Source organism: Triticum urartu, chromosome 4A, assembly GCF_056163025.1.
Source record: "Triticum urartu cultivar PI428250 chromosome 4A, HENAU_Tu73, whole genome shotgun sequence".
Classification (NCBI taxonomy): domain Eukaryota; kingdom Viridiplantae; phylum Streptophyta; class Magnoliopsida; order Poales; family Poaceae; genus Triticum; species Triticum urartu.
Genome location: NC_141876.1, coordinates 609,233,685 through 609,304,648, shown reverse-complemented (window position 1 = coordinate 609,304,648; position 70,964 = coordinate 609,233,685). Strand labels below are relative to the sequence as shown.

At 44.1% G+C, this 70,964-nt stretch overlaps 5 protein-coding genes across 7 annotated transcripts; 3 read left to right on the top strand and 2 right to left on the bottom strand.

Annotated features, from left to right (window-relative positions):
- Positions 1-14,745: 14,745 nt before the first annotated feature.
- On the bottom strand, positions 14,746-17,623 carry LOC125553216 (G-type lectin S-receptor-like serine/threonine-protein kinase At5g24080). 2 transcript variants are annotated; one of them, XM_087519251.1, is made up of 3 exons: positions 17,493-17,623; positions 17,312-17,374; positions 14,746-17,183 (listed from the first exon to the last, which is right to left on the bottom strand). In XM_087519251.1, exon 3 carries the CDS (start codon positions 16,821-16,823, stop codon positions 14,844-14,846), a length of 1,980 nt encoding a protein of 659 aa, XP_087375377.1. In that variant the 5' UTR covers positions 16,824-17,183; positions 17,312-17,374; positions 17,493-17,623; the 3' UTR covers positions 14,746-14,843. The 2 variants fall into 2 exon arrangements, with proteins under 2 accessions (XP_087375377.1, XP_087375376.1); XM_087519250.1 differs by lacking the exon at positions 17,493-17,623 and having other exon boundaries at positions 17,312-17,455.
- Positions 17,600-22,846, bottom strand: LOC125553217 (uncharacterized). The gene is made up of 4 exons (XM_048717013.2): positions 21,486-22,846; positions 18,681-18,765; positions 18,072-18,113; positions 17,600-17,951 (listed from the first exon to the last, which is right to left on the bottom strand). Exons 1-4 carry the CDS (start codon positions 22,719-22,721, stop codon positions 17,890-17,892), a joined length of 1,425 nt encoding a protein of 474 aa, XP_048572970.1. The 5' UTR covers positions 22,722-22,846; the 3' UTR covers positions 17,600-17,889.
- A 4,985-nt stretch (positions 22,847-27,831) lies between these two features.
- Positions 27,832-32,217, top strand: LOC125553219 (derlin-2). Its single transcript, XM_048717014.2, has 6 exons — positions 27,832-28,144; positions 28,282-28,381; positions 29,179-29,393; positions 29,547-29,630; positions 30,958-31,011; positions 31,838-32,217. Exons 1-6 carry the CDS (start codon positions 28,046-28,048, stop codon positions 32,036-32,038), a joined length of 753 nt encoding a protein of 250 aa, XP_048572971.1. The 5' UTR covers positions 27,832-28,045; the 3' UTR covers positions 32,039-32,217.
- Positions 32,218-33,377: 1,160 nt separating this feature from the next.
- Positions 33,378-37,399, top strand: LOC125527530 (Tetratricopeptide repeat (TPR)-like superfamily protein). 2 transcript variants are annotated; one of them, XR_015601838.1, is made up of 3 exons: positions 33,378-34,968; positions 35,109-35,201; positions 37,271-37,399. XR_015601838.1 is itself a non-coding variant. In XM_048692039.2 (2 exons), exons 1-2 carry the CDS (start codon positions 33,665-33,667, stop codon positions 35,119-35,121), a joined length of 1,317 nt encoding a protein of 438 aa, XP_048547996.2. In that variant the 5' UTR covers positions 33,379-33,664; the 3' UTR covers positions 35,122-35,692. The 2 variants fall into 2 exon arrangements, 1 of the variants encoding a protein (XP_048547996.2); XM_048692039.2 differs by lacking the exon at positions 37,271-37,399 and having other exon boundaries at positions 33,379-34,968; positions 35,109-35,692.
- A 15-nt stretch (positions 37,400-37,414) lies between these two features.
- Positions 37,415-39,440, top strand: LOC125527531 (uncharacterized protein At5g65660). The gene is made up of 4 exons (XM_048692040.2): positions 37,415-37,554; positions 38,412-38,552; positions 38,663-38,913; positions 39,039-39,440. Exons 2-4 carry the CDS (start codon positions 38,459-38,461, stop codon positions 39,195-39,197), a joined length of 504 nt encoding a protein of 167 aa, XP_048547997.2. The 5' UTR covers positions 37,415-37,554; positions 38,412-38,458; the 3' UTR covers positions 39,198-39,440.
- The last annotated feature ends 31,524 nt before the right edge of the window (positions 39,441-70,964 follow it).

Sequence of the window (70,964 nt, the reverse complement as noted above, 5' to 3'; positions counted from 1 at the left end):
ATAATGCACTTGCAGCTTCTCTTATATTTACTGTACCTTTAATCAATAACTGAACCATGATGTGCGTTCTACAGATTCTGTTAAAACTTGAATCTTGACTTAAAATCAATTAACAACTACTGAAAGTGGTTCAAGAAATGAACCAAATAATGTAGGTTACCACTATTTATGAAAAAGGTACTACTTGTGAGATCAAGGACTAAATATCAAGAGATCCTGCATTTCCAATAGCTAGAATAATCAAGAGAAGAAACATCATTAACCTAATAGGCAAAGTTCGCAGCCGTGGTGAAGAGGGTTTTTATGAACCCTTTTTGTAAGCTGATGACGACGGCAAGTGATGTGACAGTGGCCGACTGCGATGATGGCATCCTCCATACCCCATGAACTGCTTCGCGTCCCATCCCGCCGGTAGTGTCCCGTGGTGGAGAGCTCATGTCAAGCCGGTGGCAGATGCCCATGTACGGGTGAGGCGCGAGAGTGAGTGAGAGACATACCAGTGATGAAGATCTTGATGGACTGGGTGATGCCAAACAGAGTCAGGCAGGAGAAAAAGGGCGACTCCGCGGACAGCGGCTGCGCGACGGAGGCGGGTTGCTGGGTCTCCTATCGATGGTTGGCTAGTTCTAGAACCTTCCACACTATGCCTCCTCCTCGAGACCTACCTGACAGGCAGGCGATGGGCGCCGACGGCGGTGATTTCGATTTAATCGTCACCAGCATCGTAATCGTAATCTTCTAATCGTTGTGCTGAGGACGGAAGCATGAAGGTTGGGGAAGATGAACATTATTTGGTATGGAAATCAATGGCGAAGGAGCGGAGATGAATGGGTCGTATTAATACAGCGGTGGAAGAAATCCAAGCAGGGGAAAGAATTGATTCCTCCATCGTGCGGGCCGGGGGCAACGAAAGGAAAAACTCTGATGTGGGCGGTTCAGCTGAAAGTTGGTAACGGACGCGACTATTGGGCTTGTTTTCCTTTTAGAAGAATAACTGTGAATGAGACGATTAGGCTTCGGTGCACAGTATAAGATTGTAATCCGTTTCTTTTGCATTTTTTTCATGGAGGATATGGCGGGCCAAAGATTGCATGTCTCACGGCTGCATGCGGACGCATTGCTGTGGTGGAGAATGGATGACGTGGCCAAATGCTGATGTGGACAGCTTGCATGTTTAGATAAATAACATAGTGGGGGTGAACTTCTTAAGTATATAGGATATGGAACAAAGGAAGTAGCACATCTCATCCGGCATCTTCTCGTGTTGATTCTAATAGGTGGTTTCCACCTTGAGTGGAATTTCTGACATTGTGTACATAATGAAATTATCAATTGCCTTCCGGGTCAAAATATCGCAGCCATTATGCTGGAATTTTGTCTATTTTGGGCCTAGCCCAATAGCAGTTTTAGAAATTCCTAATAAATCCTAGAGGCCCACACAGCCCATTTGTGTAAGGCAAGAGGTGGAACAAAAGTTTAGTCCCACATTGCTAGTTGAGTGGGAGTTGGACCTCCTTATAAGGGAGGTTCTCTCCCCACTTGTACGAGCATGAGAACAAGAGGGATATCCACGCGCGCTCCTCCTCCGCCGCCCGCCTCGCGACGGGTTGCGGGAATGAGCCGAGCCGATGTCTAAAGGTCGCTCCTCTCCAGAGAGATACACCAGAAGATCCCCTTCCTCTCGCCACAAAGTTCCTGAGCACTGCGCTGCTACTACGATCTTTCCCATCCCGGCTTGCGGCGTGCACCGCACGTCGGGACAGTAGGCCTCCGAGACCGCACCTTTTGAGTCCTATACGGGAGAAGGGTGATAAGGTTTTTGGGGAGCGCTCAGCGCGACTACTGGCTGCTTCATCACGGACGATTCGGTCGCCGACGACTTCTTCCCCGACCTCCTCGACGACATGGCACGCGAGGACACCGACCCCAAGTCCAGCGCTTCTGCTGCTGTTGTCCCGTACGTGTTCTTGTCTTTCCTGTTAAAGGTTCTGCCACAGTTCCTTGTTCTAGTTCTTGTCCTACACATGTTAGGTTCTACTTCATATATACTACTTGCTATACTGTCTGCTTTAGATATGATAGGCTACGGTTCATATATGCAGAAGCTATTTACCTTCTCTCTGTCAGAATGCATGACTTGTTTTATCTCTTCTATATTAGTCATGCTTTATCTAGTATTTCTGTTAATAAAATCATTTGGTAAATTGCTCATATTTCCAACAATCCAAAAACCTTATTATAGGCAATTTACCCCAAGTGGTTTTGCTGCTTCCATGAGACCTCCTATATTTGAGGGTATCCACTATAAGAGGTGGCGCGTGAGAGCAGTCTTATGGTTTCAAACCATGAGTTTCTATGACGCCACTCTCGGCAAACCTGAAGGAGAGCTTGATGCTCAACAGGCACAAGCTTTTCAGAAAATGGATACTCTGTTTAAGGCTGCTCTCTTGAGTGTTCTTGGTGAGAACATAGTTGATGCTTATGCGTCAATTGATAATGGAAAAGATATGTGGGATGCACTCGAGGCCAAGTTTGGGGTCTCAGATGCTGGCACTGAGTTGTACATCATGGAGCAATTCTATGATTACAGGATGACTGAAGAGCGCTCCGTGGTTGAGCAAGCTCATGAGATACAGTCATTTGCTAGAGAACTTGAGCACTTCAGTTGTATGCTACCGGACAAGTTTGTTGCCGGAGGTATCATCACTAAGCTTCCTTCTTCATGGAGGAACTTTGCTGCCTTGCTGAAGCATAAGAGGCAGGAGTTTTCCGTCCCGGATCTCATTGGCACTCTTGATGTGGAAGAAAAGGTGAGAGCAAACGACACACGTGCTCGAGGTATTGAGGGAGAATCTAGTGCCAATGTGGTACAGAAGCGGAACTTCCAGCCCCACAAGTTCAAGAACAAGGGCAAGTTTGATGGTAAAGCAAAGTTTGATGGGAAGAACAAGGCTGTGCAACACACGAACTTCAAGAAGAAGAATGGCAAGAAGAAAGGTGCTTGTCATGTGTGTGGGGATCCTGATCATTGGGCTCCTAGTTGCCCTAATCGCTATGACAAGCGTAATCCTGGGAAAGGCGGCAAGACCGCTAATGTTTTCATTGGAGACACTGACATGAAGGATGCTGGGTATGGTATATTTCCCACTATTCTTTCAGTATGTCATTCTCCTGACTGGTTGATTGACACGGGTGCTAATGTGCATGTATGCGGTGATATTTCCATGTTTTCGTCTTATCAGACCGCAGGGACTTCAACCGTGCTGATGGGCAACGGTTCAAGTGCTTCTGTTCGTGGTGTTGGCACGGTCGATCTGAAGTTTACTTCGGGGAAGATCGTGCGGCTGAAGAACGTGCATTATGTCCCCTCCGTCAATAAAAATCTTGTTAGCGGATCTCTTCTGTGTAGAGATGGCTACAAGCTTGTCTTTGAGTCGAATAAATTTGTAATATCCAAGTATGGAACCTTTGTTGGTAAAGGCTATGAGTCAGGAGGCTTGTTTCGTTTATCCTTATCAGACGTTTGCAATAAAGTTGTTAATCATATTTGCAACAATAGTGAATCCAATGTGTGGCATTCACGTCTTTGTCATGTTAACTTTGGTTGCATGTCGCGACTAGCGAAGTTGAACTTAATTACTAGTTTCACCACCGTCAAGGGATCTAAGTGTCAAGTGTGTGTGCAAGCTAAGCAACCTCGTAAGTCTCACACGACTGCGGAAATAAGAAATCTTGCACCACTAAAGCTCATACATTCAGATCTATGTGAAATGAATGGTGTGTTGACAAAAGGTGGAAAGAAATATTTCATGACGTTAATTGATGACTCCACTAGATATTGTCGTGTGTATCTTTTGAAGTCTAAGGATGAGGCTTTGAACTTTTTCAAGATCTATAAAGCCGAAGTGGAAAACCAACTTGATCAAAAAATCAAGAGGCTTAGGTCCGACCGTGGTGGAGTATTTTTCCAGTGAATTTGATGCTTTTTGTGCGGAACATGGTATAATTCATGAGAGGACGCCTCCCTATTCACCTCAGTCAAATGGGGTGGCCGAAAGAAAGAACCGTACTCTAATTGATTTGGTTAACGCCATGTTAGACATATCGGGTCTCTCCAAGGCATGGTGGGGGGAGGCGATATTGACAGCATGTCATGTTCTGAACCGAGTCCCCACAAAGAATAAAGAGATAACTCCATTCGAGGAATGGGATAAGAAAAGGTTAAAACTCTCTTATCTGCGAACATGGGGTTGTTTGGCGAAAGTCAATGTTCCAATTCCAAAGAAGCGGAAGCTTGGACCAAAGACTGTGGATTGTGTTTTCCTGGGATATGCTTTTCATAGCATTGGCTATAGATTCTTGGTTGTAAAATCTGAGGTACCTGACATGCATGTCGGTACGATCATGGAGTCGAATGATGCGACTTTCTTTGAAGATATCTTTCCCATGAAGGATATGGCTACCTCGTCTAATCAGGAGATGTCTAGTTCATCGAATCAGGAACCAGTTACAATTACCGAACCTACCATTTCGAGGGAACACTTCGAAAGTCCTGTGGAGGAGAACAATGAAGTTCCTACCAGGAGCAAGAGACAGAGGACTGCAAAGTCCTTTGGTGATGATTTTCTTGTGTATCTCATAGATGACACTCCCAGTTCTATTTCAGAGGCCTATGCATCTGAAGATGCTGACTACTGGAAGGAAGCGGTTCGTAGCGAGATGGATTCCATCTTGGCAAATGAAATTTGGGAGATAACTGATCGTCCTTATGGGTGCAAACCTATAGGATGCAAATGGGTATTCAAGAAGAAGTTTAGGCCTGATGGTACTATTGAAAAGTACAAGGCTCGGCTCGTGGCTAAGGGTTATACCCAAAAGGAAGGTGAAGACTTCTTTGATACTTACTCACCTGTGGCTCGACTGACCACTATTCGAGTTCTACTTTCACTAGCTGCCTCGCATGGTCTTCTCGTTCATCAAATGAATGTTAAGACTGCTTTCCTAAATGGAGAGTTGGACGAGGAAATTTATATGGAACAACCAGATGGGTTTGTACTAGATGGTCAGGAAGAGAAAGTGTGCAAGTTGCTGAAGTCTTTGTACGAACTTAAGCAAGCACCCAAACAGTGGCATGAGAAGTTTGAAAGAACTTTAACAGCTGCAGGCTTTGTTGTGAACGAAGCCGACAAATGTGTGTACTATCGCCGTGGTGGGGGCGAGGAAGTTATCTTGTGCTTGTATGTCGATGATATACTAATTTTCGGAAAAAATCTGAAAGTTATTAAGCAGGTCAAGGATTTCCTATCTCGTTGTTTTGAGATGAAGGATTTAGGAGTGGCTGATGTCATTCTGAACATCAAGTTGTTGAGAGACGATGATGGTGGGATTACTTTGCTTCAATCTCACTATGTGGAAAAGATCTTGAGTAGCTTTGGCTATAGTGACTGCAAGCCCTCTCCAACACCATATGATGCTAGTGTGTTGCTTCGAAAGAATCGAAGAATTGCTAGAGACCATTTGAAGTATTCTCAGATTATTGGCTCGCTTATGTACTTAGCCAGTGCTACAAGACCTGACATCTCTTTTGCTGTTAGCAAACTGAGTCGGTTTGTTTCAAAATCAGGAGATGTGCATTGGAAAGCTCTAAAGAGAGTTTTGCGTTATTTGAAAGGCACTGCAAATTATGGAATTCACTACACCGGGCATCCAAAGGTGCTTGAAGGGTATAGTGACTCAAACTGAATCTCAGATGCTGATGAGATAAAGGCCACGAGCGGTTATGTATTCACTCATGTAGGTGGCGCTGTTTCTTGGAAGTCTTGCAAGCAGACCATCTTAACGAGGTCAACAATGGAAGCAGAACTCACAGTACTAGATACAGCTACGGTCGAAGCAGATTGGCTTCGTCGGATCTTGAATGACTTACCGGTTATTGAGAAACCTGTACCGGGTATCCTTATGAACTGCGACAATCAAACTGTGATCACGAAAGTGAGCAGCTCAAAGGATAACATGAAGTCATCAAGACACGTTCAGAGAAGGTTAAAGTCTGTCAGAAAAATGAAAAACTCCGGAGTTATTGCATTGGATTATATCCAAACGTCTAAAAATCTGGCAGATCCTTTTACTAAGGATCTATCACGTAATGTGATAGATAATGCATCGAGGGAGATGGGTATGAGACCCACAATATGAGTTGTTCACAGTGGTAACCTATTCTTTGTGATCGGAGATCCCGTGAATTAGATGTGGAAGACAAGCTGTTGGTCAACTGAGAGGAGAGTATCCTTATTATTCACAATACCACTCCATGAAGATGCAATACTCTCTTTATCTGCATGGCAGGTTGATGTATATCTTAATGTGTTCTAAGTGGCTTATTTAAGCAGAGATGTTATCCTGCAGAACATCTTTTGAAGAACACACCTATATGAGTCTGATTGTCAAACGTCGCAATCTATGAGAGTAGGGTTCTCTCTAGTAAACTCATGAAAGGTCACGGAGTATGACGCATAAGCTACACCCGCGGGGAAGACCCACGGTAGCCACGTATCAGTCAAGGCTTTATGTGAAGCTAGATTCGCAAAAAACTTGCAGTTCAAGGCCCAGTCCACTGTCAAGTTGCTTATTAGTGTAGCATAGAGTTCTAGGTGGAAGTTCAACTTAACAGTTTCCACTGCAGTACCGGTATATAAAACAGTGTTTTGGAATCAAAGGCAAATTTTTGTGTGCCTCTAGGATCTGGTGGGGGATTGCTGGAATTTTGTCTATTTTGGGCCTAGCCCAATAGCAGTTTCAGAAATTCCTAATAAATTCTAGAGGCCCAAACAGCCCATTTGTGCAAGGCAAGAGGTGGAACAAAAGTTTAGTCCCACATTGCTAGTTGAGTGGGAGTTGGACCTCCTTATAAGGGAGGTTCTCTCCCCACTTGTACGAGCATGAGAACAAGAGGGATATCCACGCGCGCTCCTCCTCCGCCGCCCGCCGCGCCGCGCCGCGGGTTGCGGGAATGAGCCGAGCCGATGTCTAAATTTTTGCCACGCACGACGGGTATACGAAAGGTCACGTGGGAGTTGAAACGTTTTTCTGTAGTGGACACTGAATTCGAACGGCGCACCTCTTCGGCCGCTGCCTGTTCGCTTCGTCTCCCTTCGTTGCTTCACCTCCCGTCGCAGCCTCTTCGCGTCCTTCTCCTGTGCCTATATAAGAGAGGTCGCTCCTCTCCAGAGAGATACACCAGAAGATCCCCTTCCTCTCGTCACAAAGTTCCTGAGCACTGCGCTGCTGCTACGATCTTTCCCATCCCGGCTTGCGGCGTGCACCGCACGTCGGGACAGTAGGCCTCCGAGACCGCACCTTTTGAGTCCTGTACGGGAGAAGGGTGATAAGGTTTTTGAGGAGCACTCAGCGCGACTACTGGCCGCTTCATCACGGACGATTCGGTCGCCGATGACTTCTTCCCCGACGTCCACGACCTCCTCGACGACATGGCAGGCGAGGACACCGATCCCAAGTCCAGCGCTTCTGCTGCTGTTGTCCCGTACGTGTTCTTATCTTTCCTGTTAAAGGTTCTGCCACAGTTCCTTGTTCTAGTTCTTGTCCTACACATGTTAGGTTCTATTTCATATATACTACTTGCTATACTGTCTGCTTTAGATATGATAGACTACGGTTCATATATGCAGAAACTATTTACCTTCTCTCTGTCAGAACGCATGACTTGTTTTATCTCTTCTATATTAGTCATGCTTTATCTAGTATTTCTGTTAATAAAATTATTTGGTAAATTGCTCATATTTCTAACACATTACGCCGACACGCTTAACAAAAAGATCAAACTTGTTTTGAATTATCGTAACATAATTTTTCAGCCACCCACCTTCCCTCCACCCGCGTGTGGAAACACAGTGAAACTCGAGGATTCGACTATGACCAAGCTATTTTCGGAAACCACAATTCGGAACCACAATTCTGACAAAGAATTTTAGTAGATTTTCTCCTGAGACCCCGCACACGGCACACCTACAATCCAGAAAGTGTTCCATCGATTTGGCTGCGTCGATTCTGGCTCTGGGTTGGGTCGAAATCAACGGAATGAGTGATGCCTAAAGGCCGCACAACTGTGTCTATGGATCAGGTGGCTGTGGTGCTGCCAAGTGCACGCCTACCTTAAATCACACACGATGTTTTGGTCCAACATCTAGTGGTTCGTATCATAGAGAAACAGTAATTCTTAACTGATCGATGTTGCATCTGACCATTGGAGTACTTCACATGACAACGTTTGGCTTGCAGCTGGTACGGATTATTAAAAAAACTACTGCTTGAGGCAAAAAAAATCGTAGCTAGCACCTACGCCGCATTCATCCAATCGTTGACTCTTTCTTGGCCCGACTGACAGGAACTCCATGATAAAAAGTTCAGTTTTGCTAATGCACATCTAAGTCATATGTCATTGATCTTACATTGAGATTCGTGTGAATATTTTCTTTCTCTTTTTTCTTTTTCTCTTTATATTTGATTCATTCACTTAGATGTGCAATAACTAGAGCACATCTAGATGTGCCCTAGACACACCCTAAAAAGTTATTAGAAGGGTTGAGCGCACTTTGCTGCAGTGCTAGTGTTGTTGGATTTTCATAAATTTTCTACAACCCGTGTTTCAAGACATAAGGTGTACTCCCTCCTTCCATCTATATAGGACCTAATACGTTTTTCGAGGCTAACTTTGACCAAATGTTAGAGCAATAATATATGACATGCAACTTACACAAAGCACATTGTCAAATTCGTATGTGAAAGGAGTTTTCAATGATATAATTTTCACATTATGCATGTCATGTATTATTAATCTTGTCAATAGTCAAAGGATGTCTTAAAAAACGCATTAGGCCCTATATAGATGGAAGGAGGGAGTATTAGTTTTTTGAAAAGTCGGACCTCTTTAAATTTGACCAAATTTGTAGAGAAATATATTGATATCCATACATTAAATCGGTATCACTAGATTCGTCATAAAATGATTTCATATTTTATTTATTTAGTAATGTGGATGTCGGTGTTCTTGGCTATAAACTTTGTCAAACTTAAAGAAATTTCACTTTTTAAAAACTATTGCACCTTATATTTTGAAACTAGGGGAGATTTTATTTGGCGAGTGGAGGAGGTGATGTAGTGTGTTTTTAATTATTTATTCAGAATGTGGTGTTTCGGTGGGGCCTTCGCGATGTGATTCTGTGTTATCTGCTAAACAACCCATACTTATGTGGGCTAAATTTCTACGTCGGTGGATGCATTTATTATATTGGTCTTACATTATCACATATTGGCATTTCCTTTTTCTAGGTGGTGAGTGGTGCGCGTAATGATATGTTTTTATAGGTCGGTTGTTGTCGATTGATTTGAAAAATGTTGACCTGGTCAAACATGGACCAAATGCAAAATTGAATACCTTCATCGAATGAGAGAGCTCCAGAATTAGGAAGCATAATTAATTAAAATAATTGTTGGTGTTAATGTATCACATATTGACGTTTCATTTTTCTAGGTGATGATAGGGTGCATGGGACTGCTATGTTTTTATAGGCCGGTTGCTGTCGATTGATGAAAAACATTGATCCGATCAAAATCATGAACCAAATTCAAAGCTGAATACCTATAAAATTAGGGAGTATATTGAACTAAAAGAAATTGAATGAGAGAACTCGTCAGAAAAAATTATTGACCTGATCAAAACCGAGTGACCAATTCCATATTGAAGACCTCAATTGATTATGAGGCCTTAAAAACTAGGGAGCATAGTGCATTTACTTGAAGGGTTAGGCGCGCTTTGCTGCACCGTTGGTGTTGTTTTTTAAAAAAAATAATCACTATGTTTCAAAATATAAGGTGTATTTCTTTTTTGAAAAGTAAAACCTTTTAAATTAGATCAAATTTGTAGAGAAATATATCAAAGTCTGTAATATCAAATCGGTATTTGTAGATTCATCATGGAATGAATTTCCCCATACTTATTTTGTTTATATTTTGGATGTCGATATTTTTACTATGAAATTGATCAAGGTTAAAGAAATTTGATTTTTCAAAAAATAATACCCCTTATATTTTGGAACCGATGGAATATTTAGTTTGGTGGGTGGGGGAGATGATAGAGTGTGTTTTATTTTTATTTATAATGCGGTGATTTGGTGGGCCTTTCCTGGAGTGATTCCGTGATCTACTAACCAACCTATTATTATGTTGGGAATTTTTTGTGTCAATATGGTTGCATGTACTATATTGGTGCTACAATATCACATGATGGTTCTTCTTTTTCTAGGTGGTGGCAGGGTGCGCAGGATTGATGTTTTTATAGGCCAGTTGCTGCTGATTGATTTAAAAATTCGTTGGCTTGGTCAAAATCGTAAACCAAATCCAAAATTAAATACCTAAATTGAAAGAAAGAGCTCAAAATTAGGGAACATAATGAATTAGAAAATTTGAATGGGAGAGCTTGAAAAATTATTGAGTCGGTCAAAATGGGATGACCCAATTCTAAATTGAATACCTTAATTAATTGTGAGGCCGTAAAATTTGGAAGCATAGTGTATAGTATAAAAGAATTGAAGGATAGAGCTTTGAGAAATTTTTGAACCAGTCAAAATTGGGTGACCCAATTCTAATTGGAGATCTCATTTGAATGTGGGCTCTTTAAAACTAGGGAGCTTAGTGTTATAGAGGACTAGAAGGATTGGGCGCGCTTTGTTGCGTCATTGGTGTTGCTAGGTGTCAATAATTTTTCTACTCCCTTTGTTTCAAAATATAAGATGTACTCTTTGAATAATCAAACCTCTGTAAGTTTGACCAAAATTGTATAGAAATATATCAATATCCATAATATTAAATTGGTGCCATTTGATTCATTACGAAATGAATTTCCATATTTTATTTATTTAGTATTGAGGATGTGGACGTTCTGTCTGTCGATTGATTTAAAAAATCATTGACCTAGTTAAAATTGTGAACCAAATCCAAAATTGAATGCCTCGACCAAGTGAGGGACCTCCAAAATTAGGAAGTTAGTGGATTAACTGAATTAAATGAGAGAGCTCCTTGATAAAAAATATTGTTGACCCAATCAAAATCGGGTGACCCAATTCTACATTCAGGACCACAATTGACTGTGGGTACTCTAAAATTAGGGAGCATAGTGTATTTATAGTTAGATGTCATCGAATTTGTAATTGTCACCAAATCCCTCCCTTCCAATTTATGTACACCTAATATGAGAAGGAAAAAATTAGTAATTATGAAAAAAGCAAAAATAAACTTTACTTAAAATAAACTTAACCTTCTATTGTCCTCGTATAAAAAGTTTCACGAAGGAAAAAAAACCATCAACTTCTGGATTAAAAAACAAAATTTCAGTGACAAAATATGTGGATAGTAATTTGTATGTAGTGTTGATTTTGCTCTTTTTCACCCAGAATACCATGAAATTTATTCCTTGGCCGAACTGTTTATACAAGCACAACAAAAGGTCAACTTCATTTAAGAAAAAGTTTTGGATTTTTTTGTAGTTACTTATTTATATATAGGGTGTATATACATCGAAGAGCCAAACGTGTTTGTCCCTAATACATCTACATATATAAATATATTGTTGAAATATGAGTTAGAGAAGGTCACACAGCGCCATTACAAATAAAATTAACTCTGCTAACCATATTTGTCTAGTTAAGTTAGGATTAGCTAGGCTCCGTCCCCTACCGCCACCTCATCTTAGGGGCAGGGGACGGAGCTCTCAGATCTGGTGTTATCTTCTATTCCAGTCGTTGTAGCATGCAGATTCGGTTTGGGCCTGCAGGCTTCATGCGACCACCCCTCCCTCGGTAGTGTCTTGAAGAACGGTGGCCCCACATCGACCCCAACTCCAGTGGTGGCCTCGAGCTCACGGCCACAAGATCTGGTGTCACCATGGCCGAAAACTACGGCTGTGTGGTGGCTTCGATGACATCGACGCGAATTTACGTCAGGTTAACCCCTATCTGAATGGTCGTGATCTAGCTTGGGCCAATGCACACTTCTAGACTGAAACTCAGGAGAAAATCTACAATGAGGTGTTTGTGTCACGAAAGAACAAATTTGTGAAGCAGCACACGATCGGCGTTGCACACATGAGGGCAAAGCTGGAGTATTTTGGTGAGGCTCTGGCAATCTGTGAGCAGTTTGGTCTGTTTCCTCTTATGAAGTTTAACTGTGACTTTGATGACACTTTGGTAGCTTAGATCCTTGCCACTATCCACTTTGCTAATGAGAATGCTAGGACAATCACGTGGATGAGTAAAGATGAGCGCTTCTCTGCACCTTGGAAGGATTTTGTAAGACTGCTTCGATATTTCGGGACGGAGGGAGTACTAGAACATAAGTGTTATGGTTACTGCAGCCCATTTTGCACCTGATTGTTTTTTTAGAAATTGGTAGATGGTATGTACATAAATTATAAATATTTTAATAAAAAATGTAAGTTATAATTTCATAATTTAAAAGTTAAACTGTTGACACGAATATTCAACAGTGTTTAATATTTAAATTATATAATTTTTTGAATATTAGTCATGGGTAAATATTATACATAAGTGAACATTCATAAATATCTAGAGTGTATATATTTTTTGGATTCATTAAATATATTTATTTAATAAACATTTTCAATGTCGGTATTAACTAAATATTTTTATATAATAGACAGGTTTATATTTAAATGTTTTTATTCTAATGATCATTTGCATTGCATGTATAATGTTTTTAGAATGTTACTTTATTAATTACGTGTTACAAGTAGCGCGCAAAATAGGCGCAGTATGTTCAGCATATTTAAGTTGCACATGCGTTTGCTTGTTAGTACACGTACTATTTACGCTGGAACTTGATTAGTGGACTGGCTGGAGTACCTCGCGTCGTAAGCGTTCGGAACCTGGCTTCCCCTTTTTCTTTTTCTTTTTGTTAATTCTGGTATCTAAGAGCTGAGCAGTGTGGCTTTTCTGCAAATTAAAAAATATGAGAGGATTTTGCTCAGAAATCCCTCGTGATGGTCAGCTTTTCCGCAAATAAAAAAACGAGTGTGTTTTTGTGCAAAAAAAAGTCTCGGCCAAGCGCCTTCACTCGCTGACATATGGGTCCATACACACGGATACCCCTGCATACGCATTTGTGACTGTATTTGCACGCTTGAGTCAAGTTTAATGACCGCAATTCTATATTTTCAAAGTTATAGCACCAAACTGAATATCGAGTGCAAGTACTATGACTTCTGATGATATTACCTCTCTTAAATTAAAAAAAAACAGAATGCGGTGTTTTGGTGGGGTCTTTGCGGTGTGATTCAGTGTTATCTGCCGATCAACCCATGCTTATATGGAAAAAAATTCTATGTCGGTGGATGCATTTATTATATTGGTGTTACATTACATACCAGCGTTTCTTCTTTCTAGGTGGTGAGTGGGTGCACGAGACTGATATGTTTTATAGTTCGGTTGCTGTCAATTGATTTGAAAAGTGTTGACCTGGTCAAACATGAACCAAATCCAAAATTAAGTACCTTAATCGAATCAGAGAGCTCCAAAACTAGGAAGCATAGTGAATTAAAAGAATTATTGATGCTATAGTATCAGTGCTGATATGTTTTATAGGCCAATTGTTGTCGATTGATGAAAAATCATTGATCCAATCAAAATCGTAAACGGAATTCAAAAGTGAATACCTCTAATATTAGGGAATATAGTAATTAAAAGAATTAGATGAGAGAGCTCCTTATAAAATTATATTATTGGCCCCTTAGAAAACTTTAAAATGGTCTTTTCGTTAATCTACATTAACTAAGTAAGCGGTTAGGCATCTTCAATGCGGACCTCACTCCGCCTGTAAACGTCCGGGCATAATTGTCCAGGCGCTGCAAGCCATCCAGAGCAGTCCGGCCACCACCGCCACGTACGCGTTTGGCACGCCGGTCCCACCCCAATACCCTCTCCCGCTTGACCGCTCCTCTGCTCCTCGCGTCACATTCATGCTGATCACTGGAGCCGGCATTGAAGAGGTGTGTCGACCGAGAGCGTCGCTCGCGCCGCGTCCCGGTCTCCACCCTGTTTAATGTCATAGAGACGTGACCGGACGAGGCGGGATGAGGTCAGGTCCGCTGGGTGGGTGGGTGAGGACCAGTTCCAGTGTGACCGCTTTTGTTTTGATATTGTGCCAATAAACTAGGCAAAACCCCAAAGAAATGTTTACTCCTCCAAGAGATCGGTTAGAGTTGCTCTAATATAATGAAGATCACAAGAAACTAGCTACTAAGGAGCTGTTCGGTGATCCACTAGCTCCACCAAATTTAAGGATCTACAACCTGCTCCGGCACTTTTAACTAGCGCTCCGCCAACTCCCGGAGCGAAAGTGTGGAGTGGAGGAGGGCCGAACAGGCCCTAATATGTACTCCCTCCGATCCACATTAAGTGTCATGGCTTTAGTTCAACTTAAAGCAGCGACAGTTAATATGGATCAAAGGGCGCAGAAGATATCTTTTTTTTTATATCACTTCTGTGCCGGTTATGATTCAGCTTCTCGTTTCGAATAAAGCTGAATCAAAATGTTGCACATTTAAGTCGGTTTAAGTGGGTCCTAAATATTTCAGTGGCATGTGCATCTGACCCAAATTCATACAGAACACAAACTAACTTGGTCATACTTCCAAAATTCAGTGCTCAGACAAATCTATGATAACAAATTACAAGGCATTACTTCGGTTTAGAGAATATAACTCTGATAGTAGCTTAATTCTTGACATACATTTCGACATATAGAAACAGGAAAATTCAGAGACTATATAAATCAGTAGAGCGAGAGCAGTCGTCCATGCCCACCCAATTCTGGAGCGACCTTGGAACGGGAGGTACTTGGACATCCAGAACGCCTTCAAGCATCTGAACAACTTGCCCCATCATCGGCCTATGATCTTCAGCATCTTGAATGCACCAGCATGCAGTTCTGCAAGCCCTGATCAGCTGCTCCACATCCACATCCACATCGTCTTCCAACCTGCTATCCAGCAGGCACATAACATCTCCTTCATTCACCTTGACTGCAGCAAAGATGGGAAAGTAAGTAAACCTCCCCTGTTTGATTTTCTCCGCATTCCTTCGCCCCGATACGATTTCAAGAAGCATCATTCCGTAGCTGTAGACATCAGCCTTATGCGTGATCGGTAGCCCTGAGATCCACTCCGGCGCAAGGTATCCGATGGTCCCACGCATCGTTGTCAATGCCCTGCTAAAATCCCGGCCAAGAAGTTTGGCCAAACCAAAGTCTGCAACCTTAGGACAGAAATCTGCGTCAAGGAGTACATTGTCCGGCTTCATGTCACAGTGTATGATACAGTCCGTGCATCCCTCATGCAGGTAAGCCAAGCCTCTTGCAGTTCCAAGTGCTATCCGGTACCGGACCTCCCAGCCCAAAGCTGCCGGGCTTTTCGAAAACAGATGAGAACTCAAAGATCCATTCTCCATGTACTCGTACACCAGCAGCCTTTTACTTCCTTCGGCACAAAATCCAAATAAACGAACAACATTGATGTGTTGGATCATTCCAATCGTTTGCACTTCCGCTCGGAATTGCTTCTCCCCTTGTCCAAATTCTTTTAGCTTCTTGACAGCCACCACAGAGGAACCTTGCAATGTTCCCTTGAAAACACAGCCAAAACCTCCTTCTCCAAGCTTTACCGAGAAATTTCCGGTAGCTTTCTTTATCTGGGCGTTTGAGAAGATCGTGAGGCTGCTGTTCGAATTCACCGGTCTGTCCATAAATGACTTCTTCTGGATTATCCGCAAAAGAACTAGACCAGTGAGGACGAGGGTTAACACAACTATCACTGTTGAAATAACAATTTGTATCTTGTGAATATGTGGAGCATGAGCAGACCACAACACAGATCCACATTCCCCAAGTTTAGCTGCAGTGATAGTACCGCCGTTATTCAGCTGTACATATACACGTGCATCGCTGAACAGGAGAAAATTGCCTCCATCTTGATGTATCCCCATCCAGCTGGGGAAAGTGCCGTGATAAATTTCATGATAATCTTCCTTATTGGAAACATATTCATCAATCTGTTCGACAATAAACCCTCCACCTTGGTTTGGATTCATAGCCAGAACTAAACCATAGTTGTAATCCCAGGATATAACAGAAGCATGGGGAATGAGGAAGATGTTGTTGCTCGTGTTTCTATTAAATCCCAGCCATCCTCCAGGCAGCAGTGTACCAATTGGATTATCAAAGCTTTGCCAGATCACCAGTGAACTCTTCACTGGATCTCTTATTACGAGATTTCCATTGTCAAGAAGCACTGTGAGTAGAGAAGTAGTACTATTTATAACTTCTGATGAATACGGATATGATGACCATCCAGGAATTATTCCACCGCTAACTGGAATACAGTCTAGTTCTAAGTTGCCATAGGTTGTGAAGCCAAAGCTCGAGTACACAGGGTAACAGTTTGTGGAATCACCTAAGGGCGACCAAACTAGAAGAGGGCGACAAGCTGATGACTTAATATACCATATGCCAAACGTAGAATCATAACCACAAGGAGGAAACAGGCAGTCGAAACCCAACTTGAAGGCACCATTTTTCGAAAGCAAGGTCTGGTTACCACTTAGAAATTGGCCCGGAAGGAGAGTATCAGTTGCATACGCAAATTTAGAACCTGAAGACATGACCTTGATCATCAAGTAGAGAAGTATTACTGCAAAGCGAGACGACGAAGGCATATGCTTGGTCTTGGTTGGCTTCTCCATTGGCTTCTCTATGTGGATGTTCCAACTCCAAACACTCAACCAACTCCAAAAGCAAGTTGAGTCGAGGGTGGTGATTTAGAAATGTTTGGGCTGAATAAAAGCAACTCCAAAAACACTCAATAATCTCGAAAAGTGTGTGGAAATTATTGAGTCATTCATGACAAGTCCTAATCATCCTGGAAAATGTTTCGACTCCCTCGCCCTAGGACAAAGGTAAGTTCCTTTTCTTCTGCTTGCGGATGTTGGTGTTAGCCAAACTTGCTTGCTGGCTGGCTAGCTGCTGTGGAGCGAGACGTTTGGTTGAAAAAAACAGCCAAGGGACACGGACGGCATTGATTGTTGGGCTGAGGACTGCTGACCCTGGAAAAGCACTTGATAATCTCTAAAACCATTGTAATAAGCAACAAAAAGAAACAATGTCCAAGACATGAGTTCACCCCATACATCTAGCAGGGTTCATGCGAGACAACACAGGGAGAATGACTCACCTCGAGCCCGCTCTTCCGGTGCAGACGCTGCCTTTGCGGTGGGCAATTTCTCCAAGCATATATCTAGCAGGGTTCGTGCAATTTCATCAATGTTTCAGCTAGCAGAGAAATTGCTGAGGCATGTACGTACCAAGCAGCAGGTTTCAGGAGACAAATGTTTGAGAAAAACTAATGTATGTACCCCAGCATGCACGCATGCTTGCTTGCTTGCTTCATTCCCAGTTTAACCAGCTTCTGCACTCCTTCCTCAACATCAAGACAACACACAGGCACAGGTACAGGTACAGGTACACACAGACAAAACAAATCATGTCTTCTCCCACAAGACAACACACAGGCACAGGTACATGAGCTTCAGCACGTAGTCGTTCATACATCCACAAACATCACTGGTCTTACTCTGCTTGTTACTCAACCTGTCCTTGCCTAGTACAGACAGACAGACAGACAGAAGAACACGCTAGTACAAACAGCTCTACCCTCAGATCACGTCCTTCTCCTTCTCCCTCCCTACACTACACAGGCTAGCTAGCACAGGACAAGCACTGGCATGACATGCACCACCTTGTCTGTCTATTCTACGGCTCCTTCACCACAGCCTTGAGTGCATCCCCGGCCGTCACCCTCAGTGGCACGAAATCTGGACACACGCAAAACAAACGGCAAGATGTCTGTCTGTCAGCACCACCCAGTCTTTGCTACATACATACTACGCAGGCATCTGCGGATTTAAACAGAAATAGGGTAAAACAAGCTTTACCTGATAGGAACTTGTACCGTTTCTCATTGCACACCGCCGTTGCTGAAAAGATATAGAGGACAGCAGAGTCATTGTAAGATTTGTGGTTTTAGATTAACTTGGAATTGATACAAGAACGGTTCAGATTTATCAACACCAACAGTAGAGGAAATGATGATAACTTTAGGGTACTCGCAGTTCTTTTAAATAAAGAACCCTCAAGTCTTTGGAAAGTAATATTTGGCATCCAACAAAACATGTCTGGTTCCTTGAAAAACAAACTTGATATCAAATTTGCTAGCACAACACCCAATGTATCAAGCGCTAATACAGGCTAAGGATTGCAACCGATAATGGGAAAACAGATACCCACTTCAATTACTCATGCAAGATGTCCTAGGGGATGTGACATAGCCTACTCAGACAAGAGTGGCGAAAACCATCGTAACAATAGGGTAAGACATTATGATCACTTGCTTTACTAATGAGTATCATATCAAATGCATCCACTGTATGGTCTACAGAGGCTCTTTATTTCGACATGAACTGTCTTTCAGGCAGCATAGTCAACAAACAAGATAAATGGGTTCCTAGATAAGGATACAGCAAACAAAAGGAGGGTCAACTTACAAAGGTTCTCGTAGGTAATTGACTTTTTACGTTCCTTCAGGGCATTCTCATGAGCATCCTTCGCAAATACCTCCAAGAATAACTCCTGCAGGTGCATGTGTAACATGAATATATATATAACACGATAACACTATCCAGTTCGAGATTCAGTACATGTCATAATCACTGCATACCAAAAGAAAATGGCACTGGTACATAAATACAAGTTGCAACAAAGATAAACGAGGTACACCAGCCACTGTTTCCCATAACACTTTTGAAATACTCCCTCTGTAAACTAATATAAGAATAATTTAGATCACTACTTTAGTTTAGTGATCCAAATGATCTTATATTAGTTTACAGAGGGAGTATCGTGCAAGCAAAGAGAAGCCACTCCAACAATCTGATCCTTGCTTGGTGTTACTTTTCTTGTCACATCCATGTCGTAATTACTCCCTGTCGTTCTCACTTCTCGGGATTATTTTTTACTCGTTGGGCATCGCTTCAGGGTAGCTCACATTACATTTCCTAGAATTCAAGAGGCTATTTTAGAACTGAACTTTAGAACAAGAATGATGACATTCTAATAGCATCCTCACTGAAACTGAAATCCATGCACATTACAGAAGTCTAAGCACCAGAACTCACTTGGCAGATTGGAAATCTGAATTTTGAATTTTGAATCAGCAGAAATAGACAACACTATCCCATTGAAGATTCAGTAGATGTCATAATCACTGAGTACCAAAAGAATGGCACCGATACATAAATACAGGTTGCAACGAAGATAAACAGGGTACACCAACCATTGTTTCCCCCCAATATTTTCAAAAAAAATGAAAAATGGTCAAACAGCAAGGAAAGAGAAGCATTTGGTTGGGGGAGGGGGGGGGGGGGGGCGACAATTTTAGCTTTGCTTTGGGTCACTTTACTTGTCACGTGCATGCCTAAATACTCTCCGCCTAAATAAAAGATAAATTTGTTCTCGGGGCAAATTTCCTTTTCTTATTGGTCGGGCATCACCTTCAGGCTAGCTTGCATTATCTTGTCTAGAATTCAGGACACTGGATTTTTTTTATTGAACTGAACTTTTTAGAACAAGAAGGATGCCATTCTAATAGAATATGTTCCCAGTCAGATACTTGGATGATCTCAGCAAGCTTATAATTCTTATGAACCTGGATGCCATAAATGTAAATTATCATTGCAACCTTTTTAGTTGACAACTGAAATCTACATGAGTTAGTGCACTACAGGAGGTAACTATGCAATCAGGCCACGCTTGTTATACACTTATACCACACTGTCAGCTTACACAGGTCAACTTCCTCCTCAGTCTGCTATGCTGCAGGTACAGTTTAATCATGTTGAACCAAAAGACCTTCATCTAGTGATTGATGAATTACAAATACCAATCCCGAAAGAAAAAAACTCTATTGGTTAGTGAAGAATTACAGGACTTCCAGCGGTTGGTGCTATGAACTTATGGTCTCCTCAGCAGGACCAGAAAGTAAGAAACAAATTCACTTGCCAGACTGGACTTCCAACTTATGGCCATCTTGTTTGGTGCTCGAAAAGAATTACAAGAAGCAATTAGAATTTTGCTGGAAGATAAGCACGTGAGTTAGCAAGATAAAGAAGAAACAGCACGAAGATGAATCAAACTATTGGAGCAAGTAGAGGCAACGGGAGGTGGGCAGTGCAGTGACTATGTACTTGTGCATAATGTTGTTGCTGCCTTGATTACGGACAAAACCACTACAACTAGTAGGCAGTAGCATAAGCCAGCTTTCAGAACAATGTTGCCAGGCTGGCAGCACTGCACAACTGTCGGGGAGGAGAGAAATGCATCGACCACCAAGTAAACTGGCTGGTTGGGTAGTCTAGGATTCCTTCTACTCGTCTTTTGGATGATGGCTGAAGCTTGATATTCCAGTGCAAATCTTACTACATACTCCCTCCATCCCAAAATAAGTGTCGTTTATTTAGTACAACTTGACACTTATTTTGGGACAGTGGGAGTATAAATTAAATTTTAAAACGAACATTTCATCTACTAATTTAGCTCATCCATGACATTTATGAATTTACAAGAAACAATATGTTTAAGGTGAGCCTGGGAATATTAAGCTACATAATGAGCAATCTCATAAATTTAGCTCATCCATGAATGACTAACAATCACATACAAGTTCAGCAATAGTAGAAACAATCTGGAAATACAACACCATTTTACTAACACCGGTCATATTCTTCCATCCAAAAAAAGAACACCAATTTTTCTCTCTAGATAACACGGTTTCCTACCACTTCGACACGATATTTCAAGTGGATATGCTTAGGAAAAACCAAAGCGAAAACATGGACGAAATGTGCACATCTACAGCAGAAATAGACAGTACTATCTACAAATCACTGCAAAACATGCCAAGAAAGACGTCCTCACAGTTCACTTGTGAGACAGTTTTGTACTGCCAGCAGCAGAAGCAGACACAGCTTATTATGTTGACATTTGGCTCAGCACAAAATCAAGCTTTGACATCTCAGACAACTTTACACTGGAATATTGACTGACCAAGGGTAGAGACAAACGATCGACAGTGAGAACACGACAGACAACTCATCGAACACCTTGTGGGCGTTGATGGGCTGATAGCACAACCAATCTAAATCTCACTAGCTAGCATAGATTCCACCCAAAATCATGGCATTCTGATAGGATGACACCAAGCTTCAGTCCTGACTGAAATTTCTAATTGCCAACACAGATCACTGCATAACTTGCATTCAGATTTTTCAGAGTAAAAGTTGGGGAAGTCTTACCGAGGCCTTGTTGACGAGGAAGACGGTCTCATTGTTAGATCGGATGGTGGCGTCCTTGTCCCGCATCAGCAGCCGCACCCGCGCCATCGGGAAGCTGCAGGTGCCCGGCTCGGCAGCCACCGGCGCCGCCCCTGCTGCCTTGCCCTTCTGTTTCTTCGCAGGCGAAGAGCCATTCTGCCCGCTCTTCGCCGCCTTTGGGGATTCCAGATCGCCATGCTTCCTCTTGCTCGGCGTGGCCTTCTCCGGCCCGCCGGAGGCCTGCTGCTTCTTGGTCGGCGTGGCCTTCTCCGCCTTGCCGGGGCTTTTCTTGGCGCTCTTTGCCTCCTTCTTCTGGGGTGTCTTGCTGGGTGTGGTGGCCTTCTCAGCACCGCCGGAGGAGGCTTGCTTCTTCTTGGTGGGCGTGGCCTCGTCCACTTTTTTGGCGCTCTTGGCCGGCTTCTGGGGTTGGGGTTCCCCGGCGTCGTCGCGCTTCCTCTTGCTGGGCGTCTCCTTGGCCGCCCCGTCTGAGGCCTGCTGCTTCGCCTTCTTGGGCGTGGGCTTGGGCTTGGGCTTCCCCGCTTCGCCGGACGGCTCCTGCTTCCCGGATCCGGATCCGGGCTCCGCCGCCTCGCCGCCCTTCTTCTCCTTCTTCTTTGGGGTCGCCGCCGTGTCCCCCATCTTCTCCTTCCCTCCCTTCTCCCCCTTCTCCTTCTTCTTGGTAGCAACCTTCTCCCCCTTCTCTTTCTTCTCTGGCGCCGCCGCCTTCTCCCCCTTCCCCTTCTTCTTCGGGGGCGCCGCCTTGTCCCCCTTCTCCTTCTTCTCCGGCGCCGCCGCCTTGTCCCCCTTCTCCTTCTTCTCCGGCGCCGCCGCCTTGTCCCCCTTCTCCTTCTTCTTCGGGGTCGCCGCCTTCGCCTTCTCTTTCTCCCCCTTCCCCTGCTTCTTCGGGGTCGCCCCCTTCTCCCCCATCTCGCTCTTCCCGGGCTCCGGAGCAGAGCCCTTGCCGGACTCGGCGGGGGCGGCGACCTTCTTAGGCCTCCCGGCCCCGCGCTTGGCAGTGGAGCCAGGGCTGGCGCCGGCGGCGGCGGGGACGGGATCCTTCTTAGGCCTCCCAGGCCCGCGCTTGGCAGTGGAGCCGGGGCTGGCACCGGCGGGGACGGGGTCCATCTTAGGTCTGCCGGGCCCGCGCTTGGCAGTGGAGCCGGGGACGACGGCACTCTCCTCACCCTCGGAAGGCGCGGCGCTCTTCTTCCCGGCCATGCCCGCCTCCCTCCGCCGCCCAAACCCTCGCCGAGAGCTCTGGAGTTCAAAATCAATCGGGGCCGCGCGGAAGCTTCGCGAACCAACCGAGAAATGGGCGCTCTTTTTTATGTTAGCCACGGCTACGGTTGTTTTCACAAACCAAACCAAAACCCAACGCCTTTTGTGTTCCAAAGCAAACGTCCACAACTCCACATCTCGAACGGGTTTGCCATTTCAAAGGTTTTCCTGCATGTGAACGAAATTTGTAAATCCAAGATTTGTCGCGACTATTCTGACACGTCTGTGGCTTGGTGCATGTTTGTCGGTGAGGTCTGACTTTGCTTGCTTTGAGGTTCGAGGGTATTTCTTGGTACCAATAAATGTCACCGCTAGTTTTTGCCTATTCTGACACGTCTATGGCTCGGCACATGTTTTGTCGGTTGTGCGTATTCAATTGGACGATGCAAGTTCCGACTTTGCGTGCTTTTGGGATCGAGGGTATTTCTTGGTATCAAATAGATGCCCCCGCTAGCTTTGCTTATTTTTGTGGAAGTGTGAAATTATGTGCCTGTTTCATATGCCAGTTAAGCGGACGACGGATCGAGGCTTTTCCAATTATCTAAGGAAAAAGGTTGCTCCCTCCTTTCCAATATAAAGGATCGATAGTTTGGTTGCTATCTTCGAGGGTGATGACATCCTCATATGACTCCATTCACCTTCTCAAGCAAAAACAGCGTACGTATTGCTAGAGAAAGATATGGCCAACGATCATCATTGTTTGTCGTTAAACATTGGGATAGATATAAAACGCAAACAAAGATAATTATTTTGCGTAAGAGCCCCAACTTTACTCCGATTTGCAAGGAAAAGGCATGCAACTCAAGGCAATATTAGGAAGGGCAGCACAATGTTTTTATGTGCTCATACATGTCAAACTCAAGTTCATTGGCGTCGGCAGTCATCTTGTCAACCATGAGGCGCCACTCCCACTTATCTGTTGTACGAAATGCAGGAGGGGTCGCGTGTTGTGGTTCGTCTCCCACACTAAGGCAAACCCATTTAGACACTTATAAGAGAGATATAACAATGTTTATAGATATTAAAATAGTGATTTAAACACTCTTTATATTTCTTTACAGAGGGAGTAGTGTTGAATTAGCATGAACAATGATGGCATTGTTTGCCCTGAAAAAAAAACATGAATGTACTGTTTGAATAAAGATCAAGTGTACTACCTTTATTATTAACTCTAACTACTAATGACGGTCAGCCATTTTATTTGGCATACTAACTGCACTGTGCAGTTGTCCTATAGGAAATTACTACACCCTGCCATGCGTACTCCCTCCGTGTAAATATAGCTGTCATTTTCGCCTCTAATATGCAGACTCTACACATAGTCTGCCGTAATAAAATACTACTCTCTTCATCTCATAATATAAAAGCGTTTTTAACCGTGTTAAAACTATTTTTATACTATGGGACGAATGAAGTATCAAACTGCATAAACGTCTTATATTTAGAAAAGGACGGCGAACGAATACGTGCAGATAATCGGATCAAACCGTGTCAGTTGTATTCCTTCGGCCAGCGTTGTGGACTTGTGTGGACGATGGAGCTTGAAGAATGAAGATGAGGGGCACTAGTTCTATGGCAGCTCAGATTTTGGACTCGCGCCGAATCCGGGTTGCATAAATTTCTCATCATCACTTGTTTTCTTCTTTTAGGAAAATTCTAGTGACCAAACTAATATTCAGTTCAGTAGGAGTACTCAGGGCCGACCCATAGGCCATGCAAACAGGGCGCCCGCCCTGGGCCCCGGCCCAGGTATTCCTTCTCTGGTGAGTAGAATGGGCAAAGGAATGTACAACGGAAAAAAATGAAGGCCCAAGGAGCCGTGCTATGGAAAACCCACCTGGCAAAAGTCACGTCTGTTCGCATTGGATCATCATCGTTCTCGTCTCTTCAGCTTCGTGACTGCTACAACAGTTGATCGTAGCATTAGATATAAACACCAGATCCAGAGGCGTAAACAGAGCTATTATTAGTGAGATTAACTCATATTCCAGTTCTGTTTCAATGTAATTTTTTTTCGAAAGTCGTGGTGCAAACATAGAAGCTCATAAGCTAGCCAAGCACTTGTTGTCTTTAAATCGGGGGCGCCACCTTTTGTTTGGCCAACCCCATGACCTTGCTTGTATCCCACAATCTGTGGTATTCGATTAATAAAGCTTGGTGATCCTAAAAAACAAAAAAAAGCTCTGCGACTGCTCCGCTTCCCCAAATCCCGACTCCTGAACATCGCCGCCCCTCGCATGCCTGATGCCTCTCCGATTACAAGGACACGGCCGTGATACCTAGGGCGCGAATTCACTCCCCAATGGTCCTCTCCTTCCTTCCGAATGATCTGGTCACTGCCCATCAACTAGAGTTGGAGAGATCAAGATGGTGTGTGTTCTTGCTTCCCGTAACCTCGTTCCTCAATTCAAAGATTCACTGGTATTAGCCCTGCCCTACGGCACTCACAATTCCACGTTGCACATTGTTCTGCTCTTCATTTGATCCAAATGTGAGAGAGCCCTCCTTGCCCTCGGAAGGTGTGGGGGTCACCGCGGCGTGCTTCTTCCTGGTCATGCCTCTCTCCTCCTCCGGCCAGCCACCGCCGCCACCCAAACCCTCGCCGGGAGCTCTTGAAGCGCGGCTGCTGCGGAGTTAAAAAAAAATCATGGCCGCGCGGAGACTTCTGGAAACAAATGGGAGACGGGGGCTTTCGCGCTGGGGTTTTAGGAGCCTAACAAAGCCCATATCCACCGCACAAATCAGATCCAATGGTTCTCCTTTTCCGAGTACTACTCCTCGCTACAGCTCTGTACTACTTTCACCGCTACTCTGTTTTGGAGGGAAAATGAAAACTTCTGCTCACTTTACCGTGAAAATAGGACCACAGCTAAGACCTCAAATTACTGGAGTCAATCTCTAATGGAGAACCAAGTAGAAGCAGATTCAAATAAGTAAGTGAGAATAACATTTTCGGTTTTGTGCTGGATTCCTCTTTTTTTTTTGCAAATGACTGACACTATTTTTTGCACTTGTGCATTCTATAGAGAAAATGTATTGCCTAGTTGGATACCTCGGCTTGGCTTACACATATTTGGTTGGCTGAAGTCACGAAGCGGCAAAAGTGTGTGCTTTGCAAAATAAATGTAGAGTGTTCTGCACTTTATGTGTATGGATACTTTTATGATTGAGCCTCTTTCATGGTAACTAAAATTTGCTTGATATCGGCAGTAGTTTAACATTTTTGTTGTTTAAGTTAAAATGTATAGATTGAAATTGTAAAATTATGTGCCCCGAAGGCCATTGAAGCGGTGCAGGTCGGCGCTTCAACAATGATCAAAGATAATGAGTCGTTTTTTCTTATATGGATGTCCTGACTTATTATTTTGTTACTCCTATGAAAAATATAGTTGTCATTAGCACTAGCGCATTTATACACTGCTTTATTTGAAAACCACAGATTCCTGAAGGCGCGAGAAGTTGGCATTATCAACACAAGTTGTACCAACACGATCCGTAGAAGGACCTCTAACAAATAAAATATTACAAATGGGTCCTTCGATTATGCTCAAAGATCCTTCAATAAGGACCTGGGAAAGTGATCAAGTCCCTATTCCATTGTCCACGTCGTTGAAACGATGGAACTGCCATATCTGGCGAACTTCGCCTTTGCCGTCATGCCTTGAATAACGCTCAACATATTTGCAAGGCGATTTGGGCCTCCAACTTTGGGAGGATGTAAAAAGAGACGAAGGGGTCAACGGCAGGCCACCGAGTGGTCGGCCATCAATCCTCACATGGATGAACGCCTACCCTCTAAGCCCCGTAGACCTCCAGTTTCGGCGCAACAGCTCCCGCACCCCCCGGATCAATAAGATAGACACCGAGGCACTCCTTTCCCCGTGAACCGACGACCTAGGTGCTATGCGCACCTTCGTGGGTGCTGCTTCCTTCCATTGGGAGTTGACTAACCCAATTGAAAGTTAGGTGACTGGTGTCTAACTAAAGTGAAATAATAAATGGGGGAAACCTTGTGCATCGCGAGTTAGTTCAGGATATTGAATCCGGATGGGCAAGATTGAGTCATATGGTTGACATTACTGATGCAGGACTAAAGATGCAAACCACACCAGAAACTTTCAAATCGATATCTTCTGTGAACTATTGTAACTTTGTAAGATGTCAGGAAGAAGGTACAGTTCCTTCACCAGATGAATACCGTGTGAGCAGACATGTAAGATTTACATGAATAAGATAGAAGGAGTACCACTATTTTGTAGCTGTGTCGTATCCTGCTACTCCTTCTTTCTTGATGCGGATCTTCCACTCGTTTTTTGGAAGCAGGTCCCGTGGAGGACGCTACAACTTTCTTCGGACCCATATGCATGTGCTGAGTTGTTGAGGGTGCTTACGATCGCCGTCTGTAGGCGGTGGGGGAGCAAATCCGAGGTGACGAACGACGGCGAGCTTCGACGGAATGAGTCTCTCACATAAGAATCCAGAACGCGCTTTCCTGTTATCGCGCCAACGCTAACGTTAAGGATATGGTATTTCTCATGGACTACATAAATGCCAGAGCACATTTGTGTGTGATCTTGAGATCAGGAGGTCCTGCATCATACTTTGTTTGAACCACCGTCGACCAATGATGGAACTACAATTGTCGATAAAATGGTCGACTCAACAATTTGCCGCAGATAAGTCCTAAGCCAACACACCGTTCGGTTATAAGAGCATATTTTCCCGAGTTAGCATGTTCATGACTTACGCAAATTGAAAAAAAAACTCATGACGCTCTATGGCTCATAGTATCATTTTCTCCTTCACCGGATGGGACCTCAAAGAGTCCCCAAAACAAAAAGATAGTACAAGTGGCGGCAGCCGTGGCCTGGAAGTCCACGGAGGCAGCCGGCGACGGCCACCACCAATGTCCGACGTGTTCCTCCGACGTGGCGCCGCCCCATTGGGGCACGGCACGTCACCGCCACCGACGCGGCGGCCCCGCCCACGGGTTCCTCCCGCGGGCCCCCACATGCCAGCCACACGACCCAGGCTCTCTCATCCACTCCGAAGCAAAAGAGAGAAAAAAAAAACCGAGAAAGAGATCGAGACCACGCCGCAGTCCCCCTCCACCCTCCTCCCCCATCCCCGTCGTCGCTCTTCGATTCCGCCGGCGATCCGTGCCAGAGCCCATCTCCATCTCAGGTAGAGGTGAGTAGTAGAGGGAGCGGGGAGCTAGGGTTTCCGCGCGCGCGTGTGTGTGGGAGGGGAGAGGAGGAGCAGGGATGGCGCAGGCGGTGGAGGAGTGGTACCGGCAGATGCCCATCATCACGCGCTCCTACCTCACCGCCGCCGTCCTCACCACCGTCGGCTGCACCCTCGAGGTACGCACGTCCCCCGTCCCCCTCTCTTCCGCCCCCCCTGCGCCCACCCCGGGGGCCGTTCGCGGCGCGATCTGCTGCTTCTGCTGCCGAGTCGAGTCGATGACCTAGTGATTGATTGATTGATTGGTTGGTTGCAGATCATCTCGCCCTACCACCTCTACCTCAACCCCAAGCTGGTGGTGCAGCACTACGAGATCTGGCGCCTCGTCACCAACTTCCTCTACTTCCGCAAGATGGGTATGCCAACGAACCAACGATGCTCGCCTCCTATCCACTCCCTAGTCAAGTCTGCAATGCGTTGTGAAATTCCGTAGCACGGCATGGCGTAGGGCTAGGGTTTGCTGAGGGCTGCGTGGATTCGTTGCTCCCATGCCACTCCATTTGCCACTTGAGGATAAAAGTCTCACCGGGGCGATTCATTTCATGTGCTCCGAGAGTATGGTCTATTGAGTCGGTCAAGCCGCGGCACAGGGAGATATGTTAGAATTGATAGGTTTTGGGTACGTGGCGACAGTCGGCGAAGGCTCGTTCGCTTTACATGCTGCTGAGCTGCTGCCCTCCCTTGTGTTTTGTGGCGCTGTGCATATGGTAATTTGTCGCATTGGAAACGGACACGGCCTGCTTGTTTGTCGTGTTGCGTTGGCTGCCGCATCAAAGTCAGCACGGAACAATAAGCACAGATTTGTGAAGTTAATATTTGCGTGCTTCAAACGGTAATGGAGAATTGGTAACCGATGGCTTGTCTAATATAATATGTTGCCATGAATGAGCAGAATCTAGATTGCGTTGCCGTTGAGTATCCGACATTTAGAGTCGTTATCTCGGATATACGTTACTAATTTGTCTGTGCTCATGCTAAACACAAGTGCTTACATGTTCCTAGCTTGTTGCACGTGTTTGATTCACATGCTCGTCGGCAGCCCTTTACTCTTTGAGACGTATACTTTCTGTTATTATATCATTTATGGGATAAAGTTTATGTATAGCTGTAGCCCTTCACTCTTATTACTGAACCTGGTTACTCTTGTTTCCAGATTTGGATTTCCTGTTCCACATGTTTTTTCTTGCGCGCTACTGCAAACTTCTCGAGGAGAACTCATTCAGGGGAAGAACAGCTGACTTTTTCTACATGCTCTTGTTTGGTGCTACTGTCCTGACTAGCATCGTTCTGATTGGTGGGACAATACCTTACATTTCTGAGACATTCGCCAGGATTCTTTTCCTCAGCAATTCATTGACGTTTATGATGGTATGCGATTAATTTAAAGGATTCAAGCATTTACTATTTCTATAAAAAGTTGCCTATGCTAGGACACATAGTAGAGAAATCCTGTCTTTAAGAATTCTCCTTTTTGGGTGCCGGAGGCAGAACATTAGTAATACCCCTGATATGGCATGGCAGGTTTATGTCTGGAGCAAGCACAATCCCTTCATTCACATGAGCTTCTTGGGTCTGTTCACCTTCACTGCTGCCTACTTACCTTGGGTAAGCGTTGCGCCTGTCCACTTGATACTCCTCTAAAAGTACTTATTTGATGACGAGTGTAGGCATGCAAATTGATATTTCTTCATGCCTGAGAATTGATTCACCTGATCCGAGATATGTATATAGGGGAAATCACTACTTAATTGTAATGACTTTGACAAGCTTATGCATATAAAAACTGATATTTTTTCATGCCTGAGTATTGATGCACAAGATCTGAGATCTGTATATCGGGGGAATACATAAGTTATTGTATGACTTGAAAACCCTATCTGGCGGGTACATGTATCGATTCAGGCTGTTTTATTTTCAAGACAAAACATTTATGAACCTCTTTTCTTTGCCTCCTCGGTTTCGCAGCGTATGTAACTAACTATAGGTTTTGGCTTAGGCCCTGTTTGGTTTCAAATAAGTCACCAACTTATAAGTCGAAAAGTGCAAAAAGTGACTTATTTTGCCAAACGGACCCAACTTATAAGTCACCCCAACTTATAAGTCATAAGTTGCTCCACCCCAACTTAAAACTTATAAGTCACCCCCTTTTACGTGGGTCCCATCACCTTTACATTAAAAAACAAGGTGGGAAGGTGTGCTCAGGTGACTTATAAGTCAGATGACAACCAAACAGACGTGACTTATAAGTCACTGATTTTAAGTCACCTGACTTATAAGTCAGGTGACTTATTGGAACCAAACAGGCCCTTAAAAGAGGGCCTAGTGCATTGGGAGTAGAGATGAATTTCACGGGAAAGGATCTTTCCTTTACTATGGAATCCTTGCGTTCTAAATGGTGCGAGATGCAAGATAAAGTGAATGAAGTAACATTTTAGTTCATTTAGTCATCATGGAATAAGTCCTGGATAGATCATGTATGAGTAAATAAATACTGGAAGGTGTATGTGAGGTAGCGTGTGATAACTCTGCATTAACGGGCATAGAGAATGTAAAATAGCTAGTTATATTCTGGAAATGGAAGTACCTTAGACTGACCTGTTCCAGCTAGAGAATTGGACTAATCATTGGTCCTATTAACTCCAACCAGGCAAAACCTAGCCATTACTGGGTGACCTGTAAACTGCTGTGTAATATGCACAGTTACAGTAGGAAGACACCGGGCTATCTGTCCATCGTACAGGATGGCATGCCACTGTTGGAAAACATGACAAACTGAATAAACTGCCACATTTTGCTCTGATACTGTTCTCCTGTGATCCTTACTTGGTCATCTCATACCATGACTGGCAAAGTTAGTGAATTTTTTATTCATGTTATATTATTTTATCGGAGATGAAAAATAGTGGTCTGAACTGTTTCTTTTAACTTGCAGGTCCTTCTTGGCTTCTCTATTCTGGTGGGGAGCAGCACATGGGTTGATCTTTTGGTGAGTTTTGCTTAACTGATGAATTTCAGAGTAATGGTTGCAGTAGCGATTTTGTTAGTGTTTATGATTTGAACATCTTTTCTGGTCATGTAAGCCATTGATTGCTAACTGACTGAACAATATTTAGGATTAGCTGTTAGTGCTTAGTTCTTCGCGTGGATTTGTAGGAATGTTGACATGTTGTTTATTTGTACCATTTTCTGCTGCAGTAATGTTGCAACCACTCAATATTTCTCTTATCCGCTCTGCCTAAAGGCTGCCATATTTAGGTTTTGTTAGCCAAAGTTTGAGTTTGGTTGCCACTTGCCAGTATAGACGTACCTTCTTTTATCCCATGGTTGTCCAAAACCTGATGATGGTTTTATAACCAGCTAACCGGATGTTACTGGGCAGTTTTGAAAGTTTTAACATGGTTCAAATCTACAGAATGAGCTACTGTTTTATGAATGCCGCTAGCGCTACAAACCTGCAAATCGACCATTAGAGATTGTGGTTGGGATTTTACGCGACTTCATTTTGGTTGATGTAGCAGCTTGTATTGATGCTAAGAAAGTGGATGGCTGCTACTATGCTGGCTGGCTGGCTGGCTGACTGGCCAGTGTCTTGTCTGACTAGTTTACCTTTCCCACTGCTCACATGTTACTGTCATATTCGTTACAAATAGCTAGCCCCTTTCTCTTAAGTACTCTGTCTTGCGTACCTCCTGATCGTCATTTATTCTTTACTTTTGGACAAATTAATTGAATCATAAATCCGCAGGTATTTGTTTTCTCTTTTGGACGAGTGGCTACGATAGCTCTTAACTTGTAAATCATGTTTCTTTCAGGGTATGATTGCTGGCCATGTGTATTACTTCCTGGAAGACGTGTACCCTCGGATGACCGGTCGGCGTCCCCTGAAGACCCCTTCCTTCATCAAGGCGCTGTTCGCCGACGACAATGTGGTCGTGGCGGCCCGCCCCCCCAACGCCGGTGTCGCGGCTGCAAGGTTCGGTGGTGTGGGTGCAGCAGACCCCCAGTTCCAGTGATGACCGACATGCAGTTTGTTGGATATAATTTTGTACACCCGTGTCCGTGATGATATGTGCAAAATATACACAGTATAATTCTCAGTTAGGGGTTTGGATTTGATGCCAATGCGCTGCTAACAAAAGTGTATGTAGCTGGGCTCCTGAGGCCATTTGGTTGTTGGTTAACTTTGACTTGACGTACTTGTCTCATCTTGCGTGGCGTGGCGTGGCACCTTCGTTAATTAGGCGAAAAAACACGCTGAAAACCAGTCCTTTTTTGGCGTCCCCATGTTCCCCCTGTGGTGTGGCGGCATGGGGATGCCGTATTTCTTGCTTTTGGCGTAACAGGCCTCCCTCCCAAAGGAGGCCCGCGCGATGAGCTATTAGCTCAGTGGTAGAGCGTGCCTCTGATAATTGCGTTGTTGTGCTTAGGTTATGAGGGTTCTTGGCCACATGGATAGTTCAATGTGCTCATCAGCGCCTGACCAGACGTGGATCATCCAAGGCACATTAGCATGGCATACTCCTGTTTGAATCGGAATTCATCGGAATTCGTTCCATGTCTTTTTTTATGTATGTGTGTGTGTGTGTGTGTTTGGGGGGGGGGGGGGGGGGGGGCGGCGGCTTGAATTCCAACTCAAAATGCTGATTAAATACGAGGCACAAGAAATTGGAAATGTGGAAACATAAAAAAAAGACATGGAACGAATTTCTAAGCATTGCTTCTACTAGTAGTAAAATATCGAAGGAGAAACATTTGAGGGTTTGAATTCCAACTCAAAATGCTGATTAAATACGAGGCACAAGAAATTGGAAATGTGGAAACATAAAAAAAAAGACATGGAACGAATTTCTAAGCATTGCTTCTACTAGTAGTAAAATATCGAAGGAGAAACATTTGAGGGTCTCTTTGATTTGCATGATTCTCAAAACGTAGGAATATGAAAAATATAGGATTGAAGTGGCAGGTTTGCTTCAATTCTATAGGATTAGCAGAGTTGTGTTTGATGGCTAAAACAAATAAATTGTGAACATAAGTAAAACAAATAAATTGTAAGAAGATACTGAAGTGGATGCTAGATTTTCTATAAAATATAGCAAGAAAAATTCTTATATGATTCATTTCTACAAATCAAACAACCAATTTAAGAAAAAATCCTAAGGACAAAAAATCCTATAGAATTCACTTAAATCAAAGGAGCCCTAGTTACAAAAAAAAAAGAACAACACAAAAATAGAGTGTCATTCCATTTTCAATACTACGTAATTTGTGCGTGAGTTTGATTGTGCCTAGGAAAATCGTAAGACTCTACACATAAGGTTGGGGTTGATAAAATTTTCCTAAGAAGAACCTCCATCCCATATTAGTTTTGCTCAAACGGATGCATTTATCACTGAAATACATCTAGAAGGGAATAGTATAAATGAGTAAAAATTCATATGAATTGTAATCCTACGGATCAAACAACCCATATAGGAATGATCAGAATCCTCCAATATTCCTTCGAAAATCCTTTGAACCAAAGCAGGCCTAAAATTTGGTCGTTCAGACCAAATTCAAATTCCCAAAAGTTTAAAAGCCACAGTTACTGAGGCATCGTCGTCAAGCTTGGGCCCTCCTCCGCTCGAACACCGAACGGAGCGATGGACTCCCGCCACCAGCGGCTGGCGACGCTGACCAAGGCCCTGACCGCGCACGTCAACGCCGGCCGCCACCTCGAAGCGCTCGCCTTCTTCGCCCGCATGGCCTCCGACCCGGCGCTCCCGCCGCTCGCCGACCCGTCCTTCGCGTACGCCCTCCCGCTCGCGCTCAAGTCCGCCGCCGCGCTCCGCCTCCCCTCCTCCTCCGCCGCCGCGCCCATCCACGCCCTCGCGCGCAAGTGCAGCGGCCTCCTCAGCAACCCCTTCGTCGCCTCCGCACTCGTCGCCTCCTACGGCACCGGCTCCTCCGCCGAGGCCGCGCGCCGCCTGTTCGATGAATTGCCCGGCCGCACCGCCGTCGTCTGGAGCGCCATGATCTCCGTCTACGTCCGGTCGGGGGACGTCTCGGCGGCCGCGCGGGCTCTCGGCGATATGGATGTTGTGCCGACCGCCTCCTGCTTCAACTCGGTGATCGCGGCGGTGGTGGAGTCTGGGGAGCACCCTGCCCGGGCCGTCGAGCTCTACCGGCGGATGCAGGGGATGGGCATCAAGCCCTCGCTCATCACCCTGCTGGCGCTTGTCCGCGTGTGCACGGGGCTGGGCGCGCTGAGCTCGGTCAGGGAGGTGCACGGCTTCGCGGTGCGGCACGGCATGTTTGTGAGCTGCCATCTCGGCAGCTCCCTCGTCGAGGCGTATGGGCGGTGTGGCTCTTTGGTCGGCGCGCAGAGGGTTTTTGAACTGGCGGAGGAGCGCGACGTGGTTGTCTGGAGCTCCATGGTGTCGGCGTACGCGTTCCATGGCCATGGAGACGTTGCGGTGTCGCTTTTCAGGCGTATGGAGCTGGAGAAGGTCCGGCCTGATGGCATCATGTTCCTCGGCGTGTTGAAGGCCTGCGGCCATGCTGGTCGCGCAGATGACGCCTTGAAGTATTTCGATGTGTTAACCAAGACATATGGAGTGGAAGCATGCGGAGATCATTATTCGTGCTTGGTTGATGTCTTGGGACGGGCAGGGAGGTTGCATCAGGCCTATGATGTTATACGGACGATGCCGGTTAGAGTTACCGCAAAGGCCTGGGGTGCTCTCCTTGCTGCTTGCAGGAAGTATGGGGAGGTGGGGCTGGCAGAAGTTGCAGCGAGAGCGTTGTTTGAGATTGAACCAGAGAATGCAGGGAACTTTATTTCGCTTGCAAATATCTATTCGGGCTTGGGTATGCATGAGGAGGCAGAGCGGGTGAGAAGGGACATGGAGCAACAAGGCTTGCAGAGCTCACCTGGAAGCAGTTGGACGATACACCGCAAGTCAAGGTATCAGTGACTTGACCATGTCCAATAAATTCGTTTTTCCGCCACTTCCTTGTCTGTACCAGCCAAGCTTCTATGTTTGTTTTTTTACAGTTTTGGTCTTAGTCAAATCATGAATGGACTGACTTATTTGTTTGCTGCAGTGAACTTGTCTGAAGAAGGAGGCTCACATCTGGGAAATTTCATCACTCAGAACAAAATTTATTCGGATACACAATTTCTGTGTCCATGAAAATGTAAGCGGGATATGCCAATATCTCCTTTTTGGCCACTACCTTTAGTTAATAGCAGCTGGAAAATATTTAATTGTACCAGAGCCCTAACCCTACATCTATCAGAATGTGCTGCATTTGAACCTGAACTGATTTTTAAATGCAGCAGAAACTTTTCTGTGGCTTAATGCTTAGCTGTAAATCCTGCATAAGCATCAAATTTTCTGCTGGGCATGCTGGAAAGAAGCCTTAGAAGCCATGTCATTATCAAAGTTCAATCCTAGCACTGATCTTATTACCATCTTATTTACACATTTTGTACTTCAGTTCTATGTCTCAATCTGACACTGCATGAATTTATATTCTTGAAATATAATCATAAAACTTTGTGCTATCAGTAAAAAAAAACTTTTATCGATGTTAAACAGCACAGTTTCCTTCTCGCCAAAAAGCATTTCCATCAACATACATTGAAATTCCAGTCAAAGGACTATAGAGGAAACAGAACTACTCCCTCCGTTCCAAATTACTCGTCGTGGTTTTAGTTCAAATTTGAATTAAAACCACGACGAGTAATTTGGAACGGAGGGAGTATATATATACCGTTTCTTATTCTTACAAGTATATCAGCAAAGCAGTAGGTATTTGCAACTGTCTAATGCCACTCTGCTCTAAATTGCTATGCACATTGCTGTCCACAATCCACATTGCTGTCAGTGGATATTAACTTTACTGAGGTTAATTGCATCTGTGCACTGAACTCACTGTGATTCTTTATCTGAAGCTAAACTAATATATCTTATGTCAGTTTCTACGGACCGAGGAACTATCTTTAGCTTTCCAACGAGACTTCTACTAGCCTTTTGCTGTTAGTGCATATGATGCTAACGTTGGTGCTACTTTACCAAAGGCACATCTTACTAGAAAACTGTTATAAAGAATGCTAGTCAAATAGGTGCAGCGGGCAAGATCCCTGATATCTTTCCTTTACCTTTCAACCACATCTAGTATTCAAAATAGATCATTGTAGGGATATACATAATACATCCACATTGTACTTCTCGTTTGATCAGTCAGTTCAGTTTGTGGTTTGAAGATAGCAAGTCATAATAGTGCCATGGACCCTAGTACTATTTAGCTTAAGCTAGCTTTGTGCTGATGCCAAATAATAAAATTGAAATGTTCATCTGCAGAAGGGATATTGTAATTTCTAAAGGGAGGTTTTACCTTAATTGTCAACGTCTTATGTATTTGGTGTCAATCAGTTCACTGCACTTGCTGTTCCACATATTGGCGGCAGCATGGAAGTTTAACACAGAAACCTATTCTTTTTCTCTTACATATTCAAACTATGCTAGCTGTTACAAGCATGAAATGAAATTAGAAAAAAATAACAACTATAATACCACATTTTTACTTTAAATATGAAATAATATCTACAATTTTAAATATCTTATGGAAAATGTACGACCCAATTTGTCTTTTGGCATTTGGAATCCAGCTAAAGGCTACCAGATAATATATCCAGTACGCGCTTTCCTGAAACATGATTTGTAGTGCATGATACCTTCCCTATGTTCTGTAGTAGCCTGGAAGGACACTTACCTAACATTCTACCTGATAGGTCCCTCTCAAATAGCTATGTTGTAGCTGGCCAAGCAGGCATCACTATTGTTAGTGATGCATGCTAGGTCCCGTTACAGATGGCTTATTGGCTGATGTGTAAGTGATTCTGTCAACCTAATTTCTCCAACACATGTTGTTTGCGTTCTGCACTAGCTAGCTTGCAATTGTAACGCTTTCTAAGGATATTTAGCTTCAACACATGCAATTCTTTCGTTTTTTCTTCATAAATTGACCTGTAATCTGTCAAATCATACATGCGTTGTGATGGCACTACCCACAACCAGTTTTAACCACTGGACAGTACTCCCTCTCATTGCAGTATGTTTGTTTTGACCAGTAAACTTGCCCCTTTTCATCAGTATTTCTGTACCAATCTCCTTGATCCTCTTCTACAAATATCTGGAGTGCGTGTGTTTGCTGACTCTATACCAGTCCATGAACTATTGAAGGAATAACATTCACTGCAGGAAGGGAGCACACTGACATTGAATGAAAATTTGGCCGACAGGAGGAAGTGCGGCCATAAGAGGGTATCCATTGTTACTTTTGCAGGTGGGAGCCTCCAAGTGGAGAACAGTTAAATGAGAGAGCTCATGCAACTCATCTTTCGTCATCAGTTGAGGCTAGGTAGGAAACATATATATCACCGGACATTGGCTGCTTAAGATAATACAAACGTTCTTGATACATCTTCCTGGTTAGGAAATGATACCATCGAGAGCAAATTACTTCGTGCTGATCTGTTTGTTAGGTAAGATAAGATTACTTCTCTTTTGCTTCCTCCACTCCGTTTCTTTGATAGAGTTTTGAAATTACTGAACGCTTTGAAAAGCATGACTCATGGCAGTCCTCGAAGATAGAAAAGCTGGCTGATGGCACCTCATTGACTAATTGACTAGTGGTACATAGTAGCCTTCAGCGGTTCAACTAATTTGCCTTATTTGGGCGTAGCTTCCAGGCTTGGCAAGGCTATATAGCTAGCAGTCACAATATTTTTTATAGTAGCATCCACATTTTGTTGAAAATAACTTTGCATCTGTACCGTCCGTACAAATTTGTGGATTTCGTCAAGGATACTCAAGCTATATTGGCACTTTATCTTTGGAAAAGCATATTACTTTTCAAAAGGCAAATGATGATGCACACTGAGATAAAGTGCTGCATGTTCATCCCACCTGTTGCATGTCCACTGTTAATATGACCTAAATTTGTGGGTCCCTCCACCCCCAACTCAATTACAATCATTATTTGCAATTAGTTTGTTCAAAAACTAACATATATATATATTGATCTTAGTAACTCATGAAGTCCTAACTCCCTATCTTAACTCACAAAACCCGCATATGGAGTGTCGCATCGCCAGGCTGCTACCTTTGTTTTTAAGCTGAACTTGTTACCTGCTATACCTTTTGAATTCAGAAGCTCATGCACTCCATTTCATTTCACTTCGTTTCCTGTAAATCTATTCATCATACTTTACCTAACAAACATTTGCTTGTGGAGAGACATACCTATAATTTCTATCCCAGTGTATATTCGCCACCTTTCGTCCCACCTTCTAAAGCCATATATTTAGGCGATTTAAGCAGCTTCTTTTTGTTGGAAAAGGCAGGCGGTGAGATCAGCATCGAGCACTAGCGGCCACCAGCAGATGCATGTGGACCACAGCACCATCATCATCCAGTACCACGGACGGATGGCTGGCCGTGCAAGTCAGTCCACTTCGTACGACGCAAGGTGACTTTTCAGGTATAAGTAGCCAGTGTCCTTAGCTTGCAAGCCTGGGCTCTTAACCGAGTAGCAGGCAGGACTGACTCAAGTACCAGAAGGCCACCTGATGGGTATGAATATGCCACAAGGTCTCACGCCTGCTCCTGCATCCATGACCATCCCGATGGCGCATTCCTCACGGCCGACGCTGGGGTTCCCCCTCGGCACGGCGCTCCTGCTCCTCGTCATCTTCTCCCTCAGCGGCATCTTCTCGTGCTGCTATCACTGGGACAGGCTCCGCTCCCTCCTCTGGTCTCGGCATCCCGGCATGCTCCAGGAAGGCCCACACACCGTCATCTCAATTGGATCGGCGCCGAGCAAGGCTGCCTCCGAGCACAAGGTAGCAGCAGCAAGCGATATATCTGTTGTAAAACTTATTTTCAGTTTTGACACCGTTCTGGAATATCATCTATCTCTTGCAAACCTCAGCTGATGATTAGTGGCCCTGTGCCTTGTTGCTTGCAGAGCGAGAAAGCAGGAAAGGAGTGCGGGTTGCCCGTGATCATGCCAGGGGATAACATCGCGAAGTTCTACGCGAGGCCCTGCCCGCACGAGGCGTGTTTAGCTGCAGCAGCAGCAGAGAAGGGCGAAGTCGAGGTGCAAGTCAGATGTTCAGTTTCGTGAGACCGTCAGTATCTGTATATGAAATCGTAGTTAGGTGCTAGCGACTTATGATTGATAGATAGATTGTATATACGCGAGCGACTTATGATTGATGGATTGATTGTGTACTAGCATGCATTTTGACAGTTTTTCAGAAAAGAGGGGGAAAAATGAGAACCTTTCATGTGCAGATATGCAACCCGAATAGTCCAGAAAAGGCATTTTGGTGTCAACAAACTAGCTGAATATTTATTTTTCTTGTCATGGAACTTGTTGAATGCTATGAAATTTGGGATCTTTCTGTTAAGGGGGGTGGATGTCATTTCAGGAAAACCAAGAACAGTTCATGGTAGCTTCTTTTTGAAATTATCAGGGAATTTGTTGGTGTCTGTTCTTTCTGTGAGGTTTTTGAAAAGGAAAAAGAGAGTAAATTAGATTGCTGCTCAACCAAATAGCGTCTGTTTTTTCTGTCATGTGGTGCCCCACCATACGTAGTACTCCCTTCGTTCCGAAATGTAGGTCTTTGTAGAGATTCCACTATCAACTACATACGGATGTATATAGATGCATTTTAAATGTAGATCCATTCATTTTGCTCCGTATGTAGTCCATCTAGTGAAATCTTTATAAAGACTTATACTTTAGGAACGGAGGGAGTACGTACGTCGTCATGCCCACTGAAGAACAGAAGTACAATGACATAATCTGGCATATATATATGCACGATGGAATTGGATGGGGACATGGTCCTAACATTCATACCGGCTGGGAATTGTGATGAGTGCAGGATTAATTAAGTCCGCCCATGACATAGTCTCATCCGTCCTTAGGCACGAATACAACAAAGGGCGTGTTTGGTTGATCGAAATTATTATTAAGAGGTACCTCTTGTAAAGGTCATTTTCATCTCCTCTGGTGGTGACAAGTGGAACGCATGTGTGTCACTTGTCGCAACTAGAGTCTTCTCGTATTTTTTCTCACGCGCAGGGAGATGAATGGGGTTATTTGTGTTTTTTTTCATAGATTTATTTTCCAAAATGATTTATCCCTCGAACCGTTCGTCCAAATGACGAACCGTTTTCACCTGTATTTCTCGGGTCGAGATCTTTCAAAACTAAATCAGTTGATAGGATTCAGTGAATTTTTTTAGACGAAACTTTTGCTCCAATACTATTTAAACCCATACTTGAAAATTGTGTAGAAAAAAAGTACTCCCTCTGTAAACTAATATAAGAGCATTTAGGTCACTATTTTAGTGTTCTAAACGCTCTTATATTAATTTACGGAGGGAGTACTAACCAAAACATATATTTTAAAAATGTTAATCATGGAAACTTAATAGATTTAAATGTGTAAAAACAACATTCCTGATGTATACGAAAAATGTGCAATGCATGTGAAAATGTAGGTATGTATTGAAAAAACTAAAAAAAAGAAGAAGAAAGAAACAAAGGAAATCGAAGCAAAAAAGGAAAAAGGAAAATTTTAAAAATAGAAATCTAAAGAAAACCCAACAAAACCATACAAGAACAATAAAAAAGCTACTTAGAACCCCAGGAAAAACAGCGAAAACCATAGAAGAAAAAGAAACGAAAAAAGCTGAAAACCGGATCAATCCAGCCAAACAGCATAAAAACGCCTGTACAGCTACCAGCGCGGGAGGCTACAGCCTGTTTTTTCTTTTTCTGTTTTCTGTTCTTGTTTTTTGCTTTATTTTTGTACCTTTCTCTATACTTTAAACTATTCTAGATATATATACAGAAAACACTCTTCAAAAACACATTTGAAAAATGTTGAACAAGTATTACAAAATGTTGAACAAGTACTTAAAAAATGTTGAACAAGTATTTGAAAAATGTAGAATAAGTATTACAAAATGTTGAACAAGTACTTAAAAAATGTTGAGCAAGTATTTGAAAATTTTGAATAAGTATTCCAAATGTTGAAAAAATATTTCAAAAATGTTGAATAAGTAATAAAAAATGTTGAATAAGTATTTGAAAAATATTGAACAAGTATTTGAAAATGTTGAATAAGTATTAGAAATGTTGAACAAGTTTTAAAATGTTGAATAAGTATTAAAAATGTTGAATGAGTATTTTAAAAATGTTGAACATTTATTAGAATAACTGTTGAATAAGGATTAAAACGTTGAATACATATTAAAAATATTGAAAAAGTACTTGAAAATGTTGAATAAGTATTAAAAAATGGTGAATGGGTATTTAAAAAATGTTGAACATGTATTTGAAAAACTGTTGAATAATTATTAAAATGTTGAACAAGTATTTAAAAAATGTTGAATATGCATTCGGACAATGTTGAACATGTATACAAGAAATGTCGATCACTTTTTTTTGACATATACAAAAATATAGATTAAAAACGAGAACAAACATAAGAAAAAACAAAAAATGGAGAAGAAATTTTAGATGTGTATTTGACAAATATTGTTGACATATACAAAAAAGTAGAATAATAACGAGAAGAACAAACAAAACTGAGAAAATAAACATAAAGAATAAAGAACAAAGAACAAAGAACAAAGAAACAAAATGCAAAAAAGAATGGGAAAATGGAGAAGAAAAAAAGGGAAAAATAATCGAAATAAAAGAAAGAAAAAGGAGAATAAAGAAAAACAAAGAAAATAGAAAGGAAATAAAAAAATCTGTGAAAACTGAGAAAGAAACGAAAAGAAAAATGGCCCAAATGGCATAAAGAAGGTCGTGCCCCTAGCTCTAACCACAAATAGGATGTGAGCGTAGTGGCTAGTCATGCCGTCTGGTATCCTTTGCGGCCAGGGATCGATCCCGACAAATAGTTGCCGCGAACAGCAACAACCCAATGGAGCAAGCGAAGTGATTCCTGGGCTAGCTATTTCAAGATCTCTCGAGGCAAACTTAAGAATAAAAGAAGTGGCGCTTTTTGCCCATGTGGATCGCGAGACCTATATATCACTGAGATGGAAGCAAGTCTCGCTTGAAGGATTTCCTGTGAGCTATAGTATCGGGCCAACCCATATTCGTTCATTCTTCGCTTGCTCGCCTCTGGTTCACTGTTCTCTTCGGTTTTCTCTTTTCATTTTTCTTTTTTTTTCTTTTCAGTTTTTTTTGGGTTTTCTATTTTTTCTTTTTTTTCACCGGGTTTTTTCTTTTCTTTCTCAGAATTTGTTGTTTTTTTCTTTCCTTCTCTCCTTTTTTCTTTGTTTCAATGTCTTTTAATTAATATTTAACCATATTTTATAGAAAAAAAATCTTAATTCCTACTCATCCTCGAGTAGGTAAATGATAAAAAAAAAATTTGACGTGAAATGCTACCCAACATGTTCTCAATAATGTAATCATTTGTGGTATGAATATTGGGAAGCGAGTGATTTAAAACACTAGTTCTTTGATTTGATATCAAAATGATAATATGAAGAGTGCTAGAAAGTAATCATTGTCTTTCAAAATAGAAAATGCTAAAGATGCTATTTGTAAACCGAAAGTGTCCTTTTGCTCCCGAACTCAAATGAGCTTGATGAACAATCAATTTTTTTTAAAAGAAACTATTTTTTGTCACAAAACATTTACCAAAGTTTCAAGTGTTTGCACAAATTCATCATTGAATCACATTCTTGTAAGGCATGAAAAAAAATCAATGCTCCAAAATGCTTTTGAAAGTAGCATTTTGGAGTATCGATTTTGTTGCTTTTTTGCCACGCATTCCAAAAATGTGATTCCATGACGAATTTTTGCAAGCACTTAAAACTTTTGTCAATGTTTGTCATATTTTTTTAGAATTTTTTTTGAATTTACTGTTCACCCAAGCTCATTTGAGCTCGGGCTGAGAAACTCTACGTCCTTGTTAAACATTAATCATGTAAGCATGACATAGTTCGGCCTTCCTAACATAAAGTATAAATCATGAACACGCCAAAGCCAAACCAAACTTTTGAATCATACTTTTTCGCACTTCAGCCTTTTCAACTTCACTCAATAAATGATCGTGAGTGGTGGACTTAGCACTTTGGATGGCAAAGAGAATGATGAATGGGGTTAGCTAACTTGGTGTTGTCTCCTTAGGGCATCTCCAGCCGTTGGCCCCCCCAGGACGCATAAAAATCGCCCCTTGGGGGCGAGCCGGCGATACACTCGGCGCTGGGGGCGGTTTTGCACCCAGTCGTCGCCCCCAGGCGCCGAAATTGGCCCACTTTGCAGCCCAATTTTGGCGAATAAAGGGCCCATATGGGCGAGAATAGGCCCATATTCGGCGTGGTTTCGCCGTGTCTCGGCATTCAATTATCAACACAATTATTTCTTATCACATATTTTATTACAGAAAAATCAAATACTTCAACAAAATAGTACAACAACAAATAGTTCAATACAAATTATATAGTTCAACAAATAAAAACTCGTATTTCATCACACGGCGTCCCCCTTGAGCCTCCATAGGTGCTCAATCAGATCTTTCTGCAGTTGATGATGCACCTGTGGGTCTCGGATCTCCTGACGCATACTGAGATAGGCAGTCCAAGTTGACGGTAGCTGGTGATCAACTTCGGCTAGAGGACCCTGCCTGTAGTATGGTTCAGTGTCAAACACCGGATCTTCTTGCTCGCTCTCGATGATCATGTTGTGCAAGATGACACAACAAGTCATAATCTCCCACATTTGATCTTTGGACCAGGTCTGAGCGGGGTACCGAACAACAGCAAATCGAGATTGGAGCACACCAAATGCCCGCTCGACATCCTTCCTGCAAGCCTCCTGAAGCTTCGCAAACCAGGCGTTCTTGCCTCCTGCCACAGGGTTTGAGATCGTCTTCACAAATGTCGACCATCTCGGATAGATGCCGTCAGCTAGATAGTACCCCTTGTTGTATTGGTGCCCATTGACGATCTCGAAGTTCACCGGAGGAGAATGGCCCTCAACGAGCTTGGCAAAAACAGGAGAGCACTGCAGCACGTTGATGTCATTGTGAGTTCCTGGCATACCAAAGAAGGAGTGCCAAATCCAGAGGTCCTGTGTGGCTACCGCCTCAAGCACCACACTGCAACCGCCTTTGGCGCCTTTGTACATCCCCTACCAACCAAATGGGCAGTTCTTCCATTTTCAATGCATGCAGTCGATGCTTCCAAGCATCCCAGGAAATCCTCTTGCTGCATTCTGGGCTAGGATCCGAGCAGTGTCTTCCGCATTGGGTGTTCTCAAGTATTGTGGCCCAAACACTGCCACCACTGCTCGACAGAACTTGTAGAAACACTCTATGCTGGTGGACTCGGCCATGCGCCCATAGTCGTCGAGTGAATCACTGGGAGCTCCATATGCAAGCATCCTCATCGCTGCCGTGCACTTCTGGATGGAGGTGAATCCAAGAGCGCCAGTGCAATCCATCTTGCACTTGAAGTAGTTGTCGAACTCCCGGATGGAATTCACAATCCTGAGGAAGAGCTTTCGGCTCATCCGATAATGGCGCCGAAATATTCTCTCGCCATGAAGTGGAGCATCGGCGAAGTAGTCGGAGTAGAGCATGCAGTAGCCTTGGAGACGATGCCGGTTCTTTGCTTTCACCCGCCCCGGCGCCGAGCCACCTCGCCGCGGCTTTTCATTGCTCGCCAGCAGCTGGGCGAGGGCGGCGAGCACCATGAGATGCTCTTCTTCCTGGACGTCGGCCGCGGCTTCCTCCTCCAGCAGCGCGGCGAGCTCTTCCTCCTCATCCGAGTCCATCGCCGAGACAGGCAAAACGCCGAACACCTTGCGCTCGGTGGGCGTGTACCCGCCGTTAAACCGCGCCTCCGCGGCCGGAAACGGCGGCCGGAAACGGCGGCCGGAAACGCCCAGCTGCTGTGGGAGGGGCTGCGGCCGTCGCCGGGATATAGCTAGTGGTGGCCGAGGGCGCGGGGGGTGCGAGGCGAGTCGGAGGAAAAAACCTTGACTTTTCCCCTATCGGTGTGAGCCAGGCGTGCTTTTCCCTAGCGCTGGAGCCCCCAACTGCTCCCCAGCGCGCCGGGTTCGGCCTGTGACCGCCGGGCGGAAAAAAGGTCCGAACCGGCGATTTTCGGCGTCCTGGGGGCGCGACTGGGCCGTTTTTTCGACGCCAGCGCCAAAAAAATGACCTGAGGGAGGCCTGTTGGGGACGCGGCTGGAGATGCCCTTAGGATTTGATGGTAGGATGTGAGTTCGTTTTTGAGCATTTATGTTTTCTTGAGCCTAGGATGCCTAAGAGCAGGCCCATAGGCCCATATATCGAACAAATTGATGTGCGTAAGTATTCAGGTTGTTGGGCGTGGTTTCTTTTCCATCCCGTGGATCGTTTTCCCCATACTTATAGGTGGAATAGCCGAATAGGGGTTAATATGGGCAACCTTAATGACAATTTTAATTGTGATGAACAGATCAAAAAAATTGAAGGAACACATCATGCTTTATTAATACTAGCACATACGCCCGTGCGTTGCTGTTAGGATCTACGGTAGGGTGCGTCGACTGCAAATTTAAAATTTCCTACGCGCAGAACAACCAAGAACATGCTACGGGAGATGGATCACAGTTCATTACCACTAGACACGCAGTGCCGTGCAGCGGAAGAAGAGTTGGGGCAGCGCGTCCGCGTAGATCGTCTCCTCCTCGTCTGATCTCCCTCGTACAACCGGTGGTCGGTTCCCACGTACAGGTTCGCCGGAGCGGCGCAAGTGCACCGCCTCTAACGGTATCTGCACGTGCAGGAGGAACGTCGTGCGGCGGACTGCTAGGTCCGATCACACAACCGGCAGTGAGTGGAGGTGTCTATTCGCAACACATGCAAACCCTAGTGACAACGCCGAAGCGATCAACCCATGAGTGTGCCGCACCTCCACTATATATATAGGCGTCTGTCACGGGTTCAACACTTGGGCCTCGCACGGACCCTAAAGCCCATAAGTCTACTTGGCCACAATCCGAATACTTTCAAAAAATATTTTGAATTGCAAAAGAAGTCATTAATTCAAAAATGTTCATAAATTTCAAAATTGTCCCTTCATTTTGAAATGTTCTTGAATTTCAAAAAAGTTAACATATTTAAAAATATTCACATATTAGAAAACGTTCCTAGGTTTCCAAAACTGTTCATGAATATGAAAAATTGGGCCGAATTTCCAAAGTTGTTCACGGATTTGAGTAATATTCCAGGATTTCATAAATTGTTCATGGATTTGAAAAAGTTCTGAATTAAAAAAATGTCCATCAATTAGAAAATTGTTTTTGTCAAAACATGTTAGTAGATTTGAAAAATGTTCTCGGATACCAAAAAATGTTCACATATTTAAAAATGTTCTGAAATTTACAAAATGTTCACGATTTGAAAGATCATTCTTAGATTTCAATTTTTTTTCCAAAAATTCTAATTGCTCACAAATTAAAAAATGTTCACAAATTCACAATTTTTAAAAATTGTTCGCAAATTCTATTTTTTTTCATGTTTTCATAAAATGTTAATACTTTCTAAAAATGTTTGTGATTAAACTAAATATCAATAATTTATAAAAGAAACGAAAAATGGAATGGAAAAATAAAAAACAAATAAGAAAAAATTGCAAGAAAAACAAAAGAAATAACATAGAAAAAAGGCCTGGGGAGGTTCCCAAAACCGGAATAGGGAGTCTCCTAAAATTGTCTACTTGGGCCGGCCTACTATCGAGTATAGAGGTCGCAAGGGTATCCCGTCTGCATTCAATAGAAGAGTTGTATATGATGCAATTAAAAGGTTTTGTCAATCCAAAAGGTGCTAACAAAGTGTGCAAGCTCCAGCGATCCACTTATGGACTGATGCAAACCTCTTGGAGTTGGAATATACGCTTTGATAGTGTGATCAAAGCATATGGTTTTATACAGATTTTTGGAGAAGCCTATATTTACAAGAAACTGAGTGGGAGCTCTGTAGCATTTCTGATATTATATGTAGATGATATATTATTGATCGGAAATGATATTGAATTTCTGAATAGCATAAAAGGATACTTGAATAAGAATTTTTGAATGAAAGACCTCGGTGAAGCTGCTTATATATTGGGCATCAAGATCTATAGAGATAGATCAAGACGCTTAATTGGACTTTCACAAAGCACATACCTTGATAAAGTTTTGAAGAAATTCAAAATGGATCAAGAAAAGAAAGGGTTCTTGCCTGTGTTACAAGGTGTGAAGTTGAGTCAGACTCAATGTCCGACCACTGCAGAAGATAGAGAGAAAACGAAAGTCATTCCCTATGCTTTAGCCATATGTTCTATTATGTATGCAATGCAGTATACCAGACCCGATGTGTGCCTTGCTATTAGTTTAGCATGGAGGTACAAAGTAATCCAGGAGTGGATCACTAGACAGCGTTTAAGAACATCCTGAAATACCTGAAAAGGACTAAGGATATGTTTCTCGTTTATGGAGGTGACAAAGAGCTCGTGGTAAACGGTTACGTCGATGCAAGCTTTCACACCGATCCGGATGACTCTAAGTCAAAAACCGGATACATATTTTTATTAAATGGTGGAGCTGTCAGTTGGTGCAGTTCCAAGCAAAGCGTCATGGTGGGATCTACGTGTGAAGCAGAGTACATAGCTGCTTCGGAAGCAGCAAATGAAGGAGTCTGGATGAAGGAGTTCATATCCGATCTAGGTGTAATACCTAGTGCATCGGGTCCAATGAAAATCTTTTGTGACAATACTGGTGCAATTTCCTTGGCAAAGGAATCCAAATTTCACAAGAGAACTAAGCACATCAAGAGACGCTTCAATTCTATCCGGGATCAAGTCAAGGAGGGAGACATAGAGATTTGCAAGATACATACTGATCTGAATGTTGTAGACCCGTTGACTAAGCCTCTCTCACAAGCAAAACATGATCAACACCAAGACTACATGGGTGTTAGAATCATTACAATGTAATCTAGATTATTGACTCTAGTGCAAGTGGGAGACTGAAGAAAATATGCCCTAGAGGCAATAATAAAGTTGTTATTTATATTTCCTTATATCATGATAAATGTTTATTATTCATGCTAGAATTGTATTAACCGGAAACTTAGTACATGTGTGAATACATAGACAAACAGAGTGTCACTAGTATGCCTCTACTTGACTAGCTCGTTGAATCAATGATGGTTATGTTTCCTGACCATAGACATGAGTTGTCATTTGATTAATGGGATCACATCATTAGAGAATGATGTGATTGACTTGACCCATCCGTTAGCTTAGCACGATGATCGTTTAGTTTGTTGCTATTGCTTTCTCCATAACTTATACATGTTCCTATGACTATGAGATCATGCAACTCCCGAATACCGGAGTAGAACACAAAGGAGTTGTGGGCGTGGGTATATACATATTGCTTGCCATCACTGACGATGACATGTACCTAGGGTAGTAATGGGCCTGACCTAGACGCCCTTCCCAAGGACGCTACCCAACTGATCATTCAAAGCACAGTAATTTCCACCAACTGGAATCACCTCAGAGTGCAACCCACTCGACCAACAACTCCACTCAGATAGCCCAATTCCATTCGACCAGTACACCATCACTCGACCATACAAGAAACCACTCGGAGTACAGAAGATCTAAAGTCACTCAGGATGGCAATGGTCAGGCGTTCACTCTGTAGTGTTAATGATCATTTATATGACTTTATTGCTGTGCACGTACGCCTCACCTTTATGTACATTGAACTCCTTGTAACATGGGCTGGCTGGGGTCTTGGTGCACTCTATATAAGCCACCCCCACCACTGAGACAAGGGTTCGCACCCCCTGTAACTTCACGCATAATCCAGTCAACCGCCTCAGCGCACCGAGACGTAGGGCTGTTACTTCCTCCGCGAAGGGCCTGAACTCGTAAATCTTGCGTGCACAACCTCATCGTATCTAGGATCTTGCCTCCTCTTACGTACCCCCTAATCTACTGTCAGACTTAGAACCACGACAGTTGGCACCAACCTTGGGGCAGGTGTCTTAGCGACTTCTGGTGAGGTTGCAATTTTTCCTAGTCCTATCATCATGGTTTCCGGTGGAGGTTTGGCTGAGGGCCGCGAGATCTGTCTCATCGCGCTCGTTTTCATCACCGACGACTCCGCTTGGCTTCAGGAAGCTCCCCTCGACGTCGAGGCGCTCCCCGTCCACGGAGCGACCCACTTTCGGGCGTGCGCCCACGGCGTCCTTCTGCGGTAGCCGTCGACCCAGTATCGGTCGGTTCCCGCAACATCTTCTCACTTCGCCGCTCGACGTTGCAAGCGATCCGGTCGATCACGGCTTCAGCGGTGGATCAAGCATGCGGTGGCTCGCCGGACGGCCACCCCTCAAGTCGCGGCAATCAAGCCTGACGAATCTCTCTACGGGCTGTTCGACCTGTCAACTAGCTCTGTCAAGACCCTATCCGAGTGTGACAGCAGCAACCCCGCGGCAGAAGTCCTGATGGTCGACACGCCGCACAACCCGCCTGGTTTTCACCGCAGCGACGGCGGCGATGGCGGCGGCGATCCGTCACACGTTCATGAAGATTATTGTCCTCAAGCCCTTACTTCACAGTAGCGAGAGGAGCTGCATCGCCGCAATTTTGAGGCACTCCACACTCCCATCGTTAGGGAAACCTCCAAGGCTCGGGCCTTGGAGACCGCGTGCCTGGCCACACTGGCTGAGCGCGCGCGACTGGAGAATCTCCAGCGTTCACTCGACGACTGCTCCTGACGGCTGGTCCCAGAATCCAGTCGACGACAGCCGCAATTGTTTCCCACCGAGCATCAGGTATACCGTACCCTAATTCAGAATCTTACTGCTGCAACCCGCATAGAAGCGTCAATCCAGCCTTCCCAATCATAGGCTGGAAGGGGTTTGATGAAGATTAGAGCGCTGCTTCGTGCAGCGGCAGAACAGAACACATCGGCTTCTCAGCCGCGCAATAGGATCCATAGCAGATCTATGGTTGCGAACACTGTCCAGTCGGTCCACAACCCAAGATCGCCTCCGTGGCGTGAGGGCCGTGGGCACTGCTACGTCTTGAGCTTGCGTTGGTTTTCCCCGAAGAGGAAGGGATGATGCAGCAGAGTAGTGTAAGTATTTCCCTCAGTTTTTGAGAACCAAGGTATCAATCCAGTAGGAGGCCACGCTCAAGTCCCTCGTACCTGCACAAAGCGATAGCTACTCGCAACCAACGCGATTAGGGGTTGTTAATCCCTTCACGGTCACTTACGAGAGTGAGATCTGATAGATATAATATTTTTGGTATTTTTGGTATAAAGATGCAAAGTAAAAAGTAAAAGCAAAGTAAAAAGCAAAGCAAGATTAAAGTGATGGAGATTGATATGATGAGAATAGACCCGGGGGCCATAGGTTTCACTAGTGGCTTCTCTCAAGAGCATAAGTATTCTACGGTGGGTGAACAAATTACTGTTGAGCAATTGACAGAATTGAGCATAGTTATGAGAATATCTAGGCATGATCATGTATATAGGCATCACGTCCGTGACAAGTAGATCGAAACGATTCTGCATCTACTACTATCACTCCACTCATGGACCGCTATCCAGGATGTATCTAGAGTATTAAGTAAAAAACAGAGTAACGCCTTAAGCAAGATGACATGATGTAGAGAGATAAATTCATGCAATATGAAATAAACCCCATCTTGTTATCCTCGATGGCAACGATGCAATACGTGCCTTGCTGCCCCTTCTGTCGCTGGGAAAGGACACTGCAAGATCGAACCCAAAGATAAGCACTTCTCCCATGGCAAGAACTACCAATCTAGTTGGCCAAACCAAACGGATAATTCGAAGAGACTTGTAAAGATAACCAATCATACATAAAAGAATTCAGAGAAGATTCAAATATTATTCATAGATAGACTTGATCATAAACCCACAATTCATCAGTCTCAACAAACACACCGCAAAAAGAAGATTACATCGAATAGATATCCACAAGAGAGGGGGAGAACTTTGTATTGAGATCCAAAAAGAGAGAAGAAGCCATCTAGCTACTAACTATGGACCCGAAGGTCTGAGGTAAATTACTCACACTTCATCGGAGAGGCTATGATGATGTAGAAGCCCTCCGTGATGACGGCCCTCTTCCGGCGGAGCTCCGGAACAGGCCCCAAGATGGGATCTCATGGATACAGAAAGTTGCGGCGGTGGAATTAGGTTTTTGGCTCCTGTTCTGATCGTTTGGGGGTACGTAGGTATATATAGGAGGAAGGAGTACGTTGGAGGAGCACCGAGGGGCCCACGAGGCAGGGGGGCGCGCCCTAGCGGGGGGGGGGGGACCCTCGTGACCGCCTCTTTGACTCCTTGGAATAGGTGTCGGTGTCAAAACCGGCGGATCTCGGGTAGGGGGTCCCGAACTGTGCGTCAAGGCCGGATGGTAACATGAGACAAGGGACAAGATGTTTTTTTACCCAGGTTCGGGCCCTCTAGATGGAGGTAATACCCTACTCCTTCTTGATTAATATTGATGATATGGGTAGTACAAGAGTAGATCTACCACGAGATCAAGGAGGCTAAACCCTAGAAGCTAGCCTACGGTATGATTGTATGTATATATTGTATATCTATCGACTAGCCTGGCCTCGGTTTATATAATGCACCGGAGGCCTAGGATAACAAGAGTCCTAGCCGAATACGCCGGTGGGGAGAAGTCCTTGTCTTGATCGCCAAGTCTTGTGGAATCTTCCTTGTATGCGGCAGCCGTCCGAACTGGCCCATGAGTATACGGCCACGGGGGTCCTCGGCCCAATCTAATAGATCGGGAGAAGACGTGGTGAGTACCCCCTAGTCCAGGACACCGTCAGTAGCCCCCTGAACCGGTCTTCAAGTTAGGGACGCTCCTCGATTCTTCCGAACTGTTCTTCATCTTCGGTTGCCGGTCTTGAAAACTGGTTCACCAAATCTTCTTTATCTTCGATCTTGAGGATCGCCGAAATGCATTCGACGAGTTTACACGTCGGGTATCCGAGGAGCCCCTTTAAGTTTCCGGCCTTTATCAATGCCTTGTTTATTTTTATGCCACACCTCGGGTTTGAAGTTGTTCCCGGGAGGCAGGGTCCTCTTGCGTCCGAGCTCCAACGCCGGACTGCATTCGAGGTATCTTTTGCAGCCGAGCACCAACGCCGGACCGCTTCCCAGCTCTAGCGCCGGAATGTATCCGAGCTCCAACGTCGGACTATGTATCCGAGCTCCAACGCCGGACTGTATATTCGAGCTCCAACACCGAAATATATCCGAGCTCTAACGCCGGACTGTGTCCAGGCTCCAATGCCGGACTATATCCGAGGTGTCATATCACCTTTGTTCAAAAAAGTTGAAGGAGTTTAGCCGAGCTTAATGCCGGAAATGCCCTCTATGGAGCCAGCCACTAGCGCCCGAGCTTTATGCCGGACTGCTTCCGAGGTGGTGCACCACCCCGACTATGGGCCGATTTTTTGTCAATATTTTTATTGGTGCAATTTATTCTCTACCGAGATATATAGCCAATAGCTCTCAAGGTGTGTATCGGTCTAAAACCCAAGATGCACCTGAAGGATGACATAAGACCGCTGATCCCAGTAGCCGCTGAGACTCAGGTTGATTTGCAAAATCGGCCTGAGGATCAAGTCCAAGCTCGGCAGAATACTTCGGGACACTAAAAGCGGCATGCTCAGTCCTCGAGACTCAGGTTGGGTGCGGCCGACCAACCTGAGGATCAAAATCTCCTTGGAAACTATATTGCACATAAAATTTTCTGCATTGGACAAGCAATGCAGTAGCCCCCGAGATACTAGTCGGGTGGCAACACCAGATCAGGGGATCAATGTGCCCCTTTAATATTTGTAAATAATAAGCCCAAAGCCCAGTAGCCCTCGAGCCTTAATGCGGGCACGGGTGGCCGAATTAAGGATCAATATCCATAGTAAAATCACAAATTATGTGTGATGACTCTATGTATCCAAGTACTTCACGTCATTAATGCTCGGATCCGCATTGTACAAAACTTTGTTGACCGACCATCGGCTTCCACCTCCTCGGCCAGTAGCCGAGGAGTGCTTGTCCTACTTTATAAAGCCTTTATGAGGGCAAAGATTTACAACAAACAAGGCAATCTGGCCATATGGTTTTATAAACAAAGGTACGCAGAGAGTTATATCACTGTTTAACAGAAGAAATGTCTTCCAAAGAAAATAGTCCCGCTATCGGTTCCTTTCTTTGGGTTGTCATGCTAAGCATGATTATTAAACCTCAGCTCTAATGTAAGAGCAAAATATTGAGGATTTAGTTTGGGAGGCCAGTTAATAGCCCCGGTAGTGTTCGACGACAGTCGGGGCCAAGCCGTAAACACTTCGGCCAATGTTATGAATGGCCCGTCATTTAACATAGTCATCGGATCGCTGACCAGTTTATGCTTATTGTGAAAGTCAGTTTTCGGCTTTCTCCACTGAGGTGCTTAACCATGTGAGCTGGAAGCACAATCGCAGTGGTTCTCCCTTTGCACGCCTAGCCGGACAAAACAGAACGTAGGAAGCAAGTACAGGAGCCGGGCAACCCAACTATTGATCGAAGACACAATTCGAAACCGATGTATATATAGCAATATCTGAGAATGTTTTTGCCGAATACCTAAAGGTGTCCGGCGTTGCACTGCGAGACTAATGCTGGAACAGCACAAATAGTTTAAAAGTGCCAAAAAGCTTGGAAAACCAAGAAACGTCAGTAAAAACATGACGTCCGAACAATATCAAGTGTTCGGTGCCAATCCAAAAGTTGGTCTTAGAAAAAAGAAGTGCTTCTGTCGTGCTTTAACATGATACATCCTATCTCAAGACTTCGAGCGGGTCAGCCTACAGCTTCAACCTCCTATCCCGAGGGCGGAGTACTTCTCATCAGGCCAGTTTAGCAAACTAAACTCTAGCGGCTTTGAGAGAGAAATTAGGTTCCCCGGCTAGTGACCGCATACTCGTGTCGAAAAAAGGAGTGATAAAATAATAAAACTTTGCAACGACTAAGAAGAAGAACACTTATTATAAAATGGCTCAAATAAACTTAAGAGCCCCCAAGTGACTTGGGTAGAAGAATGATTGCATGTACCGAAGTAATTATATCATATCTATGTTCAACCAAACTTTAAACGCGTCTTAACCGACCGTCGGCTTCTCCCTCTTCGGTCGAGGACCGAAAAGTGTTATGTACTCCATCGGTCGAGAATATCGACGGTGTTTCCAATAACCAGGCAATCAGGCCATAAGGCTGTAACAGACAAAGCGCGCTCAGGGAACTTATGCTATATTACCGTGAAGTGTAAGAAGCATCTTCGAAGAAAATAGTACCCCCACCGATACCTTTCTTCGGTGCTCATTGTTATTATGAGACTTGTGCAATAGATTTTTTGTACTCATGAGTTCCGTTGTGTGCCGACCATCATTGAATAACTATAAGAGCGCTAGCTTTCGGCTTCACCCAGTCTGAGGTCCGGCTCGGGTGACCCGATCGTGACAATCGCAGAGGTGCTCCCTTTACTCCCTAGCCAAACAATCGGGAATGTAGGGGTAAACACAGGAGCGAGGCAACCCAGCTTGCAAATTGCTTAAGTCAATATGGTGCATATTGTGGCGTAATACACGAACAAGGAACGAAGCCGTACAAGTATAATCATATGCAACAGGAAAAGCTTCATAAAGGAAGCCCCCAAGTAAACGGGGTATTTGAATTTATGCGTCACAAGCAAAGTTTGGACAAGGAAATTATTTTACAAGCAACTTTTTTCCAAAAAAGTATAATGCTTGGTCGAACCGAACGCAAGTTAGAATTTAAAGTTTTGAGCATGAAAGCGACTTAGCTGGTTAATGTGTTCGGTATTGATGACGCGGTCCAAGCTTGATGTGGGACAAGGTGCCATCCCCAAGCCGGTCCCGAGGTGGCGGAGCAAAGAGCTCGGCACTCTGAAGTGGTGACATAGCACGGTCAATGCAGGCCGGCAGAGTGATGCCGAAGTCCCCGGCATGGGGTAATGAAGTGTTGACGAAGCCCCCCGTCCAACCGAGGTGACGCCAAAGGATATAGTCCGGCTGGATCATTTTCCTGTGCCACATAAAATAGTGCAAACCGGAGATAATAGTAATAATAATAATAAAAAATCATTGCATAATCAATAATTTATGCAAAGTGAGTAATAAAAGAAATATGGCCTGGCGCCGAAGTCAATGTCAATGCAGGGCGTCGGCATGATGTGGTAAGGGCGTGGTAAAGCCTGAATTCACAGGTCGGTCCGAGTTCCGGATGCGGCATTCGCCGGACTATGTACGGAGACTGACCGGACCACCATCCGACCGTCGTCAATGCGACCACCATTTGATAGACCTGTGTACATATGATGGATAAACCAGAGTAATAATTCCTTGGGAAAAATTGGACCCAAACAAGCAAAAAATACTAGGATTAATAGCATCTGGTTTATTTGTTGTAGCAATCCGAAGGAAGGTGATTCCCAAAATTGGGACTCGATCCGCACACCCGTTATCGGAGTAGGTTGATGAAGAGATGATGAAGCCCCCGGTCCAGCCGAGATGTCGAAGTAGGTCGACGTGATGGACACCGGCTCAGAGGAGCAATAGTGCGGCCCTGCCGATGCAGGTCGTGACGTGGTCAATGCCGCCTTGATGAAGTGACCGTGCGGCGATGCCGGTGTGCCCGCTCCGTGTAACCCGTGGGGCGGCGATGTTGGTGATGATTTATTCTTTGCGATGCCGAACTATTGTTCAGCTTGCCGAGGTGATGATCCGAAGAAGTTGAGCTCGGCTCAACAAAGTGACGACGTGTCTAGCGCAGGTTGGCAGCCGTGGAGCAATATTGCCGGATTGGTTTGACACCAGCATGATGTTGAAGATCATGTTCAAAAGATTTTAGTGGGATGTGTTCGGGAACAAAACACAATACCCCATACAAAGCTTCCTTCAAAAAGGATGTCCGAAATCCCGTTCATAAAAAAGACGAACTCGGGTCGGATTCGTTTTCGCGCAGAAAACAGATCCGAAAAGTGATGCACTAATCGGAAGGTTGCTGGAGTTTGGACGGTCGGATCGAGCTGAAATTTGGAGGGCTGGTAGATATAGGAATTCCACAGCCGATCAACGGTTGGATCTTGCAAAGGACGTCCGAGATAGAAGCTGGATACCACGCCCTAAACTCGTCCGAATTCCCGTCCAGATTTGATAGGGCTCCGGTATATCGCAGATTGCCAGAGATTCCTCCATTGGAACTCGACGAAATTTTGCAGGGTTGTTGTAGACCCAATTCCGCACAATCCCACCAAAGCAATCGTTAAAACGACACTTGAGGAGGCGGTGGCGGCGGATACAATTTTGCTGTCCAGAAACACAGCACGGTCGCCTGAGGGCAATGTTGACGTTGAGCCCCCGGGATCCCTGGATGATTACTCCATGATCTTGATAGAGATCGGAGTTGACGTTGATGAAGGCCCTCATCCGAACATGACGATCGGAGATAGGGCGCAGTCCTTGGTCGAACCAAGGTGACCAGTCGAGCTGGTGACGAAGATGCCGAAGTCGCAGTTGATCTGCAGGCGAGCCATCGACCTTTTGCCGAACACACAACGGAACTCTCAATGAGAGCACCAATGTTGGTGTCAAAACTGGCAGATCTCGGGTAAGGGGTCCCGAACTGTGCGTCAAGGCCGGATGGTAACAGGAGACAAGGGACACGATGTTTTTTACCCAGGTTCGGGCCCTCTCGATGGAGGTAATACCCTACTCCTGCTTGATTAATATTGATGATATGGGTAGTACAAGAGTAGATCTACCACAATATCAAGGAGGCTAAACCCTAGAAGCTAGCCTACGGTATGATTGTATGTATATATTGTATATCTATCGACTAGCCTGGCCTCGGTTTATATAATGCACCGGAGGCCTAGGATAACAAGAGTCCTAGTCGAATACGCCGGTGGGGAGAAGTCCTTGTCTTGATCGCCAAGTCTTGTGGAATCTTCCTTGTATGCGGCAGCCGTCCGAACTGGCCCATGAGTATATGGCCACGGGGGTCCTCGGCCCAATCTAATAGATCGGGAGAAGACGTGGTGAGTACCCCCTAGTCCAGGACACCGTCAGTAGGGTCCATGTCTCCTGGATCACATTCGGTGAGAAAATCACGTTCCTGAAGATTTTATTCCGTTTAGACCCCATTTGATATTCTGTTTTTTCGAAACACTGAAATAGGCAAAAAACAGCAATTCTGGGCTGGGCCTCCGGTTAATAGGTTAGTCCCCAAAATAATATAAAAATGGAAAATAAAGCCCAATATAGTCCAAAACAGTAGATAATATAGCATGGAGCAATAAAAAATTATAGATATGTTGGAGACGTATCAGGCATCCCCAAGCTTAATTCCTGCTCGTCCTCGAGTAGGTAAATGATAAAAAAATAATTTTTGATGCAGAGTGCTACTTGGCATAATTTCAATGCAAATCTTCTTAATTGTGGTATGAATATTCAGATTCGAAAGATTCAAGACAAAAGTTTATATTGACATAAAAATAATAATACTTCAAGCATACTAGAAAAGGAATTATGTCTTCTCAAAATAATATGGCCAAAGAAAGTTATCCCTACAAAATCATATAGTCTGGCTATGCTCTATCTTCACCACACAAAATATTTAAATCATGCAGAACCCCGATGACAAGCCAAGCAATTGTTTCATACTCTAACTTTTTCAAAACTTTTTCAATCTTCACGCAATACATGAGCGTGAGCCATGGATATAGCACTATAGGTGGAATAGAATGGTGGTTGTGGAGAAGACAAAAAGGAGGGGAAGATAGTCTCACATCAACTAGGCGTATCAACGGGCTATGAAGATGCCCATCAATAGATATCAATGTGAGTGAGTAGGGATTGCCATGCAACGGATGCACTAGAGCTATAAGTATATGAAAGCTCAAAAAGAAACTAAGTGGGTGTGCATCCAACTTGCTTGCTCATGAAGACCTAGGGCAATTTGAGGAAGCCCATCATTGGAATATACAAGCCAAGTTCTATAATGTAAAATTCCCACTAGTATATGAAAGTGATAACATGAGAGACTCTCTACTATGAAGATCATGGTGCTACTTTGAAGCACAAGTGTGGTAAGAGGATAGTAACATTGTCCCTTCTCTATTTTTCTCTCATTTTTTATATTTTTTATATTTGGGCCTTTTCTCTTTTTTTATATGGCCTCTTTTTATTTTGGCTTCTTTGGCCTCTTTTATTTATTTTTTTATTTTTCGTCCGGAGTCTCATCCTGACTTATGGGGGAATCATAGTCTCCATCATTCTTTCCTCACTTGGGACAGTGCTCTAATAATGATGATCATCACACTTTTATTTTTTTACAACTCAATGATTACAACTTGATTCTGAAACAAAGTATGACTCTATATGGATGCCTCCGGTGGTGTACCGGGATATGCAATGAATCAAGAGTGACAAGTATGAAAAAATTATGAACGGTGGCTTTGCCACAAATACTATTTCAACTACATGATCATGCTAAGAAATATGACAATGATGAATGTGTCATGATGAACTAGATGGTGGAAAGTTGCATGGCAATATATCTCGGAATGGCTATGGAAATGCCATAATAGGTAGGTATGGTGGCTGTTTTGAGAAAGGTATATGGTAGGTGTATGATACCGGCGAAAGGTGCACGGTATTAGAGAGGCTAGCAAAGGTGGAAGGGTGAGAGTGCATATGATCCATGGACTCAACATTAGTCATAAAGAACTCATATACTTATTGCAAAAATCTAGAAGTTATCAAAGCAAAGTATTACGCGCATGCTCCTAGGGGGATAGATTGGTAGGAAAAGACCATCGCTCGTCCCCGACCGCCACTCATAAGGAAGACAATCAATAAATAAATCATACTCCGACTTCATCACATAACGGTTCACCATACGTGCATGCTATGGGAATCACAAACTTGAACACAAGTATTCTTTAAATTCACAACTACTTAACTAGCATGACTTTAATATTATCACCTCCATATCTCAAAACAATTACCATGTTTCAATCTTTTCTTAGTATTCAACACACTCAAAAGAAAGTTTCACAAATCTTGAATACCAAGCATATTATTATTAAGAAAATTACCATGCTATTAAAATACTCTCAAAATAATTTAAGTGAAGCATGAGAGATCAATAGTTTCTTTAAAGAAAATCCACCACCGTGCTCTAAAAGATCTAAGTGAAGCACATAGAGCAAAATTATAATGCTCAAAAGATATAAGTGAAGCACATAGAGCAAAACTACTTAGCTCAAAAGATATAAGTGAAGCACATAGAGCAAAACTACTTAGCTCAAAAGATATAAGTGAAGCACATAGAGTATTCTATCAAATTTTAATTCATGTATGGATCTCTCAAAAGGTGTGTACAGCAAGGATGATTGTGTCATACTAAGACATAAAGACACAAATAATACAAGACGCTCCAAGCAAAACACATATCATGTTGGTGAATAAAAATATAGCTCCAAGTAAATTACCGATGGAAGTGGACGAAAGAGGGGATGCCTTCCGGGGCATCCCCAAGCTTTGACTTCTTGGTGTCCTTGGATTATCTTGGGGGTGCCATGGGAATCTCCAAGCTTAGGCTCTTGCCACTCCTTGTTCCATAATCCATCAAAAGAATTCACACAAAACTTGAAAACTTCACAACACAAAACTCAAAATAGAAAACTCGTGAGCTCCGTTAGCGAAAGAAAACAAAATACCACTTCAAGGTACTGTAATTAACTCATTCTTTATTTATATTGGTGTTAAACCTACTGTATTCCAACTTCTCTATGGATTATAAACTATTTTGCTAGCCATAGATTCATCAAAATAAGCAAACAACACATGAAAAACAGAATCTGTCAAAAACAGAACAGTCTGTAGTAATCTGTAGCTAGCACAAGATCTGGAACCCCAAAAATTCTAAAATAAATTGCTGGACGTGCGGAATTTATCTATTAATCATCTACAAAAATAATTAACTAAATAGCACTCCTCAAATAAAAATGACAGTAGTTCTCGTGAGCGCTAAAGTTTCTGTTTTTTACAGCAAGTTCAACAAGACTTTCCCCAAGTCTTCCCAACGGTTCGACTTGGCACAAACACTAATTAAACACAAAAAACACAACCAAAACAGAGGCTAAATAATTTATTTATTACTAAGCAGGAGCAAAAAGCAAGGAATAAAAATAAAATTGGGTTGCCTCCCAACAAGCGCTATCGTTTAACGCCCCTAGCTAGGCATAAAAGCGAGGATAGATCTAGGTATTGCCATCTTTGGTAGGCAATCCATAAGTGGCTCACATGATAGTTTCATATGGTAATTTCATTTTCTTTCTTGGAAAGTGTTCCATGCCCTTTTTTAATGGAAATTGAAATCTAATATTCCCTTCCTTCATATCAATAATCGCACCAACCGTTCTAAGGAAAGGTCTACCAAGAATAATAGGGCAAGAAGGATTGCAATCTATATTAAGAACAATGAAATCTATGGGAACATAATTACTATTTGCAACAATAAGAACATCATTAATCCTTCCCATAGGTTTCTTAATAGTAGAATCCGCAAGACGCAAGTTTAGAGAGCAATCATCAAAATTACGGAAATCTAGCAAATCACATAAAGTCTTGGTAATAGTGGAGACACTAGCACCCAAATCACACAAAGCATACAACTCATGATCTTTAATTTTAATTTTAATAGTTGGTTCCCACTCATCATAGAGTTTTCTAGGGATAGAAACTTTCAACTCAAGTTTTTCTTCATAAGATTGCATCAAGGCATCAACAATATGTTCGGTGAAGGCTTTATTTTGACTATAAGCATGTGGAGAATTTAGCACGGATTGCAACAAGGAAATAAAATCAATTAAAGAGCAACTTTCATAATTAAATTCCTTGAAATCCAATATAGTGGGTTTATCAACATCTAGATTTTTATTTCTTTCAATCCCACTTTCATCAATTTCATCATAGAGATCTAAATACTCCGAATTTTTAGAACGCCTTCTAGGTAAAGGAAGATCATATTCAGTTTAATCAAGATTCATATTGCAAAACAAAGATTTAATAGGGGACACATCAATAAATTTTAGATCTTCTTCTTGATTTTCATAGGAATTGGAGGAACACGCTTTAATAAAGGCATCTTTGGAAGCACGCATCCTAGCGGTTCTTTCCTTGCACTCATCAATGAAAATACTTATGGCTTTGAGAGACTCATTGATATCATGTTTAGGAGGAATAGATCTAAGCTTTAAAGAATCAATCTCAAGAGAAATTCTATCAACGTTCCTAGCCAAATCATCAACTTTAAGCAATTTCTCTTCAAGCAAAGCATTAAAATTCTTTTGTGAATTCATAAACTCTTTAACACTATTCTCAAATTCAGAGGGCATCTTATTATAATTTCCATAAGAGTTGTTGTAGGAATTACCATAATTATTAGAAGGATTACTAGGATATGGCCTAGGATTAAAATTCCCTTTATAAGCGTTGTTACCAAAATTATTCCTACCAACAAAATTCACATCCATAGATTCATTGTTATTCTCAATCAAAGTAGACAAAGGCATATCATTAGGATAAGAAGAAACACTCTTAGTAGAAAATAATTTCATAAGTTCATCCATCTTTCCACTCAACACATTGATTTCTTCTATCGCATGCACTTTTTTATTAGAAGATCTTTTAGTATGCCATTGAGAATAATTAACCATAATATTATCTAGGATTTTAGTAGCATCTCCTAAAGTGATTTCCATAAAAGTGCCTCCCGCGGCCGAATCTAAAAGATTTCTAGAAGCAAAAGTCAATCCGGCATAAAATTTTTGTATGATCATACACAAATTCAAACCATGAGTAGGACAATTACGTATAATTAATTTCATTCTCTCCCAAGCTTGTGCAACATGTTCATGATCAAGTTGTTTAAAGTTCATAATATCGTTTCTAAGAGAGATGATCTTAGCGGGAGGAAAATACTTAGAGATAAAAGCATCTTTGCACTTGTTCCAAGAATCAATACTATTCTTAGGCAAAGACGAAAACCAAGCTTTAGCACGATCTCTAAGAGAAAAAGGAAATAGCTTCAATTTAACGACATCATTATTGACATCTCTTTTCTTTTGCATATCACATAAATCAATGAAGCTATTCAGATGAGTAGCGGCATCTTCACTAGGAAGGCCGGCGAATTGATCTTCCATAACAAGATTCAACAAAGCAGTATTAATTTCACAAGATTCAGCATCGGTAAGAGGAGCAATCGGAGTGCTAAGGAAATCATTATTATTGGTATTGGTGAAGTCACACAATTTAGTATTATCTTGAGCCATTGCGACAAACAAGCAAACTAGCACACGAGCAAACAAGAGCAAACGGGCAAAAGGAAGCAAATAGAGAGGGAGGATAGAGAGAGAGAGGGCGAATAAAACGGCAAGGGTGAAGTGGGGGGAGAGGAAAACGAGAGGCAAATGGCAAATAATGTAATGCGAGAGATAGGGATTGTTATGGGTACTTGGTATGTTGACTTTTTGCGCAGACTCCCCGGCAACGGCGCCAGAAATGGCTCGTTGTCGGGAGTCAAATCTTGACTTGCGCGAACCTCCCCGGCAATGGCGCCAGAAATCCTTCTTGCTACATCTTGAGCTTGCGTTGGTTTTCCCCGAAGAGGAAGGGATGATGCAACAGAGTAGCGTAAGTATTTCCCTCCGTTTTTGAGAACCAAGGTATCAATCCAGTAGGAGGCCACGCTCAAGTCTCTCGTACCTGCACAAAGCGATAGCTACTCGCAACCAACGCGATTAGGGGTTGCCAATCCCTTCACGGTCACTTACGAGAGTGAGATCGATAGATATAATATTTTTGGTATTTTTGGTATAAATATGCAAAGTAAAAAGTAAAAGCAAAGTAAAAAGCAAAGCAAGATTAAAGTGATGGAGATTGATATGATGAGAATAGACCCGGGGGCCATAGATTTCACTAGTGGCTTCTCTCAAGAGCATAAGTATTCTACGGTGGGTGAACAAATTACTGTTGAGCAATTGACAGAATTGATCATAGTTATGAGAATATCTAGGCATGATCATGTATATAGGCATCACGTCCGTGACAAGTAGATCGAAACGATTCTGCATCTACTACTATTACTCCACTCATCGATCGCTATCCAACATGCATCTAGAGTATTAAGTTAAAAACAGAGTAACGCCTTGAGCAAGATGACATGATGTAGAGAGATAAATTCATGTAATATGAAATAAACCCCATCTTGTTATCCTCGATGGCAACGATGCAATACGTGCCTTGCTGCCCCTTCTGTCACTGGGAAAGGACACCGCAAGATCGAACCCAAAGCTAAGCACTTCTCCCATGGCAAGAACTACCAATCTTGTTGGCCAAACCAAACGGATAATTCGAAGAGACTTGCAAAGATAACCAATCATACATAAGAGAATTCAGAGAAGATTCAAATATTATTCATAGATAGACTTGATCATAAACCCACAATTCATCGGTCTCAACAAACACATCGCAAAAAGAAGATTACATCGAATAGATCTCCACAAGAGAGGGGGAGAACTTTGTATTGAGATCCAAAAAGAGAGAAGAAGCCATCTAGCTACTAACTATGGACCCGAAGGTCTGAGGTAAACTACTCACACTTCATCGGAGAGGCTATGCTGATGTAGAAGCCCTCCATGATGATGGCCCTCTTCCGGCGGAGCTCCGGAACAGGCCCCAAGATGGGATCTCGTGGATACATAAAGTTGCGGCGGTGGAATTAGGTTTTTGGCTCCTGTTCTGATCGTTTGGGGGTACGTAGGTACATATAGGAGGAAGGAGTACGTCGGAGGAGCACCGAGGGGCCCACGAGGCAGGGGGGCACGCCCTAGGGGGGGCGCCCCCCACCCTCGTGACCGCCTCTTTGACTCCTTGGAGTAGGGTCCAAGTCTCCTGGATCAAGTTCGGTGAGAAAATCACATTCCCGAAGATTTTATTCCGTTTGGACTCCGTTTGATATTCCGTTTCTTTGAAACACTGAAATAGGCAAAAAACAACAATTCTGGGCTGGGCCTCCGGTTAATAGGTTAGTCCCAAAAATAATATAAAAGTGGAAAATAAAGCCCAATATAGTCCAAAACAGTAGATAATATAGCATGGAGCAATCAAAAATTATAGATATGTTGGAGAGGTATCAGGCACCGTCAAGAGCAGTTCATGGGCCGGAATTATGAGCAATATGATCATTGGGTCGGCCGTGAGGACCGCCGTCGAGTGTCAACGCCCCCTCCACGAGGCGGGTCGTATGCACCACGGTGACCCGATGACACTCATCCATACGACGACGAGAGAAGGCATCCAATCGACCCCAGAGAACTGGATTCGATGCAAGATCAATTTAGGTACAAGGTCTGGTCGACCGGAACAGAGCTCACAGAGAAGGACAAGATAGAGATCGACCAGCGAGCAGCCGAGTGCATGTATCAAGGCCTGAGTGTTTCAGCAGTGCCATCATAGCCGTAGAGATCCCTCCCAACTCCTGGTTGGCAACTGGGGTAAGTAATTTTACCGGCGAATCCAAACCTGACACTTGGTTAGAGGATTACCGAGTGGCTATGCAGATTGGCGGCGGTAATGATGAGGTAGCCATGAAACACCTTCCTTTGATGTTGGAAGGGTCGGCCAGGGCTTGGTTGAATCAGTTGGCTCCTAGCAGCATATTCAGTTGGGAAGAGTTGGCTCGAGTGTTTGTCAGCACATTTGAAGGCACTTGCAAGCGGCCTGCAGGACTGACAGAATTGCAGCATTGTGTTCAGAAGCCGAATGAGACACTGAGAGATTACATCCAGAGGTGGACCACTTTGCATCACACAGTGGGAAACGTGTCACCGCACCAAGCAGTCTGCGCCTTCAAGGAGGGCGCTTGGTACCGAGAGCTAAACCTGAAATTCGGTTGGACAAGAGACATGACTCTGACCCGGATGATGGAAATAGCCACTCGGTACGCCAACGGTGAAGAAGAAGATCGACTCCGCAGCAGTAAGAGCAAACCATCTGCCCAAGAAGTCGGGGGAGGTAATTCCAATCGGAAATAGAAGCGCAAGGCCGAACCCGCCGCTCCTGGTGAAGCTCCAATAGTGACTCAGGGAAAATTCAAGGGAAAACCAAAAGGACCATGGGTTCCCAAAAAGGTGAAGGATTCAGCAGGAAATGATGTGTTGGATCTGCCGTGTCATTTACACACCAAAGTGGATGAAGAAGGAAACCTGATTTATCCCAAGCATACCACTTGACAATGTCGACTCCTTATTCAACAATTCTGAGAGGGCCAGTCCAAAGAGAAAGCGAAAGAGTCTGATAAGGATGAAGACAAAGAGGAAGATGATGGTTTCCCCAACATCAACGCCACTTTGATGATTTTTGCTGATGTTGAGAGCAAAAGTCGATTGAAAGTCATTAACAGAGAAGTGAACATGGTTGCTCCGGCAACGCCAACACATTTGAAGTGGTCAAAGACTCCCATTATATTCGACCAGTCAGACCATCCGGCACGTGTTGCTACCCCAGGGCGGCAAGCGTTGGTGGTCGACCCGATCGTCGGAGGCACCCGACTGACCAAGGTCCTCATGGATGGTGGCAGTGGTTTGAACATTCTATATGCTGAGACCCTCCGAGAGATGGGCATCCCGACGTCCAAGCTCAGTGAAAGCAATATGCGCTTCCACGGGGTCATTCCTAGGGAAAAACTGATTCACTTGGCCAGATCACCCATGACGTGGTTTTCGGCGATTGAAAGAATTATCGCAAGGAAAAGTTGACATTTGAAGTTGTGGATTTTCACAGTGCTTATCATGCTATTTTGGGCAGACCTGCGTATACTCGCTTCATGGCTCGACCATGTTATGTATACCTCAAGCTAAAGAAGCCTGGGCCCAAAGGCGTGATTACGATCATTGGGAATCATCAGAAAGTAGAGGAATGTTTACAGAAAGGCTCAAAGATTGCCGATGAATAGATGGCAGCAGTAGAAATGTAAGAGTACCAGAAGAATGCGTTTCAGAATCTTCATTTCAGTCGTCCAGTGAAACGAAACAAGTTCATGTTCACCCGACCGATCCTAATGCTGCTCCGACTCATATTTCAACAACACTCGATAGCAAATAGGAAGAAGCACTCATCCAGTTCCTCCATGAGAACTGGGACATCTTTGCATGGAAACCTTCTGACATGCCAGGTGTACCCAGGGGACTGGCTGAGCACCGTTTGCGAGTTGACCCGAAAGCAAAACTTGTCAAAGAGCATCTCTGTCGGTCCGCCGTGGAGAAGAGGAAAGCAATTGGTGAGGAGGTGGCTTGGCTTCTGGCAGCTGAGTTCATTCACAAGATATACCACTCCGAGTGGCTTGCCAATGTTGTCATGGTCCCCAAAAAGGACGATTCACTTCGCATGTGCATCGACTTCAAACATATCAATCGGGCCTGCCCGAAATATCATTTCCCTCTGCCCCGCATAGATCAAATTGTTGACTCGACCGCGGGATACAATCAGATCCGAATACAATCAGATCCGATTGTATGGTCCTGATGAAATAAAAACAACTTTTATCACCCCATTCAGGTGCTTTTGCTATGTTACCGTGCCCTTTGGTCTCAAGAATGCTGGTGCCACATTCATGCACATGATTCAGAAGTGTCTGCTCACTCAAATCAGTCGGAATGTGGACGCATACATGGATGACATCGTGGTCAAGTCACGTAAAGGTTTCGACCTACTGACTGGCCTCGCCAAAACCTTTGCCAATCTGAGAAGATATGATATCAAGCTTAATCCATCAAAGTGCACATTTGGAGTCCCAGGAGGAAAGTTACTCGGTTTTCTCATTTTTGAACGAGGGATCGATGCAAACCCAGAACAAATTGGTGCAATTCTCCGAATGAAACGGCCAGTGTGTGTGCATGATGTCCAGAAACTTACCGGTTGCCTGGCCGCATTGAGCTGATTCATTTCTCATCTCGATGAAAAGGCATTGCCTCTTTACCGACTAATGAAGAAGTCTGACAAGTTCGAGTGGACTCCTGAAGCTGACGCAGCATTTGCAAAACTCAAAACCCTACTTTCCACCCAGCCGGTGCTTGCTGCTCCAATCAGCAAAGTGCACTGCTTTATATCGCAGCCACTGGACAAGTTTTCAGTACGATGCTCACGGTCGAGCGGGAGGAAGAATGCAAAGCCTTCAAAGTTCAGCGCCCAGTGTATTATATTTCTGAAGTCTTAACCCTGTCCAAGCAGAGATACCCTCATTATCAGAAGTTGGTTTATGGGATTTATCTGATGACAAAGAAAGTTGCACATTACTTCTCAGATCACTCGGTTTCAGTTGTCAGTGATGCTCCATTATCAAAAATTCTAAACAACAGAGATGCAACTGGTCGAGTGGCGAAGTGGGCGATTGTACTCCTTCCGTTGGATATCAAGTTTGTGGCAAAGAAAGCAATCAAGTCCCAAGCAATAGCAGATTTTCTCGCCGAGTGGAGTGAGCAACAACAACCGACTCAAGTTCATTTGGAACATTGGACTATGTTCTTTGATGGGTCCAAGATGCTGAATGGTTCTGGTGCTGGGGTGGTCCTGGTATCCCCATGAGGCGACAAACTCAGTTATGTTCTCCAAATTCACTTTGATTCCTCCAACAATGAGGCTGAATATGAGGCACTTCTGTATGGGTTGAGTATGGCCATTTCACTCGGCGTCCGCCGCCTGATGGTTTACGGCAACTCAGATTTGGTGGTCAATCAAGTGATGAAGGAATGGGATATCAGGAGCCCAACTATGACTGGCTATTGCAATGCAGTGAGGAAGTTGGAAAAGAAGTTTGAGGGGGTAGAGCTCCACCCCATACCCCGAGTCAAGAATCAAGCAGCTGATGATTTGGCGAAGATAGGTTCCAAGCGTGAGTCTATTCCCAACAATGTGTTTTTGGAACATCTCCACACTCCGTCAGTTCAAGAGGATCCTTTCACGGAAGACCCCGCGCAACCGAAAAGTTCCACCGACTCGACTGAGGTTGAAATTCCAGCCGTGGTCGACCTGATCATGGAGGTTTTGGTTATCACCCCAGATTGGACAGTGCCATATGTTGCATACATTCTCAGAAAAGAACTTCCAAAGGATGAGGATGAGGCCCGTCAGATCGTCTGTCGATCCAAAGCCTTCACTGTGATAGGTGGTCGACTGTACAGGGAGCGTGTGACTGGAGTTGCTCAACAATGCATTACCCCAGAGGAAGGTTGAATGATTCTCAATGATATCCACTCAGGGAACTGTGGTCACCATGCGTCCTCTCAGATAATCGTGGCCAAAGCATACCGAGTAGGTTTTTACTGGCCACGTGCAAATGAAATGGAAAAAGAAATAGTCGACAAGTGTGAGGGCTGCCAGTTCTACTCCAACATGTCTCACAAGCCCGCTTCATCTTTGAAGACCATTCCACTCGTCTGAACATTCTCTGTCTCGGGGTTGGATATGGTTGGACCCCTGAGGACTGGCAGAAGTGGTTTCACTTATTTGTTAGTAGCAGTCGACAAGTTCACTAAGTGGATCGAAGCCAAGTCTATCAAGAATCTCGACTCAAGCACTGCCATCAGTTTTATCAGGGAGCCGATGTTCAAATATGGAGTCCCTCACAGTATTATCACGGATAATGGCTCCAACTTCGATTCTGATGAGTTCAGAGCATTCTGCGCTTCCCAGGGTACTCGTGTCGACTACGCGTCTGTCGTGCATCCGTAGTCGAATGGACAGGCAGAGAGAGCAAATGGTTTGATCCTCCAAGGGCCGAAACCCCGGTTGATGTGTGACCTCAAGCATGCAGCAGGCGCTTGGGTAGACAAATTGCCTTCCGTTCTTTGGGGATTGAGAACAACGCCGAATCGGTCGACCGGCAGGACCCCCTTCTTTATGGTCTATGGGGCTGAAGCCGTGCTGCCAAGTGACTTGCTCCACAACGCGCCCCGAGTAGAACTTTTCTCAGAAGCCGAAGCAGAGCAAGTTCAGTAGGATGCTGTTGACCTCCTGGAAGAAGAGAGAGAGAGAGAGATGGCTTTGATCCGGTCGACCATTTATCAGCAAGACCTCCGTCGATGCCATGCCAGAAACGTGAGAGGTCGAGCATTTCAGGAAGGAGACCTGGTACTCTGAGTGGATCAGCAACGACCTCACAAGCTTGCTACTGCTTGGGAAGGTGCCTTCATCATCACCAAGGTGCTCCACAACGGAGCTTATCACCTTTATAATGTGGAACACAAGAAAGATGAGCCACGCGCCTGGAACGCGGATCTGCTCCGCCCTTTTAACACTTAAGCACTCGGGTCGGCGAGTCGTAATAAGAATCGTTCATTTTGCTTATCAAAAACAAGATTTTTGTGGTGCCTTAATGATTGTTATCCTGTCAAGTTGTGTGTTCAAAATCCCCCAGTGGGTGGCTTAGCCGCGAACCTGATTCGCCTAAGTTTAAAAAATCCTACCGAGTGGAGAGCAATCCTCCCACTCGGGGGCTTAGCTGCAGTCCCGTACTCGCCTAAGTTTAAAAGAATCCTACCGAGTGGAGAGCAATCCTCCCACTCGGGGGCTTAGCTGCAGTCTCGTACTCGCCTAAGTTTAAAAAATCCTACCGAGTGGAGAGCAATCCTCCTATTCAGGGGCTTAGCTGCAGTCCCGTACTCGCCTAAGTTTAAAAAATCATAACGAGTGGAGAGCAATCCTCCCACTCGGGGTCTTAGTTGCAGTCCCGTACTCGCCTAAGTTTAAAAAATCCTACCGAGTGGAGGGTAACCTCCCACTCGGGGGCTTAGCTGCAGTCCCGTACTCGCCTAAGTTTAAAAAATCCTACTGAGTGGAGAGCAATCCTCCCACTCGGGGGCTTAGCTGCAGTCCTGTACTCGCCTAAGTTTAAAGAATCCTACCGAGTGGAGAGCAATCCTCCCACTCGGGGGCTTAGCTGCAGTCCCGTACTCGCCTAAGTTTAAAGAATCCTACCGAGTGGAGAACAATCCTCCCACTCAGGGGCTTAGCTGCAGTCCCGTACTCGCCTCAGTTTCCTAAATCCTACTGAGTGGAGAGCAATCCTCCCACTCGGAGGCTTAGCTGCAGTCTCGTACTTGCCTAAGTTAAAAACCATCCCGATCCGTAAGGACGACGAGGTGCAGGTCGTGCACAACACCAAGTGCTCTTGTCCAGGACCCACTCGACGGAGCTGTGACACAAGTATAACGTCCGCTCCAGCCTGATCCGCAAGGATGACGAGGTGCAGGTCGTGCACAGCACCAAGTGCTCTTGTCCATGACCCACTCGACAGAGCTGCGATACAAGTATAATGTCCGCTCCATCCCGATCCGCAAGGACGACGAGGTGCAGGTCGTGCACAACACCAAGTGCCCTTGTCCACGACCCACTCGACGGAGCTGCAACACAAGTATAACGTCCGCTCCACCCCGATCCGCAAGGACGACGAGGTGCAGGTCGTGCACATCACCAAGTGCTCTTTTCCACGACCCACTCGACGGAGCTGCGACACAAGTATAACGTCCGTTCCATCCCGATCCGCAAGGACGACGAGGTGCGGGTCATGGACGGCACCAAGTGCCCTTGTCCATGGTCCACTCGACAGAGCTGCATCACAGAGTCAGTGACAATTCAGACTGAAGAATCACGTTCCACTCAGAGTTAAGAGATTCAAAAACAACAAA

Coding starts and splice junctions, on each gene's coding strand:
- LOC125553217 (XM_048717013.2), bottom strand. CDS start 22,721: ATGGCCGGGAAGAAGAGCGCCGCGCCTTCCGAGGGTGAGGAGAGTGCC. Junction 18,766..21,485: donor TCCTCGTCAACAAGGCCTCG/GTAAGACTTCCC, acceptor ATGCACCTGCAG/GAGTTATTCTTGGAGGTATT. Junction 17,952..18,071: donor ACGGTACAAGTTCCTATCAG/GTAAAGCTTGTT, acceptor GCGTGTGTCCAG/ATTTCGTGCCACTGAGGGTG.
- LOC125527531 (XM_048692040.2), top strand. CDS start 38,459: ATGTGGACCACAGCACCATCATCATCCAGTACCACGGACGGATGGCTG. Junction 38,553..38,662: donor GACGCAAGGTGACTTTTCAG/GTATAAGTAGCC, acceptor ATATGCCACAAG/GTCTCACGCCTGCTCCTGCA. Junction 38,914..39,038: donor AGGCTGCCTCCGAGCACAAG/GTAGCAGCAGCA, acceptor TGTTGCTTGCAG/AGCGAGAAAGCAGGAAAGGA.
- LOC125527530 (XM_048692039.2), top strand. CDS start 33,665: ATGGACTCCCGCCACCAGCGGCTGGCGACGCTGACCAAGGCCCTGACC.
- LOC125553216 (XM_087519251.1), bottom strand. CDS start 16,823: ATGGAGAAGCCAACCAAGACCAAGCATATGCCTTCGTCGTCTCGCTTT.
- LOC125553219 (XM_048717014.2), top strand. CDS start 28,046: ATGGCGCAGGCGGTGGAGGAGTGGTACCGGCAGATGCCCATCATCACG. Junction 28,145..28,281: donor CCGTCGGCTGCACCCTCGAG/GTACGCACGTCC, acceptor GGTTGGTTGCAG/ATCATCTCGCCCTACCACCT. Junction 31,012..31,837: donor GCACATGGGTTGATCTTTTG/GTGAGTTTTGCT, acceptor TGTTTCTTTCAG/GGTATGATTGCTGGCCATGT.